Source organism: Bombina bombina, chromosome 5 (assembly GCF_027579735.1).
Source record: "Bombina bombina isolate aBomBom1 chromosome 5, aBomBom1.pri, whole genome shotgun sequence".
Taxonomy (NCBI): domain Eukaryota; kingdom Metazoa; phylum Chordata; class Amphibia; order Anura; family Bombinatoridae; genus Bombina; species Bombina bombina.
Genome location: NC_069503.1, coordinates 767,952,481 through 768,024,569, shown reverse-complemented (window position 1 = coordinate 768,024,569; position 72,089 = coordinate 767,952,481).

Below are 72,089 nucleotides of genomic sequence, written 5' to 3'. Positions count from 1 at the left end.
TAACTACAATTAAATAAACTAACTAAAGTACAAAAAATAAAAAAGAACTAAGTTACAAAAAATAAAAAAATATTTACAAACATTAGAAAAATATTACAACAATTTTAAACTAATTACACCTACTCTAAGCCCCCTAATAAAATAACAAAGACCCCCAAAATAAAAAAATGCCCTACCCTATTCTAAATTAAAGAAGTTCAAAGCTCTTTTACCTTACCAGCCCTGAAAAGGGCCATTTGCGGGGCATGCCCCAAAAAATTCAGCTCTTTTGCCTGTAAAAAAAACCATACAATACCCCCCCAACATTACAACCCACCACCCACATACCCCTAATCTAACCCAAACCCCCCTTAATTAAACCTAACACTAAGCCCCTGAAGATCTTCCAACCTTATCTTCACCACGCCGGGTTCACCGATCGATCCAGAAGAGCTCCTCCGATGTCTTTATCCAAGCCCAAGCGGGGGGCTGAAGATGTCCATGATCCGACTGAAGTCTTCATCCAAGCGGGAGCTGAAGAGGTCCATGATCCGGCTGAAGTCTTCTATCAAGCGGGAGCTGAAGAGGTCCATGATCCGGCTGAAGTCTTCTATCAAGCGGCATCTTCAATCTTCTTTCTTCCGGATCCATGTTCATCCCGCCGACGCGGAACATCCATCTTCACCGGCGACTTACCGACGAATGACGGTTCCTTTAAGGGACGTCATCCAAGATTCTATCAGCCAATCGGAATTAAGGCAGGAAAATTCTGATTGGCTGATGGAATCAGCCAATCAGAATCAAGTTAAATCCGATTGGCTGATCCGATCAGCCAATCAGATTGAGCTCACATTCTATTGGCTGTTCTGATCAGCCAATAGAATGCGAGCTCAATCTGATTGGCTGATCCAATCAGCCAATCGGATTGAACTTGATTCTGATTGGCTGATTCCATCAGCCAATCAGAATTTTCCTACCTTAATTCCGATTGGCTGATAGAATCCTATCAGCCAATCGGAATTCGAGGGACGCCATCTTGGATGACGTCCCTTAAAGGAACCGTCATTCGTCGGGAACTCGTCTGTGAAGATGGATGTTCCGCGTTGGCGGGATGAACATGGATCCGGAAGAAAGAAGATTGAAGATGCCGCTTGATAGAAGACTTCAGCCGGATCATGGACCTCTTCAGCTCCCGCTTGATAGAAGACTTCAGCCGGATCATGGACCTCTTCAGCTCCCGCTTGGATGAAGACTTCAGTCGGATCATGGACATCTTCAGCCCCCCGCTTGGGCTTGGATCAAGACATTGGAGGAGCTCTTCTGGATTGATCGGTGAACCCGGCGAGGTGAAGATAAGGTAGGAAGATCTTCAGGGGCTTAGTGTTAGGTTTATTTAAGGGGGGTTTGGGTTAGATTAGGGGTATGTGGGTGGTGGGTTGTAATGTAGGGGGGTATTGTATGTTTTTTTTTACAGGCAAAAGAGCTGAATTTTTTGGGGCATGCCCCGCAAATGGCCCTTTTCAGGGCTGGTAAGGTAAAAGAGCTTTGAACTTCTTTAATTTAGAATAGGGTAGGGCATTTTTTTATTTTGGGGGTCTTTGTTATTTTATTAGGGGGCTTAGAGTAGGTGTAATTAGTTTAAAATTGTTGTAATATTTTTCTAATGTTTGTAAATATTTTTTTTCTGGGCTAACGCCGGTTTATAAAGCTCTTAACTACTGTACTCTAAAGTACACTAACACCCATAAACTACCTATGTACCCCTAAACTGAGGTCCCCCCACATCGCCGACACTCGAATAAATTTTTTTAACCCCTAATCTGCCGACCGCCACCTACGTTATCCTTATGTACCCCTAATCTGCTGCCCCTAACAACGCCGACCCCTGTATTATATTTATTAACCCCTAATCTGCCCCCCACAACATCTCCGCCAGCTACCTACACTTATTAACCCCTAATCTGCCGTCCGCACGCCGCCGCCAGCTACATTATCCCTATGTACCCCTAATCTGCTGCCCCTAACACCGCCGACCCCTATATTATATTTATTAACTCCTAATCTGCCCCCCACAACGTCGCCTCCACCTGCCTACACTTATTTACCCCTAATCTGCCGAGCGGACCTGAGCGCTACTATAATAAAGTTATTAACCCCTAATCCGCCTCACTAACCCTATCATAAATAGTATTAACCCCTAATCTGCCCTCCCTAACATCGCCGACACCTAACTTCAATTATTAACCCCTAATCTGCCGACCGGAGCTCACCGCTATTCTAATAAATGGATTAACCCCTAAAACTAAGTCTAACCCTAATACTAACACCCCCCTAAATTAAATATAATTTAAATCTAACAAAATAAATTAACTCTTATTAAATAAATTATTCCTATTTAAAGCTAAATACTTACCTGTAAAATAAATCCTAATATAGCTACAATATAAATTATATTGATCGGAACAGCCAATAGAATGCGAGCTCAATCTGATTGGCTGATTGGATCAGCCAATCGGATTGAACTTGATTCTGATTGGCTGATTCCATCAGCCAATCAGAATATTCCTACCTTAATTCCGATTGGCTGATAGAATCCTATCAGCCAATCGGAATTCGAGGGACGCCATCTTGGATGACGTCCCTTAAAGGAACCGTCATTCGGCTAGTAGGCGTCGGGAGAAGAGGATGTTCCGCGTCGGAGGTCTGCAAGATGGATCCGGAAGAAAGAAGATTGAAGATGCCGTTGATAGAAGACTTCATCCGGATCATGGACCTCTTCAGCTCCCGCTTGGATGAAGACTTCATCCGGATCATGGACCTCTTCAGCTCCCGCTTGGATGAAGACTTCAGCCGGATCATGGACCTCTTCAGCCCCCCGCTTGGGCTTGGATCAGGACATCGGAGGAGCTCTTCAGGACGGATCGGTGAACCTGGCAGGGTGAAGATAAGGTAGGAAGATCTTCAGGGGCTTAGTGTTAGGTTTATTTAAGGGGGGTTTGGGTTAGATTAGGGGTATGTGGGTGGTAGGTTGTAATGTTGGGGGGGGGGTATTGCATGTTTTTTTTTACAGGCAAAAGAGCTGAATTCTTTGGGGCATGCCCCGCAAAGGGCCCTGTTCAGGGCTGGTAAGGTAAAAGAGCTTTGAACTGTAGTAATTTAGAATAGGGTAGGGCATTTTTTTATTTTGGGGGGTCTTTGTTATTTTATTAGGGGGCTTAGAGTAGGTGTAATTAGTTTAAAATTGTTGTAATATTTTTCTTATGTTTGTAAATATTTTTTTATTTTTTGTAACTTAGTTATTTTTTTTTTTGTACTTTAGCTAGTTTATTTAATTGTATTTATTTGTAGCAATTGTATTTAATTAATTTATTGATAGTGTAGTGTTAGGTTAATTGTAGGTAGTTTATTTAATTAATTTATTGATAGTCTAGTGTTAGGTTTATTTGTAACTTAGGTTAGGATTTATTTTACAGGTAATTTTGTAATTATTTTAACTAGGTAGCTATTAAATAGTTCTTAACTATTTAATAGCTATTGTACCTGGTTAAAATAAATACAAAGTTACCTGTAAAATAAATATAAATCCTAAAATAGCTATAATATAAATATAATTTATATTGTAGCTATATTAGGATTTATTTTACAGGTAAGTATTTATCTTTAAATAGGAATAATTTATTTAATAAGAGTTAATTTATTTCGTTAGATTTAAATTATATTTAACTTAGGGGGGTGTTAGTATTAGGGTTAGACTTAGCTTTAGGGGTTAATCCATTTATTAGAATAGCGGTGAGCTCCGGTCGGCAGATTAGGGGTTAATAATTGAAGTTAGGTGTCGGCGATGTTAGGGAGGGCAGATTAGGGGTTAATACTATTTATGATAGGGTTAGTGAGGCGGATTAGGGGTTAATAACTTTATTATAGTAGCGCTCAGGTCCGTTCGGCAGATTAGGGGTTAATAAGTGTAGGCAGGTGGAGGCGACGTTGTGGGGGGCAGATTAGGGGTTAATAAATATAATATAGGGGTCGGCGATGTTAGGGCAGCAGATTAGGGGTACATAGCGATAATGTAAGTAGCGGCGGTTTACGGAGCGGCAGATTAGGGGTTAATAATAATATGCAGGGGTCAGCGATAGCGGGGGCAGCAGATTAGGGGTTAATAAGTGTAAGGTTAGGGGTGTTTAGACTCGGGGTACATGTTAGAGTGTTAAGTGCAGACGTAGGAAGGGTTACCGCATAGCAAACAATGGGGCTGCGTTAGGAGCTGAACGCGGCTTTTTTGCAGGTGTTAGGTTTTTTTTCAGCTCAAACAGCCCCATTGTTTCCTATGGGGGAATCGTGCACTAGCACGTTTTTGAGGCTGGCCGCGTCCGTAAGCAACTCTGGTATCGAGAGTTGAAGCTGCGTTAAAAATGCTCTACGCTCCTTTTTTGGAGCCTAACGCAGCCTTTATGTGGACTCTCGATACCAGAGTTATTTTTATGGTGCGGCCAGTAAAACGCGGGCGTTAGTTTTTCGGCTCGTTACCGACAAAACTCCAAATCTAGCCGAGAGTTTTTTAACGCGGGTATTTAGAGTTTATAAATAACCATCTAACGATACTCCTAACGCGTGTATTTCAGACGCGGAATCCCGCCCGCGTTAGACAGTCTCCCATAGAGATCAATGGAAAATCAAACAAACACGCTTTTTTAACACTCGATCTCGCGAGAAATACGCACAGCTCGGTCATATGACGTATACCACATAATGCACAACAATAACACACCGCAAATGTCACAACAACAATCACAAAACAAAGCACATAAGCATTACACATTCATAAGCGGGGGGAAATTAATAAAATAAAATACAGGGAATACGCATATAATTTAAGATGCGGAAATACGGAAAATATCAAAATTGAAAAATAAAAGCACACTCATACACAAGCAAAATACTCGCATTCAATATTACTATATATTAGGACAAACATACATATACAACACTTCACTAATACGACACCATCGCAAATTAACATTTACACATAATACTATGGGACAATGTTATAGAAAACGACCACTGTGACATCATCGCATTCTACACATTCCACAAATACTAACTCGAAATGAGCATGCGCAAATTCACACAACTAATACACATTGAACAAATACTAATTACTAACAAAGCACACCTGAACACAATTTACAACGCAAACAGGTACATCATTAAACATTTACACAGGGTATATAAGCACCACACAAGCATGGCTTCTTTGACTGTGTTGATGGTGGGTTTTTGGAGATTGAAGAGTTGAGATTTAGTGCCTTATTGTGAGTTAGTGTGAGAGAGTCAGTTAGTGTTATCGTGAGTGAGTTAGTGGTAGTTAGTGGGAGCGTGAGTTAGTGGGAGCATGAGTTAGTGGGAGCGTGAGTTATTGAGAGTTAGTGGTAGTGTGGTAGTGTGAGTTAGTGGTAGTGTGAGTTAGTGGTAGTGTGAGTTAGTGGTATTGTGAGTTAGTGGTAGTGTGAGTTAGTGGGAGTGTGAGTTAGTGAGCGACAGTTGGTTTGGGTGAGTGTGCGAGTGCTTTTTCTGCATATTTAACACATTTACATGCAAATACATTCAATACATACATACACTTATCAATAACACTACATACACTCCATACCCCATACCCTCTCATACTACACTCCATACCCCATTCCCTGTAGTCCCATTCCCTTTCATCCCATTTACTCTTATGCCATCCCCATCCCATACCCTAGTTACATTTAGTTTACATATCCTCCTTACCCTCTTTTATTTATATCCCTTTCACACTTTCAGCACTTTTTTGGTCTTTTTCGTTCTTTATTTTGACCCCCTTTCATTTGATCACACTCACTTTTGTTTGCTTAGTTGGGGTTTAGTTTAGGGAAGAGATGGAGGAGGGCAGGCAGGAGATTAGTCAGGGGAGAGGTAGAGGGGGGAGGAGAGGGAGGGGGAGAGGAACAGGGCAGGAAGGGGGGCAGGAAGCGGGGGTGGAAGCGGTGGGTGGACCCAGCCACTTGGTTCAAGATGAACAAGTGGCTGGGCCCAGTGGCGGACAGAGTAGGGCTTCACAGTCCGGGAAACAGAGGGCATCGTCACAGGGGAAGTCCAAGGCGACTAGGGAGGCGAGGTTTTCTATGGAGGAGAAGGAGGCCCTCGTAGAAGCCTATATGGGCAGGTATAGGAGGCTGCAGGCTCAGAAGACCACCCAGAGTGAGAAGAGGAAGCTCTGGCAGGAGATAAGGGATGCAGTTAATGCAGTGGGGGGCCGAAACATAGATATGGACTCTATTAAACATCGCTACAGGGACTGCAAGATGGATCTTAAAAAAAAAATAACCCGGGAGTCCCAACATGCCGCAGGAACTGGTGGCGGCCCTGCACTGATAGTTGAGTACTGCCGATGGGAGGAAATGTTGCGTCCCAGCATCTCCGAGGTGGACATAGTAGGTATCGGAGGAATCGATACCGGGAACCTGCCACTCTCATCTGACGGTAAGATCATTTAATAATAAATTACCATCCAAATGTATTTAAAGGGACATTATACGCAAACATTTTCTTTCATGATTAAGGTAGAGAATACAATTTTAAACAACATTCCAATTAAATTATATTACCTAATTTGCTTCATTCTTTAGATATACTTTAAAGGAAGAAATAGCCATGCACACGGTGAACCAATCACAGGAGGCAGCTATGTGCAGCTACCAATCAGCAGCTACTAAGCATATCTAGATATGCTTTTCAGCAAAGAATATCAAGAGAATGAAGCAAAATAGATAATAGAAGTAAATTAGAAAGTTGCTTATAATTGTATGCTCTTTCTAAATCAGGAAAGAAAAAACATTGGGTTTCATGTCCCTTTAAGGATAAGATTAATGCTATTACGCTGTTTAACACATTATTACGTAAACGCATTCACAATTAATTTGCGGTAGTATCTAGGCTATAGGTTAGGTGTGCATTTAAACAGACTGAAAACAAACGCAAAAACATTCAGATTGACCAGAGATATCACAAACACGGTTTAGAAAATGCGGAAATCGTATTGATTGTTAGATTTCAAAGTGGATTAATGAGGCTGCATTTGTAATTCTATCGTAAGCAAAATAATTTAAAGCTTTATTTTGAAATATGATAATATATACATTTCTTTCTTTTTCCAATATACAGAGTCTGGGGAGGAGGCAGCACAGCAACTACAGGCTCCTCCTTTTCCCCGGTATGAGAGTGGTGGGGATAAATCTCCACCTCAGAGAGAAGAGGCCCCCCTTGAGGAAGAGGCCCCCCTTGAGGAAGAGGCCCCGGAAGCAGATGAAGAGGCCCCTCAAGCACCAGCAGGCCGCCGTGCACCAGCAGGCCGCCGTGCACCAGCAGGCCCGCCGTGCACGGGCACCCCGCCGTGCACAACAGGAGGAGATAGCTGAGGTGCGGGTGTTACTAGACTACATAGACCAGATGCGTACCTCCCGGATCCAAAATATCGAAGGCAGAAGTAGAATTATTGAAGAGAGAAAATTATTAAAGCGCCAAAAGGACAAAGGCTGGGTCTAAGTAAAAATATATCATTTATTACAATAAATATAGGAAACAATTAAAATATACCTAGAGTACATAAAAAATAATATCCTGGATCCAAGATTTAACAATAAGTAAAACAATAAGTAAAAACAGATGTATACAAAACTTGATATGATAAGTACTTCGGATGGTCTGGAAATATGATATGTTGTGATCAAATGGTACAAGCTATGTATCTTAATGAGTGGCTGTCTAAATTAGTCGACAGTGTTTAAGGAAGGTAGAATGAATGTTGTTTGATTGAGTGTGGGTGCTCTTTTGACAAATCGGTGTGAAAGAATAATGTTGAAGAGATAGTGCAAACAAAAGTTAACAAAGAACAGTGTAAACCAACAATGTAAACACAACCAGCAATCGTTAAAATTGTGTAGTGTTAATGTACAATTAAGGTGATTCAAGTGTTAGAACATGATGGCAAACTCCAAAAAGCCATATAAAAATATAAAAATATATAAAAATATAAAAATATAAAAATATAAAAAATCCTGAAAAAAAGTGAACAGTCAAACAACAATGGAGAATGTCAGAATGGAAAAATTGAAAAATTGAAAAAATAGAAAAAATAATTCTAGAATTATTGAAGAGCTCAGTGGCATTCGAGAAGGCCAAACCCAAATCATACACATCCTTACTAGAATAGAAGAAGGCCAAAACAGGAGTTTTCAACTACAACAAGAGATGTTTAATTTCTTCCGGGAGGCGCATGCTGGTCTGCCTCCTCCTGCTGATCTGCCTCCTGCGGGGCCATCTGCTCCTGTTCCGCCATCTGCTCATGGGCCGCCATCTGCTGGGCCATCTGCTCCTGGGCCGCCATCTGCTGGGCCATCTGCTCCTGGGCCGCCATCTGCTGGGCCATCTGCTCCTGGGCTGCCATCTGCTGGGCCATCTGCTCCTGGGCCGCCATCTGCTGGGCCATCTGCTCCTGGGCCGCCATCTGCTGGGCCATCTGCTCCTGGGCCGCCATCTGCTGGGCCATCTGCCGGGCCATCTCCTCCTGGGCCATCTGCCGGCCCATCTCCTCCTGGGCCATCTGCTGGCCCATCTCCTCCTGGGCCATCTGCCGGGCCATCTCCTCCTGGGCCATCTACTCCTCCTCACCTTGGTCGTCCCAGTACTCTTCCTTCCACTCTTCCCACAACATCTCCGATGAGAACTTGTCGGAGGCGGCAGTTGCCCCTCCCAGAGCCTCAGCCTCGTGGGATGAGGGGAAGGAAGAGGAAGTAAGTATTTTTTTATGTTTATTTCGTTTTTATTTAATGTGTAATGGATAGGTATGTGATGATGTGGTTTTCTGACACTTGAGGACCACACTCTGTATATAATCTACTTCTATGGGACCGGGTCCATGGAGGCAGATTGTTTGCAGAGTGTGGGTTATAAGTGTGTGGACACCACATCATCACATACCTATACTTGCTCATGATATTGATTGGTTTCTTTGATGTGATGTCCAAACTGTTTCCCTAATCTCAAACAAAATTACCATTACAATTATCCATGATGGCATATGACTGTTTGAATGCCAATAACACAGCTTAAAGGGACAGTCAGAACATTATTGATTACAAAGAAAACACTGTATTACGCATTATCAAGTTTGAAACAAAAACATGGAGAAATACGTGTGACTTATGTGCTTACCCTTGTATCTATGCCTATGAAAAATGACCACTTATTTGTTGTTCTGACATAACAACATTTTAGACAATCAATGATCAATACATGGTAAATATGCTGTATGAGCTCAAGGTTTTCTATATACAAATGCTCTCAAAATGCCCTCTAGTGGTCAAATTGCATTCTGATTACATGCACTCTTCAAGCTCTAAAAAATGAGCACACGAACCTCATAGGTTTAGCTAGCAAATCAAATTAACCAGAGAAAAAGTATTAATCGGTGAGAAACCTTTGATATCATTTATATTACAAAATTTGCTTTTTTAATAATGCAAATCATTATTTGTTTTCTAGACTGTCCTTTTAAAAAAAATACATATGCTAACATATAATATTTGGTGATTGCTGGTATATCTACATGTACTTGTTCAAACAAGAAATATTGAAAAAAGATTTCTATTGACGTGTTAAATAAAGTCTATTTTCTTAAAGAGACATTATTGTGTTTGTTTGTTTTTAGAAAGACATTTGTTTTAACAATGAATATGGTTTAAAGTCCTTTTAGGAGTGACAAAAAAAATATGCTAACAATAATATATGTGGAGATTAACCAATGTGGAACTCATACATGATACAAAAATCAACATTTGCATTAAAGGGACAGTATACAACCTTTTTAACAGAACTGCATGTAATAGACACTACTAGAAACAACAAGATTAACATATACTGATATCAAAATCAATATTAAAAAGCTTTAAACACTTTCAAAGAAAATCGGGTTATCTCTATTGAAAATATAGATGTCAACCCCATTCCAACCGTAAAACCAGACAATACCCCATCATTAACATATGAAAAGACCCTTTACACAAACAGGAGCAAGCTGGAGATGGTACTCACATCAAACTTTGAGGCTTGGCGAGGAGTCTGAAAATTACTTAAATGTTATTTGAACATAAGCAAAAGTAGACATGTATTTGGTAAACAATGGACTATATAACTATAGACAAAAAAAATATTTTGGTTTTTAATGTGAGTGTATAATGAACCTTTAATAAAATATACCACGAAATAACATTTAGAAGAAGTCGGCATCTCATATATTTAGCATATGATAAAGATAAATGCATATTGATTACTTTATTCTAATACAATAGCGCATATTTATGAATTTGATATATTTAAAATTAAACACAACACAGTCATTTATCATAAAAAGGAACATATTGTTGACAAACATATTAAACAAGATGGACTATATTTAGGGATTTGCACTTGCCTCGAAATATCTTATGCATGAAAACATTTTGCTTTAATTCGTTTATTCAACCAGACAGCCAGCAAAAGAGAATGTTGTGTTCTTTATCAGCTATGGGTCAACAATGTTACATGATGCACACAATCCATATTCGCCATGGTTTTAAACTTGTCTTCTCATTCACAAACGTGTGTAATGTGCCCAAACAAATATTGCGGGACTACGTAATACAAACAGACGTTTTTTACACCTTTGCATGTGACGTCTTAATTAACATGGCGCATCCTTGATCACGTAAGAACGCAATCCAATAAAAGGCTCATCCTTGATCGCGTAAAAACGCGATCCAATAAAAGGCGCATCCTTAATTGCGTAAAAATGCCATCCAATAAAAGCCGCATCCTTGATCGCGTAAAAACGCCATCCAATAAAAGGCGCATCCTTGATCGCGTAAAAACGCCATCCAATAAAAGGCGCATCCTTGATCGCGTAAAAACGTCAGCCAATACAAGGAATCATTGGACAGCCTGGCAGGTGACGTCTTAAAGTGAAGGTAAAGTTTATGTAATTTGAATATATCTATGTATTCCTTGAACATAGAATATGCTAATCGCTAACTTTATTTTATAAAAAAAATTATATTTGTCTTTTTTTTAACTATATTTTTCCCTACCGTTCTGTCCATAACTCCTCCCAACCTCTACATCCGGTTTGTAATGTGCTGTTACGTATAGAGTGATCCTACCCGGCTCTATACGTAACAGCAGGAGCGCGTTCACGATGAGCAATCTAACTGCGCATGCGCGATTCTAAGCGCACCCATCTCCCTTCAACCAACATTAACTGGCCTTAAGCAGAAACAGTACGCATGAGCGAAACTAGAACGCCCGGTGTAGTCTTTGATGGAGAAATAGACTCTAGCGCATGCGCAGTATAGCGAGTGGGCGGATGACGTCGGGTCACGGGCACCTAACAGCCAGAAATTCAACTGGTTGCTCTAAAAACGTGACCAGAAATAAAAAAAAAAATACAGAGCGGGATGATTGTGAAAATCGGCAAAAAAGGATTTTAAATAGAAAATAAAGGCTTTTGAAGTAATAATGTAAAAAATCATGAATGAAAGTCCCATTCATTTTTAAAAAATAATTGGATTCTGTATCAGTGTCAAGGTAACTTTACCTTCACTTTAAGCAACATGGCGCATCCGAGATCGCTGAAAAACCGCAGCCAATACAAGGACTCAGTTGATAGCTTGGCATATCAATAAGAAACGTATTTATATTTTAGTAACTAGTATGTGTCTATATTGCTATCTAGGAATGTCACGATAGATAACGAAATACTGTTATCGATAAAATAGAATACATTATAGAAAATAAGGAGATATTTCATTAGAAGCAGAGGATTTATAACTAAACTATTTAGCAAGCAGCATGTTTTAAGTAGACATGAAATCAATATTTGAAGGTTACACGATTATGTACGACATTGCAATTTGAAATACATTGTAACAAAAAATGAAAATCTTTGGATTATTGTGTTTCATGTCCCTTTAACTGAAAATTAATGCCAGGAGATGCATTAGTAAAATAGGGATGTGTTAGATATTATATGTTAAAGGGACAGTCAACCACAGAAATTTTATTATCGAAAATATATCTAATCCCTTTATTACACATTACTCATTTTTGAACAACAAACACAGTTATATATTAATATACTTTTTACTTACATAGAAACATAGAAACATAGATATTGACGGCAGATAAGAGCCATAGGCCCAGCAAGTCTGCCCGACCTTATCTAACAGTATAAACTTATCTAGTTCGTAGGATAGCCCTATGCTTGTCCCATGCATTTTTAAAGTCCCCCACAGTGTTTGTTGCTACTACCTCTTGAGGAAGTTTATTCCATAAATCAATTACTCTTTCTGTAAAGAAGTGCTTCCTCAAATTACTCCTGAATCTACTACCCTTTAGCTTGAGCTCATGACCCCTTGTTCTTGAATTTTCCATTTTATGTAAAATACCCACAGCCTCAGTTTTACTAAACCCTTTAATGTACTTGAAAGTTGCTATCATATCACCTCTTTCCCTTCTCTCCTCTAAGCTATACATATTTAGGTCATTGAGCCTATCCTGGTAAGTTTTATTTTTTAGACCATGTACCATTTTGGTAGCCCTCCTTTGCACAGATTCAAGTTTGTTAATATCCTTCTGAAGATATGGCCTCCAGAACTGCACACAATACTCAAGATGAGGCCTAACTAATGATCTATAAAGTGGCATAAGAACCTTACTATTTCTGCTGCAAATACCTCTACCAATACATCCAAGCATTCTGCTAGCCTTACTCGCTGCATTACTACATTGTTTACTAAGTTTTAAATCATCTGAAATAATAATTCCCAAGTCCTGTTCCTCTTCTGTAACAGTCAGTAAAGTGTCATTGAGTCTGTAATTAACATTTGGATTTTTCTTCCCTAAATGCATTATTTTACACTTTGCTGTGTTAAACTTTAGATCCCAGTTGTTTGTCCAATCCTCCAATTGTTGTATATCACTTCTCATTTTGTCTACCCCCCCCCTGGAACATCCACTCTGTTGCAAATTTTTGTATCATCTGCAAAGAGACATACTTTCCCCTGTAGCCCTTTGCTGATATCGCAGATAAATATGTTAAACAAAATAGGCCTCAGAACTGACCCCTGAGGAACACCACTAGTAACAGCCCCCTCTGCTGAATGAACTCCATTTACTAAGACACTTTGTTTTCTTTCCTTAAGCCAGCATTCCACCCAGTTCACAATTTTTGAATCTAGACCAAGGAGATATAGTTTGTGAATAAGTTTATTGTGTGGGACGGTGTCAAATGCTTTGCTGAAATCTAGATATGCTACATCAACTGCTCCTCCCTTGTCTAATACTTTTGTTACATAATCAAAGAAGTCAATTAGATTAGTCTGACATGATCTCCCTGAAGTAAAACCATGCTGATTTTGGTCCTCTAAATTGTTTGTCTTTATGTAAGTCATAATTCTTTCTTTTAAGAGGCTTTCCATTAATTTCCCTACTACTGAAGTTAAACTAACTGGCCTGTAGTTGCCAGATTCTTCTCTACTGCCCATTTTATGAAGAGGTATTACATTTGCTATTCTCCAATCATCTGGGACAGCTCCTGTTAATAGTGACTGATTAAACAGATCAGTTAATGGGACAGTTAGCACTGATCAAAGTTCTTTTAAAACCCTTGGATGAATATTATCAGGACCCACTGCCTTTGTAACATTTATTTTTGATAATGCTAACAAAACCTCATCCTCTGTAAAAAGATTACTGTTAAGCTTGTTTCTATTTTGCGTAGCATCCCTTAATGTAGACATTGTATCTTCACAATCTTTAGTGAAAACAGAACAGAAGTAATCGTTGAGACAGTCTGCAATCTGCTTATCTCCTTCTATTATTCTACCATCAACTGATTTCAATTTTACTATTCCTACCTTATTTTTTCTTCTTTCACTGATATATCTAAAGAATGTTTTGTCCCCATGTTTTACTGACTGTGCTATCTTCTCTTCTGCATGAGCTTTAACCTTCCTAATTAACTGCTTAGTCTTTTTTTGTTGGAGTCTCCATATTTTCATATCATCATCTGCTTGTGTGTGTCTGTAATTTTTATAAGCTATCTTTTTTGTCTTTACAGCATGTGCTACTTCTTTGGAAAACCAAATTGGTTTCTGCTTTCTTTTACTTTTACAGACATGTCTAATACAGTGTGCGGTTGCATCTAAAATGGCACCTTTCACAAATTCCCACTGTTCTTGAACCCCTGTAATAAGAGTTTTCCCCTTTAAATAGTTTTTTAGGTATTCTCCCATTAATGAAAAATCTGCCGTCCTAAAGTCTAAAACTTTTGTTTTAGTCTGGGTGGACAGTTCCTGAACATGAATACTAAACCAAACAGATTGATGATCACTGGATCCTAAGTTCTCACCTACAGACACATCTGAAACTGTATCACTGTTTGTAAGTATTAGATCTAATATAGCTTCCTTACGAGTTGGTTCCTTGACTAATTGTTCAAGTGAACGATCTAGCAGAAGGAATCTTCCAGTCTATATCTGGCAAATTAAAGTCCCCCAGTACTATAACCTTACCCTTCATGGTCATTTTGGTTATTTCATCTAATAACAGATTGTCCAGTTTTTCATCCTGCAATGGAGGCCTATATACAACCCCTATTCTAAAAACATTTTTATCTCCAAATTCCAAAGTCACCCAAATACTTTCCACCTCATCATTTGTTCCTACAATTTCAGTAACCTTTATATTTTCATTTACATACAAAGCAACTCCTCCGCCTTTCTTTCCTACTCTGTTCTTTTTAAATAACCTGTATCCAGGTATGACTATGTCCCAGTCATGGAAATCATTGTACCATGTTTCTGTTATAGCTACTAAATCCAAGTTGTCCCTAGTCATTATTGAAATGAGTTCAGGTAATTTATTACCTAAGCTGCGAGCATTTGTGCTCATGGCACGAAGAATTTTTCTACTAGAATTTCTAGAATTGTTACTTGGACTAACAGTTTTGGCATGCTGTGGGGGGCAGGTGGATATATTAATGCTACCCCCCTTTATTAGTTTAAATGATTTCTAATAAAGTATTTGAACTCCTCTCCCAGATACTCTGTTCCTTTAGCATCCAAATGCAAGCCATCTCTCCTAAATAACCTAGTATCTTTCCAAACAGAGCTATAATGGCCAATAAAACCAAATCCTCGTTCCCTGCACCACTTATCTAACCAAGAATTAAATGTTGTTATCCGCTCCATCTTTCCTGCTTCCTGGTCATACACAGGTAAAATAGCAGAAAATGATAGAGTTGATGCCACAGTCTCTAAATGATTACCTAGGTCACAAAACTCTTTCTGAACAGCAGCAACATGATTACTAGCCAGATCATTTGTTCCTAAATGAACAATCACATCTAACTCACTTCCCTTTCCTGCTGCCTTAACAATTCTCAAAATACGATTCTTATCCCTGTGAGCAGTAGCTCCTGGAAGACATCTAACCTCCCTTGTTTCTCCTTTACTTTCACCTAAATACACATTCCTCAAAATAGAGTCACCCACTAACAGTCTTTTTCTCAAAAACACATCTGCAGTTCTTTCCTGTGTTATGTTACCTGGAGAATCAGGTGCCAATAGATTTAAATTACCTGTTACAGCTTCAGAGGGCTCAGAAACAGCAATCTCCTCATCACAAGTGTATTCGGCAAGATCAGCATAGGAGTTTTGCAATGGCAGAGGTTGTGGGCAATGCTTCTGGTCTACTGTTCTAATTCTTCCAGAGCCTACAGTGATCCATCTGCCTCTCCTTGCTGATCTCTGGGGTAGAGGGGCTTCTTTCTGAGGCAGCTTTGTAGAGGTAACAGGTATGTTACTTACCTTAGCTTGAAGTTTAGCTATTTCCTCCCTTAACAGGGAAAACTGCTTACAAACAGGACAGCCCCTAAATCTCCAAAAAGTAGAACGATTAAAAAGTGCAAAACACCCATTGCACTGTATCTGAGACATTTTAAACTATGCAACATTTTAACAATAAGAAAAATATAAGTATTATTTACTACTGAATAAGCCTGAATAACCCTGAATAACTCCTGAAATAACTCAAATATCCTTATGTATTTGATCCTTTTTTAGTTTACTTCTGTTATAATCTTGTATCTAAGTTTCTGCTGACTGGCCCATTATTTCTGTTCTTTTGACAGACATTCAGTTTAGCCAATCAATGCTCACTCCTAGGTCACTTTACGTGCATGAGCTCAATGTTATCTATATGAAACATGTGAACTAATGCCTTATAGTAGTCAATATTTTTTAAACATTAGAGGCAGTCTTCAAGGTCGAAGAACTTAGCATATGAACCTCCTAGGTTTACCTTTCAAATAAGAATAACAAGAGAACAAAGCTAAATTGGGAATAAAATCCAATTAGGAATTTGGTTCAACTCGCATGCCCTATTTAAATCATGATTTATCTTTTTGGACTTGACTGTCCCTTTAACTATAGCTATGGTGTACATCTAACATTTAAAAGATACACATGAGAAATACATATGCCATTGATGTTTTAAGATATGTTTTTGAATAACAATAATGACACATGTATTGCTCAAACGTGTCACTTATTCAAGTTGAAATATGGTCAGCCTACCTATAGCCATATATGGGAGGAGAAGTATTTTGTTAAAATATTTAGATAAAGATATTCATCATCTAAAATATGCGCATTACACACACTGATTGATTTGGTTTACACTACTACAATAAGATAGAATTGATATTGAAATACATGTGCTGTCAACATTACAATAAGATTGTTTATTCATAAGATTACATGTCCTTGTTCATATAAAAAGGACCAAAACGCTTTAGAAATGGAAATCCATTCATTAACAATTGTGGTCAGCATCACTTAAAGGGACATGAAATAACAAATAAAAAAAGAGGATACACAGAGAGAATCCTATTTCAATAAAAATAACACTTTACAGGGATTATCTCATTGTATCAATCCTGGGATCATTTGTTAAAGGTGCATCAATTCACGCAGAGTTTACAAATGAACACATGGATGTGAAATTTTAAATATACATATATATACAAACATAAAGATATATATACATTTATAAAATAATTACTATGCTAATCATAATCATGCAATGATAAAGCTTTACGAAAAATATATAAAGAAAAAGAATAAAATTAAATTGGAGATGTAAATCTTAGTCATTTACAATTGTATTACATATATGATTCAGGAAACACCATTATTTATTTTAAGGTCCCTTTAAGGATTAAACACATAAACTAGAGATTTCAATCAATGACATGAATAAAGAGGACAAAGAATCGTGGAATGACATGCCTTTTATTAGTATGTCATAAAACATAAACAACTTTTATAAATAATCTTTAAAAGATCATGAAAATTGGAGCCATTTGACAAGGTCAAAGAGTGCATCACAGTCCATGAAGAGAGTTGCCAAGGGCCAGCATAGCCCCATTGGAGCCATTTGACAAGGTCGAAGAGTGCATCACAGTCCATGAAGAGAGTTGCCAAGGGCCAGCATAGCCCCATTGGAGCCATTTGACAAGGTCAAAGAGTGCATCACAGTCCATGAAGAGAGTTGTCAAGGGCCAGCATAGCCCCATTGGAGCCATTTGACAAGGTCAAAGAGTGCATCACAGTCCATGAAGAGAGTTGCCAAGGGCCAGCATAGCCCCATGGAGCCATTTGACAAGGTCAAAGAGTGCATCACAGTCCATGAAGAGAGTTGCCAAGGGCCAGCATAGCCCCATTGGAGCCATTTGACAAGGTCAACGAGTGCATCACAGTCCATGAAGAGAGTTGCCAAGGGCCGGAACAGCCCCATTGGTGCCATTTGACAAGGTAAATGAGTGCAACAGGCACAACAATAATAACAAATGGCCAAATGGCAACAAGAAAAAAAAAACATCAACATGTGGACAGAAGATTTTTCTCTGCGCCCTTGGAGCATCTCTAGATCCTCCACTTATTGGGCATCCCCTTCATCGTCCTGTGCCTGTCCAGCTACAGATGCAAGCATTGACTCAAAACGTATAATATGTTGGAGAGTCAAACGCTGAACCTGTAGCTGGCCATGCACGGTGTCACTAATCCCTCGCAGGCCAGCTGCGTTCCTCAACACGCCCTGCTCTATGCGTGCTAGAGCTTCTAGCATGAGCCATGTTGAGTCAAAGCCTAAAATAAAAAATAAAAATAAAATATTAATGATAATTACACAACATAATAAAAAATAAGCAAAGATACATTGTCATCATAAAGACAAGTCATTCTTTAAAATAATTTGGTGAAATTGATTATTTACACATTGAATATGTTATTCAGACAGACATAAACCATTAAAGGTACAGTTTACTCAAACATGTTGTCCCCTTAAATTGCTTTTCTATGATCCACCTTTACAGCTTGAGTGTATAAAATCTTGTAAAAGGATTTCCATTGTCCTTACATTGGCAATTTAAATAGTTTAGTTATACTGTGGTATCCACACCTATCCTTAATCATTTTTGCGTTGAGGCCAAGCTGTGTAAACATAGCAACCAGAAGAAATTACATTCCCACTGGGTTATCCAAGAGATAATGTATGAACATTTTTACATACATTTTTGGAGCAAAGTAGTGGTGATTGGTATATGTAGTGATATCAAATTAAAGGGACACTGAACCAAAATATTTTATTTGGTGATTCAGATAGAGCATGACATTTAAATCAACTTTTTAATTTGCTCCTATTCTTGAAATGTTATAATTCTATAGCTATATTTTAAATGCAAGAATGTAAGTTTATATGTCAGGCCATTTTTGGTGAGCAACCTTGGTTGTCCCTGCTGATTGATGGATAAATTCATCCAACAATAAAGAAATTATGTCCAGACTTCATTTTTTAAAAATACATTAAATGCATTTCTTTGTTTAAATAAAGATAGCAAGAGAACAAACAAGAATTGATAAGAGTAGAAATTTAAATATTTTGATTTACATTGCATGCTTTATTTGAATCACAATAGAAACAATTTGCCCTCAGTGTACCTTTCAATATCTTATAATGTTGATTTTGAATGATACTTACAGCTGTGCCTGGGAAGGACAATCCGACGCCCAGGACAATGAAGGTTGAGACAGGGGGAAGGGATGGGATTGGGTTGGGGAGGGATGGGATTGGGTTGGGGAGGGATGTGATGCTGCTCTGGGGTAGCCCGTACAGCTAGGGAGTGGTGAGTTGGGGGCTGGGCAGGTGGGGTAGCTGTATGGGCCAAAAGACGGGGAGAGCGGCGAAGGGGGGTGAAGGGGCTTTTTTTGGAGGGACAGGACAGGCAAAATGGGAAGGGCCGGGAGGGTCTTGGGTCTGTGGAGGGGCTTGTGAAGGGGCAGTGGACTGTCCAGGGGCAGGGGACTGAGCAGGGGCCTGGGCAGGGGTGGGGCAGGGGACTGGGCAGGGGGCTGGGCAGGGGCAGGGGGCGGGGCAGGGGACTGGGCAGGGGACTGGGCAGGGGCGGAAAAATTATGCCCAGAAGTGGAGGATCCATCTGAAATAAAGAATGAAAATATATTAACATCTCATACATCATGAAATCAAATCAAGCCATTTCAAGTTGATTATGTTTTTAACAATGATGACATAAGGATATGTTATGCCTATAGGCACTCAGATGAATAGCAATGACTGTCTGTACAATTCGAAAATGATTATTGTGTTTTGGCCTTGAATATGCATGTGACATCATGATGGCATGAATTACAAATCAGACAAAAATGAAAGAATAATCAAAGCATATGTTCATGCTGCCTGATATAGAAAGGGGGCAGTAGTGTATTCTAAAAGAAAAAGAATATTCCTTTTTAAAGTGCAAAAGCTGTAGACTTTGAATGTCTTCAATAAAATGTTATACAATCAAAAAACATGTTGGATACATGTTAGATATATTTCACATACCATCAGACTCCAAGGGAGCCTCTTCCTCCTCCGTCCCACATGTTAAATCAATCTCTGTAAAACATAACATGTTGTGTACACGTTAAGATCAGATATTATAACATATGTTACTGTTGCTCAAATACACACATCAATGTTGCATTAAAGATATACACAGCCAAAGTTATGATTTACATCATTTTGATGGAGCATACAAATGACATTAGATTTGTTATTCTCATTGATTTGGATTTTCAATTTATTGTCCGTATTATTTTACAAATCATAAAAGCAGAGTAGATTGAACATTTAAGATTTCTCATGTGTGTATCACTTGATGATTGTTGTCAAAATTGAAAATATCAACAAACATATGCTATCCATCTTCTGAATAACAAAGGTGTAGACTAAGAAACTTTGAGATATTAATGTTTCAATATGAAAATAAAATTGATATATAATCAGAGGAGAAAATAATATGTTTGATTCAAATGTAATGCTTCATCAGAATCATGCTCATAATATTGATTACCAATACATCTTCAATGACATATAAATGAGTCAATGGACTTACCAGAAGACTGCAAAGGCAGCTCAGTATCAGTGCTGGATCCCTCTGGGCTCCCCACAACAACTCTCTCTATGAATGATATAGATATATATTAGTGAACACAGTTTGGATATCACTAAATCACATATGTATCGATTTATAAGAATAATCAACTTCAAAATGTGAAGAATAGAGCAGTCATTAGAAGAAAAAATGCTTGATTGAATCAAGGGGATTATGACTCAAATGATGTATTTAACATATGTTTAATTTCTGACTATATTAGACATCAAATTCCTCTCATATGATGCTATTGCATATCTATATATACCCATTGATCAATATTCTTCAAAGAATAAACACAAACAACATTTGGAATAACAGCTGTTGACAAATATAAACAAAAACATGTGGCACATCGAGCCATTTGTGCAATGTACAGTAATCTTGTTTAGGACGCAACACATATTGATCACAATACCAAACCAAATTGATTTGTCCAAATATGTAATCATGGAGCTGTTAGAGTATGCTTATATCTATAAATTAACTCCAACAGTGAATATGTGAATTATATATCAATATTGTATAATCGAAAGAATGTAAGGATTCATTACTCGATTTTTGATTAAACGGACACTGACATTTTTTGTTTCAATCACTGATTTCACTGTTCAAACTGTTATAAATTTTTTTTACATTGACTCCTATTATAATGTTTTTTTTTTAACATTTTAATCTTAAAGGCAGATAATCATTTTTTTAAAACCAAAAATCTTGTTTGTTGAAGGTATCCACCAATCATCAAGAACAACCCAGGTTGCTCAACAAATATGGAGCTGCAGATAAACTTACATTCTTGATTTTAAAATACATTTATCAAGAGAATATTGAAAATCTGATTATAGTATTAATTTTAAATTTTGTTCAATATCGCATGCTCTATCTGAATTACAACAGTAATAATTTTTGCTCAGTGTCCCTTTAATAGGAAAATATTTTGATTTGACAATGTCGATGTTAATGAATTCTCTAGTCCATATGTTGATGTAATGAATGGGATGGAGCATGCAATTACAATCTAATATGTTAGTTAAGGATATCCTCGAGAATCTTTAATTATCATCTCTTAAAGGGACATGAAGCTCCAAATGTGTAATTGTATACTTTTTGCAAATATGTACTACTGTTATCTGAACACATGATTTGAACATATGAAAATAGGCCAATTTCAGCATAAAAAAACAGCCGGTTAATCACAGTAATGCATTGCTTAACCGAAACCGACCTAGATATGTTTTTATAATAATTAAAATAATAGACTGAACCAATTTAGCTAATCAAATTGTTTTTAAAAAAAATGAAAATCATGTGTCTAAATCATTCAATGTAAAATTGAGTTGTCATGTCCCTTAAATGACTCAAAACATTAAAAATATGTAATGTATATTTTAAAATTCAAAACATATGCAAAAATGAGTGAATGTGGTCAAAATGTATCCCAATAATATCAAGCAATACACAGGGGAAGAATATAAATTGGCTATTCAAATAATCTTACAGTAAAATGAAGATATCAAGAATAGATGGGATAACTTAAAATAGTCAAAATTTCAGATTTGGATTACAATGTATTCCAAAATTGATTTTTTTATTGTTAATTTTAAATATGTTAAAAATAGATTTTGAGGAACCATATAAAACTCGATCAATGTGGATGTATTATGTAATGTTCTGTCCATGTTTCTAAGACAAATGTCAATTAAAATGAGACATACCAAACTGTGACAAGCCCTGGCTTGAGGTTCCAGCACCAACATCCAGATCTGTAAAATATTAAATGAGGATTGGATATCATTAATACAAATCCGCCCATGTTTAAAAACATTTATTTTGTACAAAATCACTGACAAACTAATAATATTTTTAGAGTCCCATGAGTTAATTGTTTCCTCAATTAATTTCAGCATAAATATCTCCTTTACTCTTATTTTCAATCTGTTATGTTGTTGAATGTAGCTTTAATTAATTTGTTGTGTTATTTCATTCTCATCAATTGATGGACATAGTTCATTTTTAATTTTGATTCTGCTAGTATATTTTTTATTATGTATAAGATTGAAAATAAGAATACTGTATTCTTCACCTATATGATAATTCACATTTGACCAACATGTGTAAAGCGATGCCATTTACAGCAAACCCATATTCACGTGTGTGCGCTATTCTATTTTTCGTGATAATTGTGCAAGGATTCCAAGCGGAAATACGTATCCGTGAAATAAATTTTTATAGAGTAGTGTGATGAGTATTGTTTCATAAAGACTTAAAATATATTTGCAATTGGGTGTATTACGAGATGAAAATAGTATATTTTGGAATATTGAACAAGAACAAAGAATATATCTGTCTTAGAATTCGATAGTTAATGTATGAAATGGTGGATGATAGTGATTTCACGGATGCGCAATTCCATTTTCGCTCTGTGACGCATATTCTGTAGAGCGCAAGAAACATCATTAATATTTCATGTGTGATTAATCTAAAATCAGATATGTAAACATCATATGTAGCGTATGTTGTGAGATCTATATATGTTTAATATCTGACTATATACAAATTTCTTTAAAATAGAATCAAATATTAATATATTATATGAAGTTGGATAGTTACCTGGTTCAGATTCTCCTTCGGCTCCTCCCAGGCCACCGGACGGAGATGCAGCTGCACTGGCCCCCGGGTCAGGACTTTCAGATCCAGCAGCTGGGAGGGAAGAAGAGGAGGCCGAGCATGGAGAGGATCTAAATCTTTTGGGGACCCGGAGACTGAGGAGCTCGCATAAAGTCACCTCATAAGGGAGTAGGTAGAGTTTCCGCGGGGCCTTTCTTTTGCCCCCTCTTTTACGGGCTTGTACCCACTCCCTTATGAGGTCGACTTTTTTGGACAAGCGCAACCTCATATCTCCGAATCTCCTCATGATCCCAGAGGGCCTTCTTAACATGCGCATCTGTCGACCTCCTCTTGTTCCCAAACAGCTGGGGATAAAAGTCCTGGACGGCGTGGACCAGTGCAGCGCTCTCCTGCTTGGTAAACCTGGGAGGTTTCATGCCTGCCGAGTTGCGTATATATAATATATATTTAATATATAAAAACAAATACACCAGCAGGCATTAGAGAACTGACAAAGATGGCAATGTGTAATGGACTTTTATATGGTTAAGTAAACATGAGATGCACCATGGGACAAGTTATCTGTACATCTGATTGGATAAAAGTTTGAAATATTGTTAGAATGTCTGCGAGACCATCTTGACTCAAGTTGTGTTTGTGTGATGAACTCTGATTGGCCGTTCCTTAATGTTTCATATCTTAGTAACTTCCATACACATACCTCCTGGTGGTGCTGTTACTTCATTTTTCATGTAGACTTATTTGTAACTCATGGGCCTGTCATGCGGATATGTGTGGCGCAGATTTAATATACGTGATTCGTTAAATATTAATGTTTAAATTCTCGTTAAAATCTAATACTGTCACATTATTAAATGTTGTAAACATTTCTCAGTTTAATATCGGTCTGTTTCTTTAATACAAAGACGTTTAATTAATACACATTTAACATTGTTAGTATTTATTGTTCATAAAATCAATTTCCTGACTTATTGTGAAGTATTGACATTGCTCTATTAAATGTGTTTATAATGCACATTGATTGTGTGCTATTGCGTGACATTAGACTAGAATGTTTAAAGATGCAAATCTCGTGTTTCAAGATACGTTTCCCACGCAACATTTCAGAATGCGCAATTTCTGGTTCTGATGTCCGTAACTTGTATAATCTGTTTATAAATGTTAAAATACATGTTTGGTTCGTATTAGTAAATAAACCTCAAGCTTGTATTTGTCTGAACTGCTCATATATGTTATTGTGCAATGGCGTCTTTATTTTTAAAGAGACATTACAACCAAACAATTGTATCAAATGATCTGTATAGATCAAAAATGTTTAGACTTTAAAATGTAACTCAATTTATCTTTGTATTTCGATATCCTTAACTGAAGACATTTCAATGCACATGGTTGAGCCAATCACATAAGGCATCACTGTGCATCCACCAATCTTCATCTACTGAGCCTATCTCGATATGCTTTTCAAGCAAAGTATGTAAAGATAATGAGATAAGAGAAGTAAATACACTCTTTAAATCTCTTAAAGGGACACTGTACAAAATATTTTGCGTTCGTGAATCAGATTGAGCATGAAATTTTAAGCAACTTTCTAATTTAATCCTATTCTAAAATTTTAATAATTCTCTTGTTATCTTTATTTTATAATAAAAAATGTAATGTTATATTACGGACCATTTTTTTAGAACAACATGGGTTGTCCTTGCTGATTGTTGGATAAATTAATCCACAAATAAAAAAGTGCTGTCCAGAGTACTGAAGGGAAAAAATAAAAAATGTAATGCCTTCTTTTTAAATTAATGATAGCAACATAACGAGGAAATTTTATAATAGGAGTAAATTATAAAGTTGCTTAAAATTGAATACTCGTCAGAATTACAAAATTTTATATTTTTTATCAGTCTCCCTTTAAGGATATTTTGAGTTAATGTCCCTTTAAGGAGACATTTCACAATAATGCAGGAAATATCATAAACCTAGGCACCTTCCTTTATCAAACTTAGTATAACATGTGACTAAAGCATATTTAGATTACCTTCTGGATTGTTTTACCCACTGTGAATGAAATATATATTCTAATGGCTGTATTTCACCGTCTTCAGCTTAGAGGGACATTAAGCTATATGTTATTTACGTATTTTGAAGAATAGAAAATTTCATCAACTTTTTTTTTTATTCTCTCATTAGCTTTTAATTATATATTCTTTGATTAAAAAATAATAGATACATAGCCTATTTTGATGCTGATTGTCGGTTGCACATAGATGCCTTATGTCATTGTCTAAGACATGTGCATTGATATATCTTTTTCAAAGTATATTTAAAGACTGAATGTAATTAAATAGTACATTAAAAATGGATATTTGTTATTTTGGGATTGTTTAAAATTAAATACACAATATATTTTTGTAATGTCCCTTTAAGGACCAAACCATTCTGAATGTGGATTTAACATTGTACAAATAAACTAAAGGGAAAAAAAATACATATAGATATGTGATGTCTAACCAAGAGGTAAGATTTTAAAAAGTGTTAAAATTATATCAATAACTATAGTTAAATGACCGTTTAAATTACTCCACTAGAACAGAAAATCAATTACTATGGCATCCAATAACTAACTTGTGCGAAATATGAAGTTAACTGACTTACCATTTTAATGTTTTTTAAAGCTAGATTTATGAAAATAATGTTTTTGTATACCTAAGGAAGATACAAGATCTTATTTAAACATTTTGACATTCAACCACACTGTCACTTTAAAGTGAACCACTTTCCCTTCTTAAAAGTGAAAATAAAGTTATGTCAAATTCTGACTACATATCCGAAAATATTGATACATTTTAACATCTAAAAATTACAAAATAAAAGCATCAATGGATTTCAATCCCCAATTAATTGAAAAAAGCTACTTGACTTTAACATTCTCTGAATCAGTGGATTTTCTAAAATTAATGCTATACATGATGCCTAGTTTGATCTTATGCATGTGCTTGTCAAATAGACAACTACCAGTCATGGGAGTCAAATATTTTTTTATTAACAGATTATATGGATAATTATAATCTGTTCAAAAGATGTTCTTTAATAAAAATAAAAGGTTTATTATTACCCAATTTTTTTTTTTTTTTTTTTTTTATAAAACAAAATAAATCAAACAAAAAGTCATCACAGATGAAAATCTGTAAAAAAAAATAAAAAATATTATTAATACACACGTTGTAAAATATTCATTAAATCAAATAATTTTAAAATCATCTTGGGTCTATGCTCTAACTTTGTGCAACATTTTATAAAGATATTTATGAATCTAAAACACAAACATAAAATCTATACATAATTGAAAAAAACATTATATTGTGTAATCTAAATTACATTTAAATATGAGCTTTTCAAATTATACATAATGCATATCACATTTAAATAATCAAATATATATGTATGTTGAACATAAATGTAATATTTAATGTCCATTCAAATACCTCTATCAACTATAATATGTATTCTTTTGTCTGATTGTGATACAGAAAAATCCAATTATGAACAAAGTAGGGGTAATGTATGTAAGCTACAAATATTCTAATATAGGACATGTATGTTTTCAAAATATTTAACATTCTTCTTCCTGTGATTCTTAACTAGCATGCATTGGGCAAACCAACCTGGATTATGCATGGTCTTTGAAAGTCAATTCTCTAGAAAACAGTTTATCTTCAATAGGTGTGTTCATCATTTCCAAAATAGAGGACTGTGAAATACCATCTAAAAATAAATAAATAATCTAAGTGTCTCCAATAGGATGCCTCCACAGCCTTATTCCATCAAAAAGTTGCCACTTACCATGTGAACATGTGTTTGTATGGTTTTCAAGGTCAGCAGATTTGAAAGACAATGCCAGACATGATCCCATTGGTATTCTTCACTTTCAATCTTCGATTCTTCACTTTCAATCTTGGATTCTTCACTTTCAGTCTGGGAATTCTTCACTTTCAGTCTTTGAATTCTTCAATTTCAGTCTTTACATGAAGTCATCTCCCTAATGGCAGAAAAATGTGTTTAAAAATTATTACTACAAGTGTGTGAATCAGTTCTGTACCCCTCTCCCACCCCCCCATTTCAGAACTAATTGAGGTCACTAGCTTACTAAGCGTGTGTAGCATCTTGTGCTATGTTCTATAAAAGTGTGAAGATGAGTCATATTGAGCAGAACGAGCCTCTAATGTGTGACTTTGAACCATAGTCATGCTAGAGGACCCCTTTCTGAGTATTTACATTTTAAGTAATGTGCAAACTAAATACTAGTTTTGAAAATGTATGCCATATGATGTATTTGTGTACAATTCATGCCAGCAACAGTCCATACATTTATACTTACCAGCTGATGTTGTCTTTAAAAACCAGGTGGCAAAGACTCGCTACAGGACCCAATGACCAGAGCATCACCTATATTAATAAATGAAACAAATTTTTAGCATTTGATGAACAATCCTAACATGTTTGCACAATTCTCTACTTGTCATTTCCCTAGAGTTCACATCTATTGACAATACTCCAATCTAACTTCTATTATTTACCGTCTAAAGTGGCGGTTGATGATGTCTGCTCTGACATTGAGCCCCTCGTCCCGGAATGGCCCCTCTAGAACAGGCTCGTCCTCCTCATCTTCGAGGAGGTTTCGGGGCGCCTGGACGGCCTGCAGCATCCCAGCCCGCTGTGCAATATTATGCAGGACGCTACAGGCTATAACGATCTTAGCCACTTTCTGAGGGCTGTACTGGAGGGCTCCTCCCGACCTGTCAAGGCACCGGAATCTCATTTTGAGGAGCCCAAACATTCTCTCGACCACAGCCCTGGTTCTCTTGTGTGCCCTATTGTAGCGCTCCTGAGCCTCACCAGTAGGGTTACGTAACGGCGTAATAAGCCAAGGCCGGCTCATGTAACCAGAATCACCTATAAATTATGAACAGAACATAATTCAAACTTAATCCACAAAAATGTATTTCTATTCCAAAAAATGTTTGTGTACATGATAATCCACTAACAAATGTTTATTTTTTAAAAGAATAATCTAGTTCAATCTTATTCTCTATATTCCCATTTCAGCTAAGACATGCTACATATGCGTATTTCGCCTAAAACAGACCTTGTGTAAAATACAAACTAAATGGTTACATTGCATTCTCTATCTGAGCATTTAAGGTAAGGCATGCTACATATCTGCATTGAACTAAAAGTAGACATTAGCGGAAAGAGACAATGACATGGTTAAATTGCATTTGCTATCTTCCCATTTCAGCTAAGACATGCTACATATGCGTATTTCGCCTAAACCCGACCTTGTGTAAAATACAAACTAAATGGTTACATTGCATTCTCTATCTGAGCATTTAAGGTAAGACATGCTACATATCTGTTTTAAACTAAAAGTAGACATTTGCGGAAATATAAATAAATGGTTAAATTGCATCCTATAGCTGAACATTACGCTAACATTTTAAGAGTACAGTGGCAATTGTCTAACTAATTGATGCTACGCAAAATAGAAACAAGCTTAACAGTAATCTTTTTACAGAGGATGAGGTTTTGTTAGCATTATCAAAAATAAATGTTACAAAGGCAGTGGGTCCTGATAATATTTATCCAAGGGTTTTAAAAGAACTTCGATCAGTGCTAACTGTCCCATTAACTGATCTGTTTAATCAGTCACTATTAACAGGAGCTGTCCCAGATGATTGGAAAATAGCAAATGTAATACCTCTTCATAAAAAGGGCAGTAGAGAAGAATCTGGCAACTACAGGCCAGTTAGTTTAACTTCAGTAGTAGGGAAATTAATGGAAAGCCTCTTAAAAGAAAGAATTATGACTTACATAAAGACAAACAATTTAGGGGACCAAAATCAGCATGGTTTTACTTCAGGGAGATCATGTCAGACTAATCTAATTGACTTCTTTGATTATGTAACAAAAGTATTAGACAAGGGAGGAGCAGTTGATGTAGCATATCTAGATTTCAGCAAAGCATTTGACACCGTCCCACACAATAAACTTATTCACAAACTATATCTCCTTGGTCTAGTAAATGGAGTTCATTCAGCAGAGGGGGCTGTTACTAGTGGTGTTCCTCAGGGGTCAGTTCTGGGGCCTGTTTTGTTTAACATATTTATCTGCAATATCAGCAAAGTGCTACAGGGGAAAGTATGTCTCTTTGCAGATGATACAAAAATTTGCAACAGAGTGGATGTTCCAGGAGGGGTAGACAAAATGAGAAGTGATATACAACAATTGGAGGATTGGACAAACGACTGGGATCTAAAGTTTAACACAGCAAAGTGTAAAATAATGCATTTAGGGAAGAAAAATCCAAATGCTAATTACAGACTCAATGACACTTTACTGACTGTTACAGACGAGGAACAGGACTTGGGAATTATTATTTCAGATGATTTAAAACTTAGTAAACAATGTAGTAATGCAGCAAGTAAGGCTAGCAGAATGCTTGGATGTATTGGTAGAGGTATTTGCAGCAGAAATAGTAAGGTTCTTATGCCACTTTATAGATCATTAGTTAGGCCTCATCTTGAGTATTGTGTGCAGTTCTGGAGGCCATATCTTAAGGAGGATATTAACAAACTTGAATCTGTGCAAAGGAGGGCTACCAAAATGGTACATGGTCTAAAAAATAAAACTTACCAGGACAGGCTCAATGACCTAAATATGTATAGCTTAGAGGAGAGAAGGGAAAGAGGTGATATGATAGCAACTTTCAAGTACATTAAAGGGTTTAGTAAAACTGAGGCTGTGGGTATTTTACATAAAATGGAAAATTCAAGAACAAGGGGTCATGAGCTCAAGCTAAAGGGTAGTAGATTCAGGAGTAATTTGAGGAAGCACTTCTTTACAGAAAGAGTGATTGATTTATGGAATAAACTTCCTCAAGAGGTAGTAGCAACAAACACTGTGGGGGACTTTAAAAATGCATGGGACAAGCATAGGGCTATCCTACGAACTAGATAAGTTTATACTGTTAGGTAAGGTCGGGCAGACTTGCTGGGCCTATGGCTCTTATCTGCCGTCAATATCTATGTTTCTATGTTTCTATGTTTAATTAACCATGTTATGCACAAATACTCACCAACGAGATACCCAGGGGGCATTTGTCTTTCCTCAAACTACCGCCACAGGGTGGACAGAGAGAGGATGCGGGCATCATGACAAGCCCCTCCAAAATTCGCACACACTTGCAAAATCCTCATCCGTGCGTCACAAACATACTGCACGTTGAGGCTATGAAAATGTTTGCGATTTCTGAAGGGCAAGTCATCAACTGGAGCACGCAGCGCAATGTGGGTACAATCAATCGCTCCCAACACATTGGGCAATTCAGCAATAGCAAAGAATTCCCGCTTCAGGAGCCTCCAATCACCATCATTCTGTGAGAATCCTATGTAGTGCTTACTGATACGTACCATGGCGTCCAGAAAGTTATCAAACACCCCAGAGAATGTACCTTGAGACAGGCCATGCATGTACATCTCTCCTGATTGAAAACTCCCGGAGGCCAGGACGTATAGACAACTTAGCATCTTAGTGATGCCGGGGGACAGCAGTCCTTATTCATATACGTGGCTCCAGATGAGGTCTAAGAACATCGTAAAGGCCAATGAGCTGTTCGCGATTGAGCCATGTTTTCCAAGGTGGGTCTTACCCTGTAGACACGAGGAACTCTAACCAGACTACCCCTTTGTCTCACTCTGAGCCGCCGAGGCTGCCTGATTCTATCAACCGCTACTTGGCCAATAGCAGCACCAGCAGCGTCTACCATATCATCGTCATCCATATTTGCCAAGCTTAGCAGCACAAAGCCAAACAGCAGAGCAAACACAGCGCAAGGAGTAACAAGGTATGCAAAAACACAGAAGCGAATTGATACGATTTCGATCACCATGGACGCTTTGGCCATGTTGTTTGGGGGATTTATAGTTCAATTAGTCCAATGGTAGCGTGTTCGTAATGATTGCTGATTGTATTCACTTGTTTGTATGTGAGCGGCGTGAATGCTTTCAAAGTGGGTGTTTTTTAAGGTGTTTGCTGAAATGTCGTTTTCCCCCAATGAATCTCAATGTGAAAGTGTAAAATATCACACATACAGTGCATGTTTGTAATGTTTGTTCATATGCGTAATAAATATTTATTAAACGTGTTCTTATAGTAAAAAGCACACGTCCAGGCTAACATGAATGAAAGTGCATAGTTGTGTATAATGTGCATAGAATGTGATTGATCAATGTTGCTGCAATATTGTTTGTAAACGATAAAGTAACATCTGCCATCTGTAGTATTGTATATATAAGTGATTTGCGAGATGTCAATATTGTACGCGTCCCTTTCAAATCGCAATAATAATTCAGAACTTCCCATCTGCCATCTGTAGTATTGTATATATAAGTGATTAGCGAGAAGTCAATATTGTATGCGTCCCATTCAAATCGCACTAATACTGAAGAACTTCCGGCTGTCATCTGTAGTATTGTATATATAAGTGATTTGCGAGATGTCAATATTGTACGCGTCCCTTTCAAATCGCAATAATAATTCAGAACTTCCCGTCTGCCATCTGTAGTATTGTATATATAAGTGATTAACAAGATGTCAATATTGTACGCGTCCCATTCAAATCGCACTAATACGGAAGAACTTCCGGCTGTCATCTGTAGTATTGTATATATAAGTGATTTGCGAGATGTCAATATTGTACGCGTCCCTTTCAAATCGCAATAATAATTCAGAACTTCCCATCTGCCATCTGTAGTATTGTATATATAAGTGATTAACAAGATGTCAATATTGTACGCGTCCCATTAAAATTGCACTAATACTGAAGAACTTCCAGCTGTCATCTGTAGTATTGTATATATAAGTGATTTGCGAGATGTCAATATTGTACGCGTCCCTTTCAAATCGCAATAATAATTCAGAACTTCCCGTCTGCCATCTGTAGTATTGTATATATAAGTGATTAGCGAGATGTCAATATTGTATGCGTCCCATTCAAATCGCACTAATACTGAAGAACTTCCGGCTGTCATCTGTACTATTGTATATATAAGTGATTTGCGAGCTGACAATATTTATTACGCATTCAAATCGCCCTAATAATGATGTTCCAAACTGTTGTTTACGTATATGTAGTATTGTAGTATTGAGTGGTAAATTTCTGAAAGGGGCGGTACAGTCATAAAGCTGTAATGTGTATGGTTGAATCTTCTAATGACGTCATCATATTATTAACCTGCCTATGTAGTTATGAAATCCTCATTGTGTTCTAGTATTGTACTACATTGTTATTGTGTGCTGAATAAAATATAAATGTGTGCTTTGTGGTTGCGTGATGCGTGTTATGTACATATACGTATATATTGTGATTGTGTCCCACATATGCTGCTGACTTCTATAAAGCGGTCTAGCATTGTTGTTCCTTCCCATAAAGTGACAGCTGTAATCTGTTGTAATGATGTTCTTATTGTACGTAATTCCTAATGGTATATTGTGATCGAATCATGATGTTAAAAGTACATTAAAATACCTATTTTCTGTTTCGTGATTCCTATAGAGAATGTAATGTGTTTTCCCCCCATCATTTGAATGCACATGTATGAGTGAATGATAAAAGTAATGTATGTGCATCAATGACTGATAATGTGTTAAGCCTATGTAGATATGCTGTTGCTGCAAGCATATGAGTTGAATAAATAAAATGCAATAATAAAGGTAAACGAGAGGTGTTTCCCATTGTCTACTGTTTGGGAATCCTGAAATGTTGCAATTATTTTTGTGTCCGTTTAATTGTGATGTAATTTTTTAAAATTTTTGTAACTAGTGATGTTGATTTGTAGTTGATGTAATGTAAAAGTATCAAACAATTTAATGCTGTTGTGAATTTTCCATAAGTAAAATCCATAAGTCCACCATAGGGAAATAGCCATTTCTTGATCTATTTGTCATAGCGGGTCTAACGCAGAAAAGCATGAGTTATTTTCAGAATTCTAGCGCTGGTATTTAGAGTTTTTTTGTCTACGCTTTTTGCGTGCGTTAGGAAAATCTGTCTGTCGCGTGCACAAGCACGTCTTTCCCATAGAAGTCAATGGAGGCTAAAAATTTGTGTGTAAATAAAATCCAAGACTGGTTTTGAGCGTAAAGTGAGTGACGTCATGGTCTTGTGTTAAAAAGTAGCTAAATCGTGTTCATTTTGTAATAAATAACTTGTTTGTGTATGTAATGTGGTGTATATTGTTTGTATGCATTGATGAGTGTATGTTTGTGATAATATTATTAGTTAGATTAAGCTATATGAGTGTGTTTTCCCATCTGTCAATGTAAGTTAATGGCAAAATGGATTTGTGTTGTTTTTTTTTCTAACACCCGAGATCTCGCAACTTTGATCCTTTCTATTTTGATGAAAAAATATTAAATCTGAAAAATAAATATAGTGTAGTGTTTGTATGAGTGTAAGTGTACTTTGTGTAATATTTGATTTGTGATTCGTGGATGTTTATTTTGTCGGTAGATGTTAACTCCTGGGTCTGAGCTGTCGGTAGAGATTTGTGCGTTCGGAGATTTTTGAGTGTCGGTAAGTAAACTCTAAATACCGGCGGGCGGTAAAAACCAGCGCTGGTTTTGATGGCTAACGCAAAACTCTAAATCTAGGCGAATGTGTCTAAAAGTAACTTTGTATAGAGTGGCTATAAACTATTTACTGCCGTCTTTTCTTTGGTTATGTTTTTTCTTTTTTTCTCTTTTACTTCTGTTGTATAATTGTGTTGGATATCAATAAACAAAGTAAAAAAAAAAAAAAAGGATTTACCTTAAAGGAATAGTCTAGTCAAAATTAAACTTTCATGATTCAGATAGAGCAGGCAATTTTAAGCAACTTTGTAATTTATTCCTATTATCAAATTGTCTTCGTTCTCTTGGTATTTTTATTTTAAAAAGTAAAAAGGTAATCATAGGAGCCGGCCCATTTTTGGTTCAGCACCTGGGTAGCACTTTCTGATTGGTGTCTAAATGTAGCCACCAATCAGCAAGCACTATCCAGGTGCTGAACCAAAAATGGGCTGCCTCCTAACCTTATATTCAAATAAAGATACCAAGAGAACAATGAAAAATTGATAATAATAGTAAATTAGAAAGTTGCGTAAAAGTGCATGCTCTATCTGTATCATGAAAGTTTAATTTTGACTAGACTATTCCTTTAACTTTAATCTACTTGAAGATTTTAGACTATTTGGTCTATATGTCTAGTAATTAAGCATCCAATTTCTGGGAACATTCTTGCACAATGTCATTCCATTCTGAAAAATAATCAGTTTTATTAATGTCGAATGCTAGTGTTTTTTGTATTTGTAAACTGCTAGGTGCTATATTATATCTTTTATATTTCCCCAACGAGATTAAATCCCACCAGTTAGGAATTTCCACTTTAGACAGCTTTTGCAATTTTCTAAAAAGGTCTCTAGCTGAAAAACCTGAGCTATAAATTGCACTTTTCTCTTTTTATTAAATCTCCTGAACATCTAAATTCTGTAATGTTGTTTGAAAATGGAAAAGGTAATATATATATAATTTAGTCCTACTTAAATAAAAAAACAGTACTCTAAAATTCACACTATAAAGTATCATAAAACATTTTTCCTCCTTAAAGTAAACTAAGCTGCTATGTGAAAATATTAATAACATTTGCATAAACACAATAAAAATAAAATTTTAATAATAATCACCCTAAAAATGATTTCCGGTTTCCAGGTCTCTCTTCAGTATATAGCTGTTCAAGTTCAACCAAGGGTAAGAGGTATTACATTTTTATGTAGCCTTAAAACTTTGGGGCCGATGATTAAAAGCTCTCTGGGCTGGCGAGATTATTAAAGAATGCTCGCCAGTCCTTATATTTCCCTGGTGGAATGATCTAATGTCACTTTTTACCCTGAAAACAGGGTGTCTCACTAAGGGACAGATACTGTATTTTCGTATGAAAAGTGAACAATAAAATTTGTATTTTAAACATCATACAAAACAAATAATTGAACCATTCACACAAAAATACACAGGAAAAATTGTATCGTTAAGGTACATCAAAATAGGTAACAAAATTCTTCACCAAAAATAGCATCTTACCGAAAACCTACATTTTGTATCTAATATGCACAGGTAAATCATAATTTTAATACACTGGATGTGCAAAAAACACACAGGATTTTGTACTTATAAATACAAAATGCAAAGCGTATTTTTTTTTCTTAAAATGGGCTGAACATGGGCGTTCCATGGGCGTATATGTGCTGAACCAAAAATGGGCTGCCTCCTAACCTTATATTCAAATAAAGATACCAAGAGAACAATGAAAAATTGATAATAATAGTAAATTAGAAAGTTGCGTAAAAGTGCATGCTCTATCTGTATCATGAAAGTTTAATTTTGACTAGACTATTCCTTTAACTTTAATCTACTTGAAGATTTTAGACTATTTGGTCTATATGTCTAGTAATTAAGCATCCAATTTCTGGGAACATTCTTGCACAATGTCATTCCATTCTGAAAAATAATCAGTTTTATTAATGTCGAATGCTAGTGTTTTTTGTATTTGTAAACTGCTAGGTGCTATATTATATCTTTTATATTTCCCCAACGAGATTAAATCCCACCAGTTAGGAATTTCCACTTTAGACAGCTTTTGCAATTTTCTAAAAAGGTCTCTAGCTGAAAAACCTGAGTTATAAATTGCACTTTTCTCTTTTTATTAAATCTCCTGAACATCTAAATTCTGTAATGTTGTTTGAAAATGGAAAAGGTAATATATATATAATTTAGTCCTACTTAAATAAAAAAACAGTACTCTAAAATTCACACTATAAAGTATCATAAAACATTTTTCCTCCTTAAAGTAAACTAAGCTGCTATGTGAAAATATTAATAACATTTGCATAAACACAATAAAAATAAAATTTTAATAATAATCACCCTAAAAATGATTTCCGGTTTCCAGGTCTCTCTTCAGTATATAGCTGTTCAAGTTCAACCAAGGGTAAGAGGTATTACATTTTTATGTAGCCTTAAAACTTTGGGGCCGATGATTAAAAGCTCTCTGGGCTGGCGAGATTATTAAAGAATGCTCGCCAGTCCTTATATTTCCCTGGTGGAATGATCTAATGTCACTTTTTACCCTGAAAACAGGGTGTCTCACTAAGGGACAGATACTGTATTTTCGTATGAAAAGTGAACAATAAAATTTGTATTTTAAACATCATACAAAACAAATAATTGAACCATTCACACAAAAATACACAGGAAAAATTGTATCGTTAAGGTACATCAAAATAGGTAACAAAATTCTTCACCAAAAATAGCATCTTACCGAAAACCTACATTTTGTATCTAATATGCACAGGTAAATCATAATTTTAATACACTGGATGTGCAAAAAACACACAGGATTTTGTACTTATAAATACAAAATGCAAAGCGTATTTTTTTTTCTTAAAATGGGCTGAACATGGGCGTTCCATGGGCGTATATGAAATTGTCTCTTATCCAGCGTAATTCTGTAAAGATTTTCGCACTGTAGACTCGCCAATTAAAAGGTGGTGAGCTTAAACACTACAAATACTTATAACCCTAATAGAAAAACACATGTATATGAAAATATAGGCGATTGTAAGATGCTATACTCAGAAAGCAGCATAATGTGATTTATATTGGCTGCATGATTTAATTTTTAAAGTGCCCCCTGATCACTGCTAACTTCGCTATAAGGAGTGAAGTGTCCCTATCCAGCGAGCTCTATTACTTTCAATAGGAGCCATTTCACCATTCGCAAGGACTGACCCTTTTTTACGATCATTTCACCAGGGCAGCCCCTGCAAGAGTCGGTGTGAAAAACTAGGTTTGATCTTGGGAGGCTTAGATCATCAAGCCCTTTGACAGCTTTTAACAAAATTCTGCTTATACACAGTACTCATGCGTTAAATGACTGACTTATTCCAGTTCTGATATTCAATTTATATATTTCTGTGTGTTTGCATAGGTTTGTGGCTCAGAGTTCCTGCTGCTTTTTTAAGATATTGTGTACTATCCCGTCTCTGTAGTCTCTTTGTTTTTTTTTATGTGTGTTTTAAGTCAGTTTATTTATCATGTTACAGATATGTAAAACAGTATAAAATATAATACAAGTATAAGCAGAAAAATATTACTTACTTTTGACATTTGTAAAATAAAAAGGCACACTGGGATTATTAACTTCAAATAAGGTACAACATAACATAGAAAACAAAAGGAAAGTAGAGGCTCAAACATAGCTACTGTTTCAGTAAACCTATTTGGTAGCACTACTCACATTGGCTTAAAAAGTGATAGTAAACTATCTTTAGTGGGAAAGAGTGCATTTACAGTTTGGATAGGTTAATGACAGTTTTAAGAAGCATTGTTGGAATAAGTGCCCTAGAAAAGTGTGTATTTTTTAAGTTTAAAACCCACCTCAATTCATGCAGCCAGCCTCCAAGTGCAAAAACGTATTTTCCACAATGACGACGCAGACCATACAGCCCATGCAAAGCTGCACCTCCCTTTCCATTGTTCTCAATGGTAGTGCGCCAGTGGCTTCTTCCTTCGCCAAACCAATAAAAAGCTATGGTACGTGTGGCACAGCTTTGCATAGTCTCTTGTTTACCTCTGTAAATTAGGCATAGGTTGGATGTTCTTTAAATGCAAACATTCTTTGGAGATACCTACTCTGAAGTCAATGAGGCCCATTTATCAAGCTCTGAATGGAGCTTGAGGGCCATGTTTCTGGCGAGTCTTCAGACTCGCCAGAAACAGCAGTTATAAAGCAGCGGTCTAAAGACCGCTGCTACATAACCCTGTCCGCCTGCTCTGATGAGATGGACAGAGATCGCCACAATTCAACCTGATCGAGTACGATCGGGTTGATTGACATCCCCCTGCTGGCGGCCAATTGGCCGCAAGTCTGCAGGGGACGGCATTGCACCGGCAGCTCACAAGAGCTGCTGGTGCAATGCGAAATACGGAGAGCTCTCTGCATTCAGCAGATCAGGTCCAACAGACATTTGATAAATAGGCCTCAATATGTGAAGTGGTTGTGATTAACACAAGCCCTTGATTGTGCAATGCTAAATTCAGGTAGCAAATGTATCCTCTTAAAGGGACATTATACACTCATTTTTTCTTTGCATAAATGTTTTGTAGATGATCTATTTATATAGCCCATAAAGTTTTTTTTTTTTTTTTTAAATGTATAGTTTTGCTTATTTTTAACCCCTTAACGACCGAGGACGTGCAGGGTACGTCCTCAAAAAAAAGGCAGTTAATGCCTGAGGACGTACCCTGCACGTCCTCAGTGTGGAAAGCAGCTGGAAGCGATCCTGCTCGCTTCCAGCTGCTTTCCGGTTATTGCAGTGATGCCTCGATATCGAGGCATCCTGCAATAACCATTTTTAGCCATCCGATGCAGAGAGAGATACTCTGTGGCCCTTTCTGCACCGGACATTAACGGCTAAGTTCGTTGGTGGGTGGGAGCCGGTGTGGGAGGCGGGTGGCGGCCATCGATGGCCTTTGTGATGCGGAGGGGGGCGGGATCGGAGGCGGGGACGACCGGGGGCATGCACGGACGAGCGCGCGTGCACGGGGAGGCCGGGCGGGCGCGTGCACGGGGAGGGAGCGGGTGGGAACCACTACGCTACAGAACATTTTTACCTAGAAGTGGGGATCAAGGGGGGGATTTTATTTTATTTGGTGATCGGTTTGGCTGGTGGGATATTGGACTGTGGGGGGGAAGCTACACTACAGAAATAAATAAAAAAAAATAATAAAAAAACATTTTTATTTGCAAACTGGGTTCTGGCAGACAGCTGCCAGTACCCAAGATGGCCCCCAATAAGGCAGAGGGGGAGGGTTAGGGAGCTATTTTGGGGGGATCAGGGAGGTTGGGGGCTAAGGGGGGATCCTACATAGCAGCATATGTAAAAAAAAAATTTAAATACCTTTTATTTTAGTACTGGCAGACTTTCTGCCAGTACTTAAGATGGCGGGGACAATTGTGGGGTGGGGGAGGGAAGAGAGCTGTTTGGGAGGGATCAGGGGGTGGGATGTGTCAGGTGGGAGTCTGATCTCTACACTAAAGCTAAAATTAACCCTGCAAGCTCCCTACAAACTACCTAATTAATCCCTTCACTGCTGGCCATAATACACATGTGATGCGCAGCAGCATTTAGCGGCCTTTTAATTACCAAAAAGCAACGCCAAAGCCATATATGTCTGCTGTTTCTGAACAAAGGGGATCCCAGAGAAGCATTTACAACCATTTGTGCCATAATTGCACAAGCTGTTTGTAAATAATTTTAGTGAGAAACCTAAAGTTTGAAAAAGTGAACAATTTTTTTTTATTTGATTGCTTTTGGCGGTGAAATGGTGGCATGAAATATACCAAAATGGGCCTAGATCAATACTTGGGGTTGTCTACTACACTACACTAGAGCTAAAATTAACCATAGAAGCTCCCTACATGCTCCCTAATTAACCCATTCACTGCTGGGCATAATACACGTGTGGTGCGCAGTGGCATTTAGCAGCCTTCTAATTACCAAAAAGCAAAGCCAAAGCCATATATGTCTGCTATTTATGAACAAAGGGGATCCCAGAGAAGCATTTACAACCATTTATGCCATAATATCATGAGTTGTTTGTAAATAATTTCAGTGAGAAACCTAAAGTTTGTGAAAAAATTTGTGAAAAAGTGAACATTTTTTTTTATTTGATCGCATTTGGCGGTGAAATGGTGGCATGAAATATACCAAAATGGGCCTAGATCAATACTTTGGGATGTCTTCTAAAAAAAAATATATACATGTCAATGGATATTCAGAGATTCCTGAAAGATATTAGTTTCCCAATGTAACTAGCGCTAATTTTGAAAAAAAGTGGTTTGGAAATGGCAAAGTGCTACTTGTATTTATTGCCCTATAACTTGCAAAAAAAGTACATAACATGTAAACATTTGGTATTTCTAAACTCAGGACAAAATTTAGAAACTATTTAGCATGGGTGTTTTTTGGTGGTTGTAGATGTGTAACAGATTTTGGGGGTCAAAGTTAGAAAAAGTGGGTTTTTTTTGTTTTTTTTCATCATATTTTGTATTTTTTTATAGCAAATTATAAGATATGATGAAAATAATTGTAGATTTTAAAAGTCCATTTAATGGCGAGAAAAACTGTATATAATATGTGTGGGAACAGTAAATGAGTAAGAGGAAAATTACAGCTAAACACAAACACCGCAAAAATGTAAAAATAGCCTTGGTCCCAAACGGACAGAAAATGGAAAAGTGCTGTGGTCATTAAGGGGTTAAATAACATTGCTCTGATTTTCAGACTCCTAACCAAGCCCCAAAGTTTTATGAGAATACCGTCAGCTTCCTTCTCCAGCTTGCTGTTTGTGTAAAGGGTCTTTTCATATGCAAAATAAGGGGGAGGTGGGAGTGTCTTATTTCAACAGAGCTAAACTGAGAGCTTCTAATTAAGTTTTTAAACACTTTTATACTGGATTTTTATATCAGTATCTGTGCATCTTATTCTTTTATAGTAGTGTCTATTACATGCAGTTGTATGAAAATGAGAGTATACTGTCCCTTTAAGCCCCAAATTCCAGCAGACAGGTTTCCTGCCTGGAAACGTTGTTCCCCAACTATTTGATAAATATGGGGCCTATATGTAGGAAACAGTTTGTATAAGGGTCATAGCTAGTTACTAGACAAAAAACTTCTATTTTCCACCTGTTGGCCTTGAGATCATACTACTGATACTACCATCTGATAAGTCAAACAGATCAAGTAGGATACATACAAATATTACTTCATGTCCTATATACTTGAGTAATTAATATGAGTACCATTTTGATCCATGAAATGTAGGTTTTTTTCACGCCATGTATTATTTTAGACATATCTGATTCTATAATTCAACTCTAACAAAGTCAGCTTCATCCAGAGGAAGTGGCGTAATGTCTTTACAAGTATCAAACACACACATTATTCCCTTTGTAATGCTACTTATGGTAAACAATCTGTATGGTTTGTTCCCAACAGTTTCTGTGTGCATCTGTGAGTTGTTATTATTATTATCGGTTATTTGTAGAGCGCCAACAGATTCCGCAGCGCTATTAACAAAGGCGAAGTACAAAAGAACAGTTATAGGGATCAAATGGGTAGAGGGCCCTGCCAAGAGCTGCACTGTTGTAGTCAGCTCTTGAGAAGGTGATCAACAAACAGCTGGACTCTTAAGCTTACATGCTAGGGGGGTTCAGGGGATAGCAATGGAGGAGAGGAACTGGTATAAAGAAAGGTTAGCGTAGGTTGTATGCATCCCTGAACAGTAGAGTCTTTAGGGAGCACTTGAAGCTTTTAAAACTAGAAGAGAGTCTTGTGGAGCGAGGCAGAGAGTCAAACAAGATGGGAGCCAGTCTGGAGAAGTCCTGTAAATGGGAGTATGATGAGGTGACAAGAGAGGAGGAGAGTAGGAGGTCGTGAGCAGAGCAAAGGGGATGGGAGGGAGAGTATCTGGAGACAAGGTCTGAGATATAGGGGGGAGCAGTGCAGTTGAGTGCTTTGTATGTCAGAGTGAGAATTTTGTGTTTGATCCCAGAGGCAAGAGGAAGCCAGTGAAGAGATTGGCAGAGAGGTGCAGCAGATGAAGAGCGACTTGTAAGGAAGATGAGTCTGGTAGAGGCATTCATTAAGGATTGTAAAGGAGCAAGGCGGTAGGTGGGGAGACCAGAGAGGACAGAGTTGCAGTTATCGAGGCGGGAGAGGATGAGAGAGTGGATTAAAATCTTAGTTGTGTCTTGTGTAAGGAAGTGTCTAATTTTAGAGATGTTTTTAAGGTGGAAGCGGCAGGCTTTAGCCAAAGACTGAATGTGAGCTGTGAAAGAAAGATCTGAGTCAAATGTGACCCCGAGACATCGGGCATGCGGTGTAGGGGTAATGATGGAGTTGTTGACAGTTATAGAGAGATTGGGGGTGGAGAGTTTTGAAGAAGGGGGGAAAATAAGGAGCTCAGTTTTGGTGAGATTTAGCTTGAGGTAGTAAGAGGACATCCAGTTGGAGTTGTGAGAAAGACAGTTAGTGATACGGGTTAGCAAGGAAGGAGAAAGGTCTGGTGCAGAGAAGTAGATTTGGGCGTCGTCGGCATACAAATGATATTGTAAACCATGTGACTTTATTAGGGAACCTAGTGATGACGTGTAGATTGAGAAGAGAAGGGGACCGAGGACAGAGCCTTGCGGTACTCCGACAGAAAGTGGTGACGGGGCAGAGGAGGCCCCAGAGAAGGTTACACTAAAGGTACGGTTTGACAGGTAGGAAGAGAGCCACAAGAGGGCTGTGTCACATATGCCGAAGGATTGGAGGGTTTGGAGCAAGAGAGGGTGGTCAACAGTGTCAAAGGCTGCAGACAGATCAAGGAGAATAAGCAGAGAGAAGTGGCTTTTGATTGTGCTGTAAGTAGGTTGTTGGTAACTTTAACAATTGCTGTTTCTGTGGAGTGATGGGGACGAAATCCAGATTGCAATGGGTCAAGGAGGGAGTTTATTGTAAGGAAATGGGATAGGCGTGCATAAGCTAGTTTTTCGAGAAGCTTTGATGCAAGAGGGAGGAGGGAAATAGGGCGGTAGTTGGATGGGGAGGTAGGATCAAGGGAAGGTTTTTTTGAGGATAGGTGTGACCAGTGCATGTTTCATCGATGAGGGAAATATACTGGTGCTGAAGGAGAGGTTGAAAGTGTGTGTGAGTATAGGGGTAAGGGTGGCAGAGAGGGAGGGGAGTAGCTGTGAGGGGATAGGGTCAAGGGGACAGGTAGTGAGGTGAGATCGCAGTATAAGTGCCGAAACTTCTTCCTCAGTAACAGGGGAGAATGAGCTAAGTTTAAGGTTATGTGGGGTGTGGTTGATTGAGAGCATTTGAGGGGGTGAGAGAATGGAATAGGAGGTGGGGGAGGGCGGAGAAGAGTATTGAAAGTGGAGAACCAACGTTTTGGGTTTGAAGAAAGATTAGAGATAAGAGTAGAGAAGTAGTGTTGCTTATGGAAATTAAGGGCAGAGTAGTAGGAGTTCAAGATAAATTTGTAGTGTTGAAAATCAGCTGAACTCCTAGATTTTCTCCAGTGCCGCTCAGCAGTTCAGGAACATCTGCATAGGTATCGTGTCAGAGGAGTATGCCAGGGCTGAGGATGAGTGTTTGATTTCCGAGCTATGGTAAGAGGGGCGAGATTGTCAAGGACGGATGTAAGGGTGGAATTATAGTGGCAGAGAGATTGGTCAGGGCATGAAAAGGAGGAGAAGGATGAGAGGAGAGGTTTGAGGGAATTAGAGAGCTGTTGTTGATCTAATGACGTAATGCTTCTGTGAAGTTTGGTGTGAGGACAGAAGGAGGGAGAGTTGTAGAGAGGGATGATATGTTGCAAGTAAGGAGATGGTGGTCAGAAAGAGGAAAGGGGGAGTTTGTGAAGTTTGAGAGGGTGCATCGATAGCTAAAGATCAGGTCAAGGGAGTGACCATCTTTGTGAGTGGGAGAATCAGTCCATTGTGACAAACCAAAAGAGGAAGTGAGTTGCAGAAGTTGTTTTGCAGTGGAGGCAGTGGGATTGTCAAGTCACCAAGAATGAGGGAAGGGGTGTCTGAGGAAAGGAAATAAGGTAGCGATGCAGCCAAGTGATCTAGAAATTGAGTTGAGGAGCCAGGAGGACGGTATATGACTGAGACACATATAGAAAGAGGAGAGAATAAGCGAATCATGTGGGTTTTGAATGAGTAAAATTTGAGGGAAGAGATGGGATGTATTTGTTGAAAGGTGCAACGAGAGGAAAGTAAAATACCTACACCACCTCCTTGTCTATTACCAGACCTAGGAGTGTGGCTGAAGTGGAGACCCCCCATGTGACAGAGCAGCAGTGGATGCTGTGTCTAGGGGAGAGAGCCAGGTTTCTGTTAGGGCCAGAAGGTTGAGGGAGTGGGAGATAAAGAGGTCATGTATAGAAGTGAGTTTGTTGCAAACAGAGCGAGTTCCAAAGTGCACAAGTGAAAGGGGAAGTGGCTTTTGATGCAAGAGGAATGTGAGTAAGGTTGTCAGAGTTTTGTTTTTTGAGTCTGTGGGATGGTATACATGGATGTGCATGGCTAGGCAGTTGTTGTGGACCAGGATTAGGGGAGATGTCACCAGCAGTTAGTAGAAGCAAGAGGGAGAGTGACATAAAATGAGATACAGACTTTTGAGACAAGGTGCAGGGGGGGAGAGAGTGTTTAGGAATAGGTAGAGTTCATGAGTAAGGTAATGTGAGTTTAAGAGAGATGGGCTAATGAACAGTGCAGGTGGAGAGGGAGAAGGAGTAATTGAATAAAGTAATTTGTTAGAGAGACAAAAGGCAGCAAAAAGGAATAAGAAGATATTAGGCATTTTTACAAAAGAGGGAACCAGTTAAACACATAAGACACAGTATTACAGTAGCAATTGCATTTGAAAACAGTAAGGTATATCAAACATAATATTACAAAAGTGCTTGCCTTGTGTCTTGCCCCTTGCCCTATCCTTGTTCAGTTCTTGTATAATTCTATTGCTAGTGAATCACTTATAAAATGTTCACTTTGAAAATGTGAACATATGTTGTTATAGCAATGCACAGGCCAGACTGGTGTGAAATATATGCAGGGAGGGCAGTCAGCTGAGTCCACTAGATTTAGTTGATTGCTAATCAAAGACAGTTGGAAAGGCCAATTGGAAAGTTAGATTCTGGTCTGGTCAGGGTGAGATGTTAAGTAAACAGACAATAACATTTGGGGGAGGTTAATACTATGGAATAAGACAGCTATACATTTTAGAATAATAGCAAGTATTGATAAGGATTGAACATCACATGGCAATTAAATGAACATTAGAAATAACACATTGGATAACAGTACAACAGATGTAGGACTAAATTAACAAACTAAAATCATTTGCTCTATGTAAATATTCATGTACCAGAAGAGAATTGTATGGTAATTCTACAGGATCCATCATTGCTGTTTACGCAGTTCCTCCCACCCAGCAACTAGAGATGTTGGTAATTTGGTTGTAGACTAAAAGGCCATGGGGTATATTTATTAATGTGCTAGCGGACATGATACAATGTAGCGTATCATGTCTGCTGCAGATCGATAAATGCCGGCAGCATATGCTGTCGGCATTTATCATTGCACCAGCAGTTCTTGTGAACTGCTGGTGCAATGCCGCCCCCTGCAGATTTGCAGCCAATCGGCCGCTAGCAGGGGGTGCCAATTTGATCGGGTTGATTTCTGTCCCCCGCCTTAGAGCAGACGGACAAGTTATGGAGCAGCAGTATTTAGAGAGCTTGATAAATCGGCCCCCATGTATAAAAATGTTAAATTGCAGAAGTTGGGAGGGATAATATCCTAGACCTTGTGTCCTGTCATTTTAAAACTGTGCTTGATCAGAGAGTGAGCAGTGGCATGTATTTGTCAGCAGTAATGCAAAAGGGAGTCATCTGTGAAGCAATTTATACTATCTGCACCAATGCCGGACTTGCCTACCGGGACACAGGGAGATTTCCCAGTGGGCAAGCAGGGGATCAGTTAATTAGGAGGTCACGGACTGCTGTGTGCACCTTGTGGCCACTCTTTGTAAGACCACTGCACACCGGCTTATTACTTGGCTTGAGGGACAGGCCACTGGCTAGTAGGAGGTGGAGAATAATTTAAGAAGACGGCCACAGTGTACTTATGACCATTCTTTATAAGGCCACTCTGCACTGGATGGCCTATTTGACTTGTTGAAATTGTTACTTGCTGTAAAAACATTTTTTACAGAGTCTTTGTAGGTGGGGGTTAAGGGGTGAAAAATCAGAGTGCGTGAGTCTATTAAGTACTAAAAGGCTACATGATTCCATTCCTCTGAGCACACATCAGAGACCCCTCCCTCCTGCTATGAGCAGGCTTCATAGGGGAGTGGCCAGCATGCCCTGTTTCTTGCACAGTGCTCCCTCCACTTTATGTAAGAGTGAGAATCTGAGACTGGTGTGAGTAAAATATATATTTTTTTTAATGTAATAACCCCACTTGGTTATTTAAGATACATAATATGATTTAATTTATTCATCTAAATATTAGCCAATAATTGGTGTTGTTTAGTTTTTAATAGCTGTGGCAGTTTACTCATAATACTGATAAAATGGTATGAAGCAAAACCTGCAGAGAGAATTCTTGAGCTTCCACTGTCATGTTGTCTTATAGGGCTTGATTTATCAAGCTGGGGCAGACAGGGGCATACATATTCATCACTGTCTGCCCCAGCTTGCCTCTGGCGGGCAGCAATCCGCTGCAGGAATTTAAAGGGACAGTCAAGTCCAAAAAAACGTTCATGATTCAAATAGGGCATGTAATTTTAAACAACTTTCCAATTTACTTTTATCACCAATTTAGCTTTGTTCTCTTGGTATTCTAAGATGAAAGCTAAACCTAGGAAGGCTCATATGATAATTTCTAAGCCCTTGAAGTCCGCCTCTTATCACATGCTTTTTTATTGGCTTTTCACAACAAGGGAGTGCTAGTTCATGTCAGCCATATAGATATCATTGTGATCACGCCCGTGGCTTGTGGCAGACACTGCACTAATTGGCTAAAATGAAAGTCAATAGATAATAAATAAAATGTCATGTGATCAGAGGGCTGTCAGAAGATGCTTAGATACAAGTTAATCACAGAGGTAAAAAGTATATTAATATAACTGTGTTGGTTATGCAAAACTGTGGAATGGGTAATAAAGGGATTATCTATCTTTTCAAACAATAATTCTGGTGTTGACTGTCCCCAGGGCCGCCATCAGGGGGTGACAGGGGTGACTCCTGTCAGGGGCCCAATGGGCCAGGGGGGCCCCATGAGGCAAGAATTTTTTAAAATTTGGCAGCCACCAGTGGGTACTACAGCACAGTGCTAATTGAGCATGGGACATGTTATTACAAGGAGTAAAGTATTAGCATTTGAGAGGATTTCTGAGTGTGTACTAAACCACTATGCACAGTGTGTGACAGACTTGGCACTTTGTTTGTACAGTGCGTTCCTGAGTCAGATGGCAGATCACTTTCATTTGCAGAGGAGGTAGGACTTACTTAGCGAATGTTTTTTGTTTCTTTGCGCAATTTCGGATTGTAACCAGTGTGGTAGTAATTGTATGGTGGGGCCAGGGGTCCATAAAACAATTTTTTTTTAGCAACAGTGTATTTATAATTATTTGATAATACTGTAGAAATGTTATATTTAAAACCATGCAGAAATGTTTCCTCCTCAATACACAAACGGTAGGTGCCCTTTTGGCAGATATGCATTTTTTTAATTTGAAATGAGACAGGTTAACTCAAAACTGTTCAGTTTACACTACAGCTGGCTTAATTTTGAAATACATACCAACAAGCCTAAATCCTGCATTTAACCAGATCTAATGGTATGAGTACCACAGCTTATGGTTCCACCAAGATCATATAGAGTACAGCATTTTCAAAATCCATAAGTACAGCTGACAGATGGGAACATTTGTACACTATATTTGAAGTTGTGCTCTTGGTTGGGGAAAATGGGGAAAAAACAAACTGTTAACCTTTTAAAAGTACTTTTCTTCATCTAGCCATCTACCCAGATCATTAATGTACTATTTCTCTTGTAAGATGTATCCAGTCCACGGATCATCCATTACTTGTGGGATATTCTCATTCCCAACAGGAAGTTGCAAGAGGACACCCACAGCAGAGCTGTAATATAGCTCCTCCCCTAACTGTCATAGCCAGTCATTCTCTTGCAACTCTCAACAAGCAAGGACGTTGTAGGAGAGAGTGGTTAAATATAGCTAGTTTATTTTCTTCAATCAAAAGTTTGTTATTTTTAAATAGTACCGGAGTTGTGCTATTTTATCTCAGGCAGTAAATAGAAGAAGAATCTGCCTGAGGTTTCTATGATCTTAGCAGGTTGTAACTAAGATCCATTGCTGTTCTCACATATGTCTGAGGGGATTACACAGATGAGGTAACTTCAGCGAGAGAATGGCATGCAGTTTATTCTGCTATCAGGTATGTGCAGTTATAATTTTTTCTAGAGATGGAAAACACTAGAAAATGCTGCTGATACCGGATTAATGTAAGTTAAGTCTGAATACAGTGATTTAATAATGACTGGTATCATGCTTACTCCCAGGGGTAATACCCTTATGATGTTGCAATATAAAACGTTTGCTGGCATGTTTAATCGTTTTTATATATGCTTTGGTGATAAAACTTTATTTGGGCCTAGTTTTTTCCACATGGCTGGCTTAAATTTTGACTAGAAACAATTTCCACTGTTGTAGTATAAAAGTTACAGTTGGTGCAGTTAAAATTACAAACTGTGACATCCAGCTTCCCTCAAAGGCCCTCTGAATGCTATAGGACATCTCTAAAGGCCCCATAGGCTTTCCAAAGTCGTTTATTGGGGAAGGTAGGGCCACAGCTTGCTGTGGCAGTTGGTTGTGACTGTTAAAAAACGTCTATTTCGTTTTTTTGATCCGTTTTTTTAACTAAGGGGTTAATCATCCATTTGCAAGTGGGTGCAATGCTCTGTTAGCCTATTATACACACTGTAAAAATTTTGTTTGATTTACTGCATTTTTTCACTGTTTTTCAAATTCTGACAAAAAATTTTTCTTTTAAAGGCACAGTACCGTTTTTTATATTTGCTTGTTAACTTGATTTAAAGTGTTTTCCAAGCTTGCTAGTCTCATTGCTATTCTGTATAAACATGTCTGACATAGAAGAAACTCCATGTTTATTATGCTTAAAAGCCATGGTGGAACCCCCCTTAGAATGTGTACCAAATGTACTGATTTCATTTTATGCAATAAAGATCATTTTCTGTCTTTAAAAAATTTATCACCAGAGGAATCTGACGAGGGGGAAGTTATGACGACTAACTTTCCCCACGTGTCAGACCCTTTGACTCCCGCTTAAGGGACTCACGCTCAAATGGCGCCAAGTACATCTAGGGCGCCCATAGCATTTACTTTACAAGACATGGCGGCAGTCATGGATAATACACTGTCAGCGGTATTAGCCAGACTACCTGAACTTAGAGGTAAGCGAGATAGCTCTGGGGTGAGACAAAATGCAGAGCATACTGACGCTTTAAGAACCATGTCTGATACTGCCTCACAATATGCAGAAGCTGAGGAAAGAGAGCTTCAGTCAGTGGGTGATGTTAATGACTCAGGAAAGATACCTGATTCTAATATTTCTACATTTAAATTTAAGCTTGAACACCTCCGCGTGTTGCTTAGGGAGGTTTTAGCTGCTCTGAATGACTGTGATACCATTGCAGTGCCAGAGAAATTGTGTAGACTGGATAAATACTTTGCAGTGCCGGTGTGTACTGATGTTTTTCCAAATACCTAAAAGGTTTACAGAAATTATTAATAAGGAATGGGATAGACCAGGTGTGCCGTTCTCTTCCCCTCCTATTTTTAGAAAAATGTTTCCAATAGACGCCACCCCACGGGACTTATGGCAGACAGTCCCTAAGGTGGAGGGAGCAGTTTCTACTCTAGTAAAGCGTACTGCTATCCCTGTCGAGGGCAGTTGTGCTTTTTTTAGATCCAATAGATAAAAAATTAGAGGTTACCTTAAGAAAATATTTATTCAACAAGGTTTTATCCTACAGCCCCTTGCATGCATTGCCCCTGTCACTGCTGCTGCGGCGTACTGGTTTGAGTCTCTGGAAGAGGCTTTACAGGTAGCGACTCCATTGGATGACATACTTGGCAAACTTAGAGCACTTAAGCTAGCCAATTCTTTTATTCTGATGCCATTGTTCATTTGACTAAACTAACGGCTAAGAATTCTGGTTTTGCTATACAGGCGCGCAGAGCGCTATGGCTTAGATCATGGTCAGCTGATGTGACTTGAAAATCTAAGCTACTTAACATTCCCTTCAAGGGGCAGACCCTATTCGGGCCTGGTTGAAGGAGATTATTGCTGATATCACTGGAGGAAAAGGTCATGCCCTTCCTCAGGACAGGTCCAAATCTAGGGCCAAACAGTCTAATTTTCGTGCCTTTCAAAACTTCAAGGCAGGTGCGGCTTCCTCTAATAATAAACAAGAGGGAACTTTTGCTCAATCCAAGACGGTCTGGAGACCAAACCTGACCTGGAAAAAAAGGTAAGCAGGTAAAAAAGCCTGCTGCTGCCTCTAAGACAGCATGAAGGAACGGCCCCCTATCCGGGAACGGATCTAGTAGGGGGCAGACTTTCACTCTTTGCCCAGGCGTGGGCAAGAGATGTTCAGGATCCCTGGGCGTTGGAAATTATATCCCAGGGATATCTTCTGGACTTCAAAGCTTCCCCCCCAAAAGGGAGATTTCACATTTCACAATTATCTGCACACCAGATAAAGAGAGAGGCATTCTTACACTGTGTACAAGACCTCCTAGTTATGGGAGTGATCCATCCAGTTCCAAAGGAGGAACAGGGACAGGGTTTTTACTCAAACCTGTTTGTGGTTCCCAAAAGAGAGGGAACCTTCAGACCAATTTTGGATCTAAAGATCTTAAACAAATTCCTCAAAGTTCCGTCGTTCAAGATGGAAACTATTTGTACCATCCTACCACTGATCCAGGAGGGTCAATATATGACTACAGTGGATCTAAAGGATGCTTATCTTCACATTCCGATACACAAAGATCATCATCGGTTTCTCAGGTTTGCCTTTCAAGACAGGCATTACCAGTTGTAGCTCTTCCCTTGGGATTAGCTACAGCCCCAAGAATATTTACAAAGGTTCTAGGGTCGCTTATGGCGGTCCTAAGGCCGCGGGGCATAGCAGTAGCCCTTTATTTAGACGACATCCTGATACAGGCGTCAAACTTCCAAATTGCCAAGTCTCATTCGGACGTAGTACTGGCATTTCTGTGGTCGCATGGGTGGAAAGTGAACGAGGAAAAGAGTTCTCTATCCCCACAAACAAGAGTTTCCTTTCTAGGGACTCTGATAGATTCTGTAGAAATGAAAATTCACCTGACGGAGTCCAGGTTATCAAAGCTTCTAAATTCCTGCCTGGTTCTTCATTCCATTCCGCGCCCTTCGGTGGTTCAGTGTATGGAAGTAATCGGCTTAATGGTAGCGGCAATGGACATAGTGCCGTTTGCACGCTTACATCTCAGACCACTGCAACTATGCATGCTCAGTCAGTGGAACGGGGATTACACAGATTTGTCCCCTCAACTGAATCTGGACCAAGAGACCAGGGATTCTCTTCTCTGGTGGCTATCTCGGGTCCATCTGTCCAAAAGTATGACCTTTCGCAGGCCAGATTGGACAATTGTTACGACAGATGCCAGCCTTCTAGGTTGGGGTGCAGTCTGGAACTCCCTGAAGGCTCAGGGATCGTGGACTCAGGAGGAGTCTCTCCTTCCATTAAATATTCTGGAACTAAGAGCGATATTCAAGGCTCTTCAGGCTTGGCCTTAGTTACCAACTCTGAAATACATCAGATTTCAGTCAGACAACATCACGACTGTAGCTTACATCAACCATCAAGGGGGAACGAGAAGTTCCCTAGAGATGTTAGAAGTTTAAAAAATAATTCGCTGGGCAGAGATTCACTCTTGCCACCTATCAGCTATCCATATCCCAGGTGTATAGCACTGGGAGGCGGATTTTCTAAGTCATCAGACTTTTCATCCGGGAGAGTGGGAACTCCATCTGGAGGTATTTGCACAACTGATTCATCATTGGCGCAAAACAGAACTGGATCTCATGGCATCTAGTCAGAACGCCAAGCTTCCGTGTTACAGATCCAGGTCCAGGGATACCAAGGCGACACTGATAGATGCTCTAGCAGCGCCCTGGTCTTTCAACCTGGCTTATGTGTTTCCACCGTTTCCTCTGCTCCCTCGACTGATTGCCAAGATCAAGCAGCAGAGAGCATCAGTGATTCTGATAGCACCTGCGTGGCCACGCAGGACCTGGTATGCAGATCTAGTGGACACGTCATCCTTTCCACCATGGTCTCTGCCTCTGAAACAGGACCTTCTACTTCAGGGTCCTTTCAACCATCCAAATCTAATTTCTCTGAGGCTGACTGCCTGGAGATTGAACGCTTGATTTTATCAAAGCATGGCTTCTCTGAGTCAGTTATTGATACCTTAAGACAGGCACGAAAGCCTGTCACCAGGAAAATTTACCATAAGGTATGGCGTAGATATCTTTATTGGTGTGAATCCAAGGGTTACTCATGGAGTAAGGTCAGGATTGCTATGATATTATCTTTTCTCCAAGAAGGTTTGGAAAAAGGATTGTCAGCTAGTTAAGCGTCTGGCAGATGTTCCAGACATTCAGGCATTTTGTCAGGCTTTAGTTAGAATCAAGCCTGTGTTTAAACCTTTTGCTCCACCATGGAGCTTAAACTTGGTTCTTAAGGTTCTTCAAGGAGTTCCGTTTGAACCTCTTCATTCCATAGATATCAAGCTTTTATCTTGGAAAGTTCTTTTTTTGGTAGCTATTTCCTCGGCTCGTAGAGTCTCTGAGCTATCTGCCTTACAATGTGATTCTCCTTATCTGATTTTTCATACGGATAAGGTAGTCCTGCGTACCAAACCTGGGTTCTTACCTAAGGTGGTATCTAACAAGAATATCAATCAAGAGATTGTTGTTCCATCCTTGTGTTACACAATCTGGACGTGGTCCGTGCTTTAAAGTTTTACTTACAAGCTACTAAAGATTTTCGTCAAACATCTGCTTTGTTTGTTGTCTACTCTGGACAGAGGAGAGGTCAAAAGGCTTCGGCAACCTCTTTTTCTTTTTGACTAAGAAGCTTAATCAGCTTAGCCTATGAGACTGCTGGATAGCAGCCTCCTGAAAGGATTACAGCTCATTCCACTAGAGCTGTGGCTTCCACTTGGGCCTTTAAAAATGAGGCTTCTTTTGATCAGATTTGCAAGGCGACGACTTGGTCTTCGCTTCATATTTTTTCAAAATTTTACAAATTTGATACTTTTGCTTCTTCGGAGGCTATATTTGGGAGACAGGTTTTACGGGCAGTGGTTCCTTCCATTTAAGTTCCTGCCTTGTCCCTCCCTTCATCCATGTACTTTAGCTTTAGTATTGGTATCCCACAAGTAATGGATGATCCGTGGACTGGATACACCTTACAAGAGAAAACACAATTTATGCTTACCTGATAAATTTATTTCTCTTGTGGTGTATCCAGTCCACGGCCCGCCCTGTCATTTTAAGGCAGGTAATTTTTCAATTTAAACTACAGTAACCACTGCACCCTATGGTTCCTCCTTTCTTGGCTTGTTTTCGGTCGAATGACTGGCTATGACAGTTAGGGGAGGAGCTATATTACAGCTCTGCTGTGGGTGTCCTCTTGCAACGTCCTGTTGGGAATGAAAATATCCCACAAGTAATGGATGATCCGTGGACTGGATACACCACAAGAGAAATAAATTTATCAGGTAAGCATAAATTGTGTTTTTGAATTCACAGAATTATTTTTGTTTGCACATTTACAAATATGATTCTTTAAAAAGTGATCTCTTAATTTCTGCATTTGATTTATCATGCATGTCCCGCACTGTTGATTTAGGGGATGCAAGGTGCATAAATGTTTCCTCCTGTGAGTGTTTATGTGGGTGTCTGGTGTTGTTTATGTCTTTGTGCTTTGGTTTGTGTCTCTATGAGTATGTATGTATTTTTATTCTGTGGGTCTCTCTGTGAGGGTGGGTGTGTATGTCTGTGCATTTTCTGTGGATGTCTGTGAGGGTGTGTGCATATGTATTTTTGCTTTTTCTATGGGTGTCTCTGTGAGGGTGTGTGTATGTTTGTCTTTGTGTGGGTGTGTATGTCTGTGTTTTCTGTGGATGTCTCTGTGAGGGTGTGTGTTTTCTGTGGGTGTCTCTGTGAGGGTGTGTGTATGTCTTTGTGTGTTTTCTGTGGATGTCTCAGTGAGGGTGTGTAAATGTATATGTCTTTCTGTGTTTTATGTGATTGTCTCTCTGTGTGTATGTCTTTGTGTGTTTTCTGTGGGTGTCTGTGTGTGTGTGTATGTCTTTGTGTGTTTTCTGAGGCTGTCTCTGTCGGTGTTTCCTTGGGTGTATGTGTAAGTTTGTGTTTGAGTTTGTGTGTGTTTGTGTCCATTGTCTGTTCCTTTTTAGGACATTTTGACCTTACTACTGATTATTCACATCTTTCTACAGACTTTGAGACTAATGAGACCTTTCCGGAAGTCACCTAATCCACCATTTAACCTTTAAATTATTGTTTAGGCAGTTCAGGGCCCTTCCATTCAGCCACTGCATGCCATATTTTGCTTTCTAAATCTCTTTTTTTACAAAACTGTAGTCTACCTCATTACTTGTCAGGTCAATGTCAGTGTCTGTTTGGGTGTCTGAGTGTGTTTATTTGCATGTCTGCTAGAGTGTCTATATGTGAATCCTTATGTGTGAGTGTGTGTGTGTGTTTCAGTATATGAGTGTGTCTGTGTGTTTGTATGTTACTACCTTTACAACATTTCCAAGTTTAAATAGACACTTAAGAATAAAGTGCATATACGTTTTAGTCACTTTGTCAAAAATTGCACATTTCAAGGGGGGGGCCCTGATCAATGGTTAAGTCAGGGGCCCCAAAATTTCTAGTGGCAGCCCTGATCTGTCCCTTTAAGATTGCACACGAGCGCTAGTTTGCGCTGGCATGAAATACCGCCCCCTGTCTGTGCACAGCCAATCACGCGCAGGCAGGAGCTGTCAATCTCCCCGGTCGGACAAGACCAGGGAGATTACAATTCTCCACCTAAGAGGTTGAGAAGAGGTTATGGAAGCAGTAGTCTGATGACCACTGCTTGATAAATCGGGACTGCAGGTTCTCTTGAGAGAACCTGCAGTCACAGAGAGGCAAAGGGCTTGATAAATTGAGCCCATAGTGCATACACAGAACTAGATTAGCATCCACGAGGAGGGAGTATTGTATGTCACCTTGTATCTGCAGGTTTTAAAAATGAATCTTGGTGATTTTGTGGTTGTGTGTGTAATATACACATTATTATTTTATTGTAATAAGTGTATTGTTACTTGACTTTTATAATTTACAATGAGCTGGGATTTATTTGGAGTGTTTTTTAATTGCCAATTTGATTACTTTGAGAGTAGCCAAAACCTTGCAGAGTAATGTTACTAGACCAAACATAAGATCTGAAAATGTTGATTTCCAATAGACACTTATCCTGAGCATTTAGATGTCGATTCAGAAATGAATGGTTTGTTATAATTAATAAAGTGTTAAATTATCATCAGTCTTGCATAAATATAAGTCCAATGATATCCCTTTTTTGAAAAGGCAGGAATCCCAGAGCCAGTTTTTTTTTTAATAATGCGTATCTATCCTTTACAATTAAAACTTATATATATATATATATATATATATATATATATATATATATATATATATATAGATATATATATATAGATATATATATAGATAGTAAAACTTATATAAAAAATACAAATATATGTATATATGTATACACATATATGTGTATATATATATATATATATATATATATATATATATATATATATATATATATATATATATATATATATATATATATATATGTATATATATATATATATATATTTATATATTTATTTATGGATATATATAGTGTATATATATATATATTTTTTTTTTCCACTATACTGTAGTCTATTAAGTGTGCAATAGCACTATGTCTAAAAATAACAATGTACATACTTAAAAATACTTTATTGCTAAAGAATGCTAACCATTATCTGAATCTTCAACAAGTTGCTAGTAGTGTTTATACATGTGTATTCATGTGCATTTATGTGTTTATTAGTGATGTCCCGAACTGTTCGCCCGCGAACGGTTCACAGCGAACATAGCTTGTTCGCGTTTGTGGGAGAACACATGGCGATGTTCGATCCGCCCCTATGTGTCATCATTGTGGAAACTTTGACCCTTTATGTCACAGCCGCCTGACACATTAGAGCCAATCAACATCAGACACTCCCTCACAGACAGTCCCAGCTACTCGGAATCCGCCATTTTAGACTCATAACGACCTTGCTTTTTTAATGAGAGGACGTGTTGTGTTTTTGCTCCTGACATTAATAGGAAAAACATAGCTAGGCTAGTGTATTTACAGTCCAGAAGGACTCCACTCATCTCTGCTGCAAGCACAGCACCCCAAAAAGCCCTTTTTAGGGCTATATTTCGTGCCGTTTTTTTTTTTTGTTTTGTTTTTTTATTAGCATTTGCCTGGCTTTCAGCTGTGTGTTTAAGGCTCACAGCATATGCTGTGACTACTGCCACCACTGATATCTCCCTAACAACATTAGTTTAAATTTAACTAACCCAAAAATATAATTATTTTTCTAGTGTAATTTTTTTTCATTTTCTATCAGGCCAGTGTCACACAGCATATACTCTGGTTCATTGCTCTGTGCCAGCCAGCAGCCAGCAGTGTTAATATCCGTTTATAACATTATTTTTAATTAAAAAAAAAAACACAAAAAAATATTTTTCTAGTGTAATCTAATTACATTTACTATCATGCCTGTGTCTGCCAGGCTCACTCAGCATTAATATACCTCTTTTTTTTTCAGTCTTTTGGTTAATTGGTCTGTGCCAGGAAGCCACCCAGCACTCATATCTATTTTTCTTTCACCTTAATTTTAATATATAAAAAAAAAAAGTTTAAATTTGTTTGCTAGTGTAATCAAATCTAATTTTCTATCCGGCCTGTGTGTTTTGCTGACATAGAGAGCCTACTGTGTTTACTTGCTGCCCTCCCTAGTCTATGAGCCATGACTCATATGTGTTTAACCTTTTTTTAATTCCCCCCCCGAAAAATAATTTCAATCATTTTTCTAGTGTAATCTAATAGTATTTTCTATCAGGCGTGTGTGTATCCGACATACATAGCCTACTGTTTTTAATAGCTGCCCTTCCAAGGCTATCAGCCACGACTCATATGTATGTGCTTAACCTTTTTCTTAAAATTTCCAAAAAAAAGTCTTTAAATCATTATGCTAGTGTAATCTAATTGTATTTTCTATCAGGCCTGTATCTAACTGTCTATCTGACTTACACAGCATACTGTTGTTATAATTGCTGCCCTACGTAGCAGCCAGCCAGTGCGACCACTCATAGAGTCATATGTGCATTGCACTTCTTAACATAATTTTAATATTAAAATCTAAAATTTTAAAATATTTTGCTAGTTTAATGTAACTTAATTTTCTATCAGTCCTATGTTTTTGTCACTTACACAGCATACTGTGTTAAATTACTGCCCTACATACCATCCACGACTCATATCTGCCAGCCTGTCTGCCAGGCCCAAGTAGCCAATTAGTGGCACCAATCACAATTCTTGTAACAGTAATAAAAAATAAAAAAATCATAATTTTTTGGACTGCAAATATTCAGTCTCCTAGGGCCATTGAATTTCATTTACCTCCTGCCTGCCACTGCCAGACATTTGTGCCAGGCCGTCTAGCCAACTATTTACACCAATCATAATTGTTGTCACAGTCAGACAGTATAGTTATTAATTTAAATAAAAAAAATTTTTAGTGTTGATCTTAACCCTCAGTTTGCTCGTGCCTTTGAATTGCACTTTTCTACAGCCTTCCAAGCCTGTGTGCCAGGCCTACTTAAAAAATATTTACACCAATCATATTTGTTGTGACAGTATTCTAATAATTAAAAATTAATTTTTTTGGTAATAGTTGCTGTGATTTGAATCGTCAGTTTGCTGGTGCCATTGAAACGCACTTTCCTCCTGCCTTGCAGCCTGCTGTGAGCCAGGCCCCCACCTAGCCAATTGTTGTCAGCAATCATATTTCTGTTAACAGTATTGCAAAAATTGTCAATCATCACTGTTTAGACTGTCAGTAATCAGTCTCCTAGTGTCCTTGAATTGCATCTCCCTCCTGCCAGCCATCCTTTTGTGCCAGGCCGTCTTGCCAACTATTTACACCAATCCTAATTTTTTGTCACAGTATAGTTACTAATTATTATAATTAAAAAAATCTTTATTGTTGATGATCTTAACCCTCACTTTGCTCGTGCCTTTGAATTCAGTTTTCTACAGCCTTCCAAGCCTGTGTGCCAGGCCTACTTAAAAAATATTTACACCAATCATATTTGTTGTGACAGTATTCTAATAATTAAAAATTAAAATTTTTGGTAATAGTTGCTGTGATTTGAATCGTCAGTTTGCTGGTGCCATTGAAACACACTTTCCTCCTGCCTTGCAGCCTGCTGTGAGCCAGGCCCCCACCTAGCCAATTGTTGTCAGCAATCATATTTCTGTTAACAGTATTGCAAAAATTGTCAATCATCACTGTTTAGACTGTCAGTAATCAGTCTCCTAGTGTCCTTGAATTGCATCTCCCTCCTGCCTGCCATCCTTTTGTGCCAGGCCGTCTTGCCAACTATTTACACAAATCCTAATTTTTTGTCACAGTATAGTTACTAATTAAAATTAAAAAAATCTTTATTGTTGATGATCTTAACCCTCAGTTTGCTTGTGCCTTTGAATTGCACTTTTCTACAGCCTTCCAAGCCTGTGTGCCAGGCCTACTTAAAAAATATTTACACCAATCATATTTGTTGTGACAGTATTCTAATAATTAAAAATTAAAATTTTTGGTAATAGTTGCTGTGATTTGAATCGTCAGTTTGCTGGTGCCATTGAATAGCACTTTCCTCCTGCCTTGCAGCCTGCTGTGAGCCAGGCCCCCACCTAGCCAATTGTTGTCAGCAATCATATTTTTGTTAACAGTATTGCAAAAATTGTCAATCATCACTGTTTAGACTGTCAGTAATCAGTCTCCTAGTGTCCTTGAATTGCATCTCCCTCCTGCCTGCCATCCTTTTGTGCCAGGCCGTCTTGCCAACTATTTACACCAATCCTTATTTTTTGTCACAGTATAGTTACTAATTAAAATTGAAAAAATCTTTATTGTTGATGATCTTAACCCTCAGTTTGCTCGTGCCTTTGAATTGCACTTTTCTACAGCCTTCCAAGCCTGTGTGCCAGGCCTACTTAAAAAAATATTTACACCAATCATATTTGTTGTGACAGTATTCTAATAATTAAAAATTAAAATTTTTGTTAATAGTTGCTGTGATTTGAATCGTCAGTTTGCTGGTGCCATTGAAACGCACTTTCCTCCTGCCTTGCAGCCTGCTGTGAGCCAGGCCCCTACCTAGCCAATTGTTGTCAGCAATCATATTTCTGTTAACAGTATTGCAAAAATTGTCAATCATCACTGTTTAGACTGTCAGTAATCAGTCTCCTAGTGTCCTTGAATTGCATCTCCCTCCTGCCTGCCATCCTTTTGTGCCAGGCCGTCTTGCCAACTATTTACACCAATCCTAATTTTTTGTCACAGTATAGTTACTAATTAAAATTAAAAAAATCTTTATTGTTGATGATCTTAACCCTCAGTTTGCTCGTGCCTTTTAATTGCACTTTTCTACATCCTTCCAAGCCTGTGTGCCAGGCCTACTTAAAAAATATTTACACCAATCATATTTGTTGTGACAGTATTCTAATAATTAAAAATTAAAATTTTTGGTAATAGTTGCTGTGATTTGAAACCTCAGTTTGCTGGTGCCATTGAAATGCACTTTCCTCCTGCCTTGCAGCCTGCTGTGAGCCAGGCCCCCACCTAGCCAATTGTTGTCAGCAATCATATTTCTTTTAACAGTATTGCAAAAATTGTCAATCATCACTGTTTAGACTGTCAGTAATCAGTCTCCTAGTGTCCTTGAATTGCATCTCCCTCCTGCCTGCCATCCTTTTGTGCCAGGCCGTCTTGCCAACTATTTACACCAATCCTAATTTTTTGTCACAGTATAGTTACTAATTAAAATTAAAAAAATCTTTATTGTTGATGATCTTAACCCTCAGTTTGCTCGTGCCTTTGAATTGCACTTTTCTACAGCCTTCCAAGCCTGTGTGCCAGGCCTACTTAAAAAATATTTACACCAATCATATTTGTTGTGACAGTATTCTAATAATTAAAAATTAAAATTTTTGGTAATAGTTGCTGTGATTTGAAACCTCAGTTTGCTGGTGCCATTGAAACGCACTTTCCTCCTGCCTTGCAGCCTGCTGTGAGCCAGGCCCCCACCTAGCCAATTGTTGTCAGCAATCATATTTCTTTTAACAGTATTGCAAAAATTGTCAATCATCACTGTTTTGACTGTCATTAATCAGTCTCCAAGTGTCCTTGAATTGCATCTCCCTCCTGCCTGCCATCCTTTTGTGCCAGGCCGTCTTGCCAACTATTTACACCAATCCTAATTGTTGTCACAGTATAGTTACTAATTTAAATAAAAAAAATCTTGATGGTTGATCTTAATCCTCATTTTGCTTGTGCCATTGAATTGCACTTTTCTACTGCCTGCCAGCCTGTGTGCCAGGCCCAACTATCCAATTAGTGCTAGCAATCATATTTCTTTTAACAGTATTGCAAAATTTGTCAATCAACACTGTTTTGACTGTCAATCTGCAGTCTACTAGTGCCCTTGAATTGCATTTTCCTCCTGCCTGCCTGCCTGTGTGCCAGTCCCAACTAGCCAATTAGTGCCACCACTCATATTTATTGTAACAGGATTGGAATTTTTGTTAATCATAACTGTTTTGACTGTGATTATTCAGTCTCCTAGTGCCATTGAATTTCAGTTTCCTTTCTCCCAGCGTGTGTGCCAGACAGGCTCATTTGCCAAATAGTGCCAAACAATCATATTTGTTGCCACAGTACTAGTAATATTTCAAAAAATTAACAATTTGTGATTTTTAAAACATCTGTCTTTTTTTTTGTTGTCAGTCTCATAGCGTATACTGTGCCCACTTTCACAGTGCCACCACTCAATTGGTGTAATAGTATTGTTAGTGTCCATTTAAAAAAAAATGACAGGCAGAGGCAGGCCACCCCGCAGGTTCCGTGGTCGTGGTGCTATGATTCCTTTAGACCCTACAAATATGCACATTGTTCAGACGCCGGGTGCCAGGGGGGATGCAAAAACTTCTGAGGAGGACCTAGTTGAATGGCTAACACAGGAAACCCAATCTTCTTCAGCTTCCGCTGCTAGTCCTCCTAACCTTGACGCACCATCTAAGTCCAGCTGTGCTTTGGGCAGGTCTCAAGTGACCAGTGACACTCCGCCGCCTGTCACCACCACCAACACTAGCACCACAGCCGCTTCATTTGATCTGTCACAGGAGTTATTGACACATCATTTTGAAGAAATGAGTGATGCGCAACCATCATTGACAGAGGATGTAGATAATAGTGATCAGTCTCAGTCAGGCAGCATTACCGACATGGAGGTACGGTGTGATGATGATGGTGATGTTGTACCCGCTGCTGCTTCCTTTCTTGATGTTTCAGATACAAGTGAAGCGGTTGATGATGATGTGTCGGTGGATGTCACGTGGGTGCCTGCTAGAAGAGAAGAAGAAGAGGGGGAAAGTTCAGATGGGGAGACAGAGAGGAGGAGGAGGAGGAGGAGACGATTTGGAAGCACGGGGAGGTCGTCTCAAGGAGCTAGTGGCACAGTCAGACAGCATGCATCGTCACCAGGGGTCAGCCAGACAGCCCGCCGACGCCCATCAACGCATGCTGCTGCCACCACCAGAATGCCGTCATTGCAGAGCTCAGCAGTGTGGCATTTTTTTTGTGTGTCTGCCTCTGACAACAGCGATTCCATTTGCAACCTGTGCCAAAAGAAACTGAGTCGTGGGAAGTCCAACAGCCACCTAGGTACAACTGCTTTGCGAAGGCACATTGTCTCCCATCACAAAGGCCGATGGGAAGAACACATGAGTAGAAGCAGCACACAAAGTGAAAGCCGCCCTCCTCCTCCTGCTCCAGCATCTTCAGCCACATCAACCAGTGCTGTCCTCCTTGCCCCCTCTCAACCATCCTCCACTCAGTCTCTCTTACGTAGCAGTTCCTGGTCATCTGCCCACAGTCAGGTGTCTGTCAAGGACATGTTTGAGTGTAAGAAGCCAATTTCTCAAAGTCACCCCCTTGCCCGGCGTCTGACAGCTGGCTTGTCTGAACTCTTAGCCCGCCAGCTTTTACCATACAAGCTGGTGGAGTCTGATGCTTTCAAAAAATTTGTATCTATTGGGACACCGCAGTGGAAGGTACCTGGCAGAAATTTATTTTCACAAAAGGCAATCCCAAACCTGTACTCTGTTGTGAGAAAGGAAGTTATGGCATGTCTGGCACACAGCGTTGGGGCAAGGGTCCATATGACCACGGATAGCTGGTCTGCAAAGCATGGTCAGGGCAGGTATATCACCTACACTGCACATTGGGTAAACCTGCTGACTTCTGACAAGCATGGAATGCATGGCTCTGCAGAAGAGTTGGTGACACCGCCACGACTTGCAGGCAGGCCTGCTGCTACCTCCTCTACTCCTCCTACTCCATCCTCTTCCATAACCTCTTCCTCGGCTGAGTCCTCTTCAACTTCTGCGTCTTGCTCCACATCTATGGCACCCCCCCAGCTCCCCAGGTACTATGCTACATCCCGGGTACGGCAGTGTCACGCCGTCTTGGGGTTGACTTGCCTGAAAGCGGAGAGTCACACCGCACCAGCACTCCTGACCGCCCTGAACGCACAGGTGGATCAGTGGCTGACTCCGCACCAACTGGAGATTGGCAAGGTTGTTTCTGACAATGGAAGTAATTTGGTGGCGGCATTGAAATTGGGCAAGTTGACACATGTGCCGTGCATGGCACATGTGTGTAATCTGATTGTACAACGTTTTGTCCATAAGTACCCAGGCTTACAGGACGTCCTGAAGCAGGCCAGGAAGGTGTGTGGCCATTTCAGGCGTTCCTACACGGCCATGGCGCACTTGTCTGATATCCAGCGTCGAAACAACCTGCCAGTGAGGCGCTTGATTTGCGACAGCCCGACACGGTGGAATTCAACACTCCTAATGTTTGACCGCCTGCTCCCACAAGAAAAAGCTGTTAATGAGTATTTGTATGACCGGGGTGCTAGGACAGCCTCTGGGGAGCTGGGGATATTTTTGCCAAATTACTGGACGCTCATGCGCAATGCCTGTAGGCTCATGCGTCCTTTTGAGGAGGTGACAAACCTTGTCAGTCGCACCGAAGGCACCATCAGCGACATCATACCATTTGTTTTCTTCCTGGAGCGTGCCCTGCGAAGAGTGCTGGATCAGGCAGTAGATGAACGTGAAGAGGAAGAGGAAAAGTTGTGGTGTCCATCACCCCCACAAACAGCCGAATCAGCATTGCTTTCTGGACCTGCGGCAACGCAGGAAGAGGATTGTGAGGAAGAGGAGTCAGAGGATGAATGTGGCTTTGGGGAGGATGAGGAGGAGGAAGACCGAGCACAATAGTCATCCCAGGGTGCTAGTTGTTGTCACCTCTCTGGTACCCGTGGTGTTGTACGTGGCTGGGGGGAAGAAGATACCATCAGTGAGATCAGTGAGGAGGAGGAACGCGACATGATTAGCTCAGCATCCAACCTTGTTCAAATGGGTTCTTTCATGCTGTCGTGCCTGTTGAGGGACCCTCGCATAAAAAAGCTGAAGGAGAACGACCTGTACTGGGTGTCCACGCTCCTCGACCCCCGGTATAAGCATAAAGTGCCTGAAATGTTACCAAATTCCCGCAAGTCGGAAAGGATGGAGCATTTTCATAATAAATTAAAAACTATGCTTTATACAGCGTATAAGGGTGATGTCACAGCACCACGGGAATGTAACAGGGGAAGAGATGAAATTAATCCTCCTCCTCCCACGACCACGGCGGCAAGGACCGGGCACTTTCCTGATGTCTTGTTGATGGAGGACATGCGTACCTTTTTAACTCCCATGCACCATCAGAGCCTTTCGGGATCCAGCCTTAGAGAAAGACTCAACCGACAGGTAGCAGACTACCTAGCTTTAACTGCGGATCTCAACACTCTCAGGAGCGATGGACCCCTTGACTACTGAGTGTGCAGGCTGGACTTGTGGCCTGAGCTATCCCAATTTGCAATGGAACTTCTGGCCTGCCCCGTTTCAAGTGTCCTGTCCGAAAGGCCTCTTAGTGCAGCAGGAGGTTTTGTCACTGAGAAGAGAAGTCGCCTAGGTCAAAAAAGCCTTGACTATCTCACTTTTATAAAAATGAATGAGGGCTGGATCCCGAAGGGACTGACATTGGGCGATACATTTGAATAAAAAACTACTGATGATGATATGAGCTGCCTTGGGCTACAACTGGTACACAGGCTGGCCTTTTTTTTTGGTTATAAAGACAGAGGACTTGCTTGACTTATCCGCCAACAACTAGTGTTCAAGCCACAAGCTTTTAGGGCACTTTATAAATGTTTTACAAACATCGATTTTTCTGGCCGCTGCTACAGCAGTTGCTCCAACAATACCCCAATGTTTCAGTCATTTGTACATTCCTAATTTTTCTGGCCTCTGCTGCATCTCTGTGGGTACAAAACTCAAATAAAAAAAATAAGGCACATAACACTAGTGATTAAACTGTTACGAATTGTACAACTTTACACACCACTCATATCCGGTGGACCATTCAATTGAATGCAAAATGCAACAAATTTGAAAGAGTAGGACCGACCAAGCATCTTTATCCGTCTCTTGGTTGATCTAAATTATCTCCGTGTTCCATCTATGACATACCTGTACTCTATTGTGCAAAAGGGTGGCATATGTTTTGTTTCATGCTGTTGTGCCTGTTGCAGGTCGTGGCCCATGATATAAAAAGGCTGAAGGAGAACGACCTGTAGTAATGGTTGCCCCATCCAGTTTTTATAAAAATGTTCCTGGTTCCTCTCAATTATCTTTTGGTTTCTAAAATGGATGCCATACCTGTACTCGCTTGTGCAAAAGGATGGCATATGTGGTGGTGTTTCCTGCAGTTGTTTCTGTTGAGGGTGCTGGACCCTCTTATAAAAAAGCTGAAGGTGAACGACCTGGAGTGGGAGTCCAAGCATGGTTTTTGGTGCTATTTCACTTTTACAAACAATTATCTGTCGTTTTCACAAATCAATGCCGTACCAGTACTCTTATAAAAAGGCCTAAGGTGAAAGAGGTGTACTGGGTGTCCACTCATTTTTATTTTCTATTTCTCATTTGACCAAAATTATCTTTGGTTTTGTAAAATCAATGCCGTACCTGTACTCTATTGTTCAAAAGGATGCCATACGTCCTCTTTCCTGCTGGTGTTTTTTTTTTGAGTGTCCAGGACCATCTTATAAAAAGGCCTAAGGAGAAAGAGGTGTACTGGTTGGCCACTCATTGTTATTTTTCTATTGAACAATTGACCAAAATGATCTCTGTGTTTGTAAAATCAATGCTGTACCTGTACTCTATTGTTCAAAAGGATGCCATACGTCCTCTTTCCTGCTGGTTTTTTTTTTTGAGGGTCCAGGACCCTCTTATAAAAAGGCCTAAGGAGAAAGAGGTGTACTGGCTGTCCATCGAATCATTTTTTTTATTCAAATTTACATTTAAAAAAAAAAATCTATGGGTTTCTAAAATCTATGCCTTTCCTGTACTCTATTGTTCAAAAGTATGCCATATGTCCTCTTTCCTGCTGGTTTTTTGTTTAAGGGTCCTGGACCCTCTTATAAAAAGGCATTATGGATAAAGAATTGTACCTGGTGACTGTCCATCCAATCATTTTTTTTAATTCAAATTCACGGTTGCAACAAATTATCCCTGGGTTTCTAAAATCAATGCCTTTCCTATAATCTTTTTTTCACAAAGGATGCCATATGTCCTCTTTCCTACTGCTGGTTTTGTTGAGTGTCCTGGAGCCTCTGCTAAAAAGGCCGAAGGATAAAGAATTGTACTGGTTGTCTATTCAATGTTTTTTTAGATTTCACAGTTGTAACTTATTTTTTCTGTCTTTCAAAAATCAATGCCTTTCCTGTAATCTATTTTTCAAAAGGATGCCATATGTCCTCTTTCATGCTGTTCTTTCTGTTGAGGCTCCGGGACACTCTTTTAAAAAGGCCTAAGGATAAAGAAGTGTACTGGGTGTCCAATCAATGTTTTTTTTCTATTTCCCGGGTCATATAACTGATCTCTGTGTTTCTACAATCAATGCCTTTCCTGTAATCTAATTTTCAAAAGTATGCCATATTTCCTCTTTCCTGCTGGTGTTTTTTTTGAGGGTCCAGAACCCTCTTATAAAAAGGCCTAAGGAGAAAGTGGTGTACTGGGTGTCCATCGAATCATTTTTTTTATTCAAATTTACATTTGCAAAAAATTATCTATGGGTTTCTAAAATCAATGCCTTTCCTGTACTCTTACTGTATTGTTAAAAAGTATGCCATATGTCCCCTTTCCTGCTGGTGTTTTGTTTGAGGGTCCTGGACCCTCTTATAAAAAGGCCTAGGGAGAAATAATTGTACTGGGTGTCCATCCAACCATTTTTTTTATTCAAATTCACGGTTGCAACAAATTATCCCCGGGTTTCTAAAATCAATGCCTTTCCTATAATCTTTTTTTCACAAAGGATGCCATATGTCCTCTTTCCTACTGCTGGTTTTGTTGAGTGTCCTGGAGCCTCTGCTAAAAAGGCCGAAGGATAAAGAAGTGTACTGGGTGTCTATTCAATGTTTTTTTAGATTTCACATGTGTATCTTATTTTTTCTGTCTTTCAAAAATCAATGCCTTTCCTGTAATCTATTTTTCAAATGGATGCCATATGTCCTCTTTCATGCTGTTCTTTCTGTTGAGGCTCCGGGACACTCTTCTAAAGAGGCCTAAGGATAAATAAGTGTACTGGGTGTATAATCTATGTTTTTTTTAGATTTCACGGTTGCAACTAATGATCTCTGTGTTTCTAAAATCAATGCCTTTCCTGTAATCTAATTTTCTAAAGTATGCCATATGTCCTCTTTCATGCTGCTGGTTTTGTGGAGGGTCCTGGAGCCTCTGCTAAAAAGGCCTAAGGATAAATAAGTGTACTTGGTGTGTAATCGAAGTTTTTTGTGATTTCACGGTTGCAACTAATGATCTCTGTGTTTCTAAAATCAATGCCTTTCCTATAATCATTTTTTTCAAAAGGATGCCATATGTCCTCTTTCCTGCTGCTGGTTTTGTGGAGGGTCCTGGAGCCTCTGCTAAAAAGGCCGAAGGATAAAGAAGTGTACTGGGTGTCTATTCAATGTTTTTTTAGATTTCACATGTGTATCGTATTTTTTCTGTCTTTCAAAAATCAATGCCTTTCCTGTAATCTATTTTTCAAAAGGATGCCATATGTCCTCTTTCATGCTGTTCTTTCTGTTGAGGCTCCGGGACACTCTTCTAAAAAGGCCTAAAGATAAATAAGTGTACTGGGTGTATAATCTATGTTTTTTTAGATTTCACGGTTGCAACTAATGATCTCTGTGTTTCTAAAATCAATGCCTTTCCTGTAATCTAATTTTCTAAAGTATGCCATATGTCCTCTTTCATGCTGCTGGTTTTGTGGAGGGTCCTGGAGCCTCTGCTAAAAAGGCCTAAGGATAAATAAGTGTACTTGGTGTGTAATCAAAGTTTTTTGTGATTTCACGGTTGCAACTAATGATCTCTGTGTTTCTAAAATCAATGCCTTTCCTATAATCATTTTTTTCAAAAGGATGCCATATGTCCTCTTTCCTGCTGCTGGTTTTGTGGAGGGTCCTGAAGCCTCTGCTAAAAAGGCCTAAGGATAAAGAAGTGTACTGGGTGTATAATCTATGTTTTTTTAGATTCCACGTTTGCAAAAAATTATCCACGGGTTTCTAAAATCAATGCCTTTCCAGTAATCTATTATTCACAAGGATGCCATATGTACTTTTTGATGCTGTTGTTTCGGTTGAGGCTCCGGGAGCCTCTTATTAAAAAGGCCTAATGAAAAATAAGTGTACTGGGTGTCTAATCAATGTTTTTTTCGATTTACCGTTTGCAACTAATGATCTCTGTGTTTCTGAAATCAATGCCTTTCCTATAATCATTTTTTCCAAAGGATGCCATATGTCCTCTTTCCTGCTGCTGGTTTTGTCGAGGGTCCTGGAGCCTCTGCTGCGCATAATAAAGAAAAAAAAATTAATTTAACTTGACATAATAACTGAAGCATGACTTCAGGAGTCAGGTGTGGTCGTAGGTAGTGGTTGTTGTTAGCAGATTATTTTTATTGCAAATTGCAATTGCCACAGCGTGCATAAAATGTGCGTCACTAGTCCAAATTTTTTTATTTTTTTTTTCATTCATGATTAGTTTGGGGTACGGCGCAATTTTGGAAAGGCAAAAAACAGGTCTCGGTACCCGTTGATATAAGGGGTGACTACTAGTGCTTTTACCAGGCTCCTCTTGGATAGCCCCAGAAAGTGTGAGTATAAATCCCAAAAAAAAAAAAAAAATTAAGGTTGAAAAATTACTCCTAAGTAAATTGTAAGACCAGGAGCTCCTCAAACACACGTCCTACCGCAACAGGTATAGGCTCCGCCCACCCAAATCTTACCTTTTTAATGCCAATTGAAATTGCCACAGCTGGAATAACAGTTACTAACATGTGCATCACCACAGTCTCCGAATCTATTGTCGGATGTATACAAAAACAACAATAAAGAATTCCTTTTGGGGCGCAAAGAGATGGCTACCGGAACACTCCAGGAACTTCACAAAAGTGGCTGTCTTGTGTTTCTGGTGATTTTGTAGACATCTGGGTAGTGTACTTGGAGGGCAAAAATCCTCTCCATCTCTGTGCACCACAGGACAGGACGTCCTTGTCATCCATAAGCACATGAAATTGCTGGCATTTTTGTTGCTTCAAGAAGTTCATTTTTTGTGGTGATAGATAGTACTGAATTAAATAAACTTTGGTTTCCTATCATACTCAAGACAATCTTGTAGTTCAAGCTTCGGACTTGCTGTTGGAAACAGTGGGCTGTCCATAGCAGGAAGATGATTTAGACAGAAGTAACGGGCTCTGCTTGCAGGTGACACATGTTTATCGTCAATCATCAAAGGGGTTGCGTGCAGAATATGGCTGATGGCCCCTTATTCACATGTTTGTCCAGAGCAATAACATTTGCAAACAGCCAGAAGAGAGGTTGGTTCTCACCAGCCTTAAGTTGAGCTTCAATTACCAAATGCTGATATTCAATAAATAGACAAACAGTGCCTTAAAAAACACATTTGCAATATGGATTCAGCAGAGCAAGGTCATTGCTAGTATTTCCCACAGTAACAAAATTAAAATGACACAACTCCGCAATCTTCCCCTTCACATTATTATTGTCACACTCCATTGTACTCCTATGCCCACCTCCCTGCTCTTGTTTTTGTTGAGGGTCCTGGAGCCTCTGCTAAAAAGGCCTAAGGATAAATAAGTGTACTTGGTGTATAATCGAAGTTTTTTGTGATTTCACGGTTGCAACTAATGATCTCTGTGTTTCTAAAATCAATGCCTTTCCTATAATCATTTTTTTCAAAAGGATGCCATATGTCCTCTTTCCTGCTGCTGGTTTTGTCGAGGGTCCTGGAGCCTCTGCTGCACATAATAAAGAAAAAAAAATTAATTTAACTTGACTTAATAACTGAAGCATGACTTCAGGAGTCATGTGTGGTCGTAGGTAGTGGTTGTTGTTAGCAGATTATTTTTATTGCAAATTGCAATTGCCACAGCGTGCATAAAATGTGCGTCACTAGTCCAAATTGTTATTTTTTTTTTTTCATTCAGGATTAGTTTGGGGTACGGCGCAATATTGGAAAGGCAAAAAACAGGTCTCCGTACCCGTTGATATAAGGGGTGACTACTACTGCTTTTACCAGGCTCCTCTTGGATAGCCCCAGAAAGTGTGACTATGAATCCCAAAAAGAAAATTAAATTAAGGTTGAAAACTAACTCCAAAGTAACTTGTAAGACCTGGAGCTCCTCAAACACACGTCCTACCTTAACAGCTATAGGCTCCACAACCCAGAAATCTTAACTTTTTCATGCCAATTGATATTGCCACAGCTGGAACAACAGTAAATAACATGTGCGTCACCACAGTCTCCGAAGCTGTTGTCGGATGTATACAAAAACACTGATAAAGTATTCCTTTAGGAGCGCAAAGAGATGGCTACCGGAACACCAGGAACTTCACAAGAGTGGCTGTATTGTGTTTCTGGTGATGTTTGAGACATCTGGGTAGTGTACAGGGAGGGCAAAAATCGTCTCCATCTCTGTGCACCAAAGGACATGACGTCCTTGTCATCCATTAGCACATGAAATTGCTGGCATTTTTGTTGCTTCAAGAAGTTCATTTTTTGTGGTGATAGATAGCACTGAATTAAATAAACTTTGGTTTCCTACCATACTCAAGACAATCTTGTATTTCAAAATTCGTACTTGCTGTGGGAAACAGTGGCCTGTCCATACCAGGAAGAAGTAACGAGCTCTGCTTGCAGGTGACACATGTTTATCGTCAATCATCAAAGGCGTTGCGTGCAGAATATGGCTGATGGCCCCTTATTCACATGTTTGTCCAGAGCCACAACATTTGCAAACAGCCAGAAGAAAGGTCGTTTCTCACCAGCCTAAGTTGAGCTTCATTTAACAAATGCTGATATTCAAAAAAATAGACAAACAGTGCCTTAAATAACACATTTGCGATATGGATTCAGCAGAGCAAGGTCATTGCAAGTACTAAGTTCCCATGATAACAAAATTAAAATGCCACAACTATGCAATCTTCACCTTCAGATTATTATTGTCACACTCCATTGTACTCCTATGCCCAGCTCCCTGCTCTTGTTTTTGTTGAGGGTCCTGGAGCCTCTGCTGAAAAGGCCTATGGATAATAAAGTGTACTGGGTGTCTGTTCAATTTTTTTTTTGATTTCCCGGTTGCAAGTAATTATCTCAGTGTTTCTAAAATCAATGCCTTTCCTGTAATCTATAATTCAAAAAGATTGACATATGTCCTCTTTCATGCTGTTGTTTCAGTTGCGGCTCCGGGACCCTCGTATTAACAAGGCCTGAGGATAAATAAGTGTAACCGGTGTCTAATGAATGTTTTTTTCTATTACACGGGTCATATAAATGATCTGTGGGTTTCTAAAATCAATGCCTTTCCTGTAATCTTTTATTCAAAAGTATGACATATCTCCTCTTTCATGCTGTTGTTTTGGTTGAGGCTCCGGGACCATCGTATTAAAAAGGCCTGAGCATAAATAAGTGTCACGGGTGTGTAATCAATTTTTTTTTCTAAATTCACGGTTGCAAATAATGATCTGTGGCTTTCTAAAATCAATGCCTTTCCTGTAATCTTTTATTCAAAAGGATGACATATCTCCTCTTTCATGCTGTTGTTTCGGTTGAGGCTCCAGGACCCTCGTATTAAAAAGGCCTGAGCATAAATAAGTGTGACGGGTGTGTAATCAATTTTTTTTTCTAAATTCACGGTTGCAAATAATGATCTGTGGGTTTCTAAAATCAATGCCTTTCCTGTAATCTTTTATTCAAAAGGATGACATATCTCCTCTTTCATGCTGTTGTTTCGGTTGAGGCTCCGGGACCCTCGTATTAAAAGGGCCTGAGCATAAATAAGTGTCACGGCTGTGTAATCAATTTTTTTTTCTAAATTCACGGTTGCAAATAATGATCTGTGGGTTTCTAAAATCAATGCCTTTACTGTAATCTTTTATTCAAAAGGATGACAGTACTACCAAAATACAGCCAATGAAGGGCCTTA